Source organism: Astyanax mexicanus, chromosome 14 (assembly GCF_023375975.1).
Source record: "Astyanax mexicanus isolate ESR-SI-001 chromosome 14, AstMex3_surface, whole genome shotgun sequence".
Classification (NCBI taxonomy): domain Eukaryota; kingdom Metazoa; phylum Chordata; class Actinopteri; order Characiformes; family Acestrorhamphidae; genus Astyanax; species Astyanax mexicanus.
Genome location: NC_064421.1, coordinates 23,531,349 through 23,589,570, shown reverse-complemented (window position 1 = coordinate 23,589,570; position 58,222 = coordinate 23,531,349). Strand labels below are relative to the sequence as shown.

General features: G+C 38.3%; 1 protein-coding gene across 2 annotated transcripts; it reads left to right on the top strand.

Moving 5' to 3' along the window:
• Nucleotides 1-3,382: 3,382 nt before the first annotated feature.
• On the top strand, nucleotides 3,383-57,204 carry sptb (spectrin, beta, erythrocytic). 2 transcript variants are annotated; one of them, XM_022672919.2, is made up of 37 exons: nucleotides 3,383-3,711; nucleotides 12,843-13,054; nucleotides 28,223-28,374; nucleotides 28,496-28,669; nucleotides 30,589-30,695; nucleotides 30,789-30,869; nucleotides 30,980-31,095; nucleotides 32,049-32,161; nucleotides 32,284-32,471; nucleotides 33,288-33,405; nucleotides 33,512-33,670; nucleotides 34,174-34,476; nucleotides 35,886-36,036; nucleotides 36,236-37,106; nucleotides 37,321-37,458; nucleotides 38,801-39,560; nucleotides 39,658-39,860; nucleotides 41,049-41,139; nucleotides 41,236-41,382; nucleotides 41,529-41,798; nucleotides 43,124-43,348; nucleotides 43,441-43,530; nucleotides 44,153-44,437; nucleotides 45,507-45,637; nucleotides 45,740-45,944; nucleotides 47,130-47,353; nucleotides 47,451-47,601; nucleotides 48,676-48,920; nucleotides 49,492-49,630; nucleotides 49,729-49,813; nucleotides 49,929-50,125; nucleotides 50,780-50,853; nucleotides 50,935-50,998; nucleotides 51,925-52,181; nucleotides 52,375-52,548; nucleotides 53,749-53,791; nucleotides 53,902-57,204. In XM_022672919.2, the coding sequence occupies exons 2-37, from the start codon at nucleotides 12,907-12,909 to the stop codon at nucleotides 54,088-54,090; spliced, it is 7,068 nt and encodes a 2,355-aa protein (XP_022528640.2). In that variant the 5' UTR covers nucleotides 3,383-3,711; nucleotides 12,843-12,906; the 3' UTR covers nucleotides 54,091-57,204. The 2 variants fall into 2 exon arrangements, with proteins under 2 accessions (XP_022528640.2, XP_022528641.2); XM_022672920.2 differs by lacking the exons at nucleotides 3,383-3,711; nucleotides 12,843-13,054 and adding an exon at nucleotides 21,747-22,293.
• The last annotated feature ends 1,018 nt before the right edge of the window (nucleotides 57,205-58,222 follow it).

The following is a 58,222-nucleotide window of genomic DNA, read 5'->3' as shown; positions in this document are numbered from 1 at the left end:
TCGGAAAAATCCTGAATGATCGTAATCAGCTTTCATTAAACATTCAGTGAAATAAAATGGTAGAAAAATAGCGATGAATATGAATATGTTTAATAGTGAAAGTAAGAGCATTTCCACATGCACAATGTGAAGGGAACTCATAGGATTGGAACTAAACAGCTGTGTAGCCTTAACGTATTAGTCAGGCTAACCATCAGAAACAGCTTCAATTTTCTAGGGAGCATAAAGATTGGACATAGAAGTTCAAGTGGTCTGGTGAGTCCAGATTTACCCTGTTTTAGAGTGATGGGCGCATCAGAGTAAGAATAGAAGTGATGCACCCATCATGACTAAAGACTACCATACAAGCATTTGGTTGCCGTGCTATGATCTGTGGTTGCTGCAGTTATTCAGGTCTAGGTTTAGCAACGTTATGTGCCCATAGAATAAGGTCAGCTGACTACCTGAAACATCAATGGATTTGTTCTTCCCTCATGGCACAGGCAAATTCTACGATGGCAATGGCAGGATTCATTGGCCTCAGACTGTGACAGAGTGCAGGGTTTATGAAGTATGAAATATAATTTTTATACATGGATTGGCCACCACAGTGTCTTGTGGACCTAAACCCCATTAGAAATCTTTGGGATGTGCTGGAGAAGACTTTGCTCATTGCTGTTGTGACATTGCAGAAGCTTGTAAATGCATGCTGTAATCAAGGCTAAAGGTGGTCCAACAAATATTAGAAATTATGACCTTCCTCTGGCAAGGCAGAGTATAAATACAGTCAACAGTTTAAACACCTTAAATTAATTTTTTGATTATTCTAAAAAATATGTATTGTAGATTAATACTAAAAACATAGAATGTTTTATATTTTAGATTCTTCAAAGTAAGCACCACTTGCTTAGACAACAGCTTTGCATATCTTGGCATTTTCTCAATCAGCTTTATGAGGTAGTCATCTGGAATGGCTTTCAATGAAAACACAAAAGTCAGTGTCTCAGAACATTAGAATATTATATAAGACCAATTGGTACTTTTGGCAGTGTGCCAAGTCCTGCTGAAAAATGAAATCCTCATCTACATAATAGTTGTTAGCAGAGGGAAGCATGGAGTACTTCAAGATTTTCCAGGAAAACACTGCACTGACTTTGGACTTGATACAGCACAGTGGACCACCACCGGCAGATGACATGTCTCTCCAAACCATCACTGGGTGTGGAAACTTCACTCTAGACCTCAAGCAGTTTGGACTGTGTGTCTTTCCACTCTTCCTCCAGACCCTGGTCTCTTGATTTCCAAATGAAATACAAAATTTACTCATGGTCAGTGATGTTTTGAAGAGCCATGTCGTCTGCTAAAATCAGTGCAGTGTCTACCAGGGTATTTTACAGCACCTAATGCTTCCCTCAGCTTTAATGGAGATGTGGATTTCATTGTCCAGCAGGACCTGGCACTCTGCCCACACTGCCAAAAGTATTAATTGGTCTTATATAATATTCTAATTTCCAAGGAGACTGATTTTTGCATTTTTATTGGCTGTAAGCCTTAATCAACAAAAAAAATGCTTCAAATAGATCACTCTGTGTGTAATACATCTATATAATAAATGAGTTTCACGTTTTAAAAATGAAATATTGAAATAAAGTACTTTTCAATGATATTCTATTTTTTGAGATGCACAAGTATATGTTACATTTTTCTTAAGTAAAAATAAATACATTGTCCTAAAACATGACTTTTTTTAAAGCACGACCACCTGATTTATGTGTTTTGTTTTGTGTGTTTGGCTCATTGCCTCCAAACAGTGCACTTTGACCCCAAAACACAACATGTGGGCACAGCCTCTTTTTACTTTTCTATCTCTCTCTGTCTGTCTGTCTCGCTTTCTCTGTCTATCTCTCTCTCTCTCTCTCTCTCAGTTCAGTTCAACAGTGCTTTATTGGCATGAATGTAGAAAACACAAAAAATAAAAGATTACATACAATTACAACAACAGAACTTGAATTATTTACAGAATTAACAATTATTATTATTAATGGTAAGTAAGTTAGTTATAATCATTTATATTCTGTCTCTCTCTTTCTCTCTGAGTATTAGAGCATTACAGGTAGTTAAACTCTCTGTCTCTCTGTTATTAGGCCTGTCACGCTATGGATGATATATTGTCCCAGAAATTATTGCGATACACATACTTTTTGGGATTTTAGGATTATTAAATGCCACTGACATAATGATAACAGAATAGCATAAATGGGCAATTATACACTTTTTAAAGACAACAAAATTTGAATTATTCACTTCTTATAATTAGTTTGGAAATTATACTTAAAATATACTTATTTCTTCACCTACTTTAGTCCACACTGTATGTATGGAGTCACAGTTATTGAAGCATGACTGGCTTAAATACTGTTCACTGTTATATATGTGAACAAACATACAAATAAGCATGATAGACCATATCACGATTATCAAAAATTTATTGAGGTCATGTTTATTTATTGTACGGTAAATCGATATTGCAATTATTGTGACAGGCATATCTCTCTCTCTACATGTAGTTAAACTCTGTGTGTCTCTGTCTCTCTCTCTACAGGTAGTTAAACTCTGTGTGTGTCTCTCTCATTATTAGAGAGTTACAGGTAGCAAAACTCTGTGTGCCTGTCTGTCTCTCTCTCTACATGTAGTTAAACTCTGTGTGTCTGTCTGTCTCTCTCTACAGGTAGTAAAACTCTGTCTCTCTGTCTACAGGTAGTTAAACTCTGTGTCTGTCTGTCTCTCTCTCTACAGGTAGTAAAACTCTGTCTCTCTCTCTACAGGTAGTAAAACTCTGTCTCTCTCTCTACAGGTAGTTAAACTCTGTGTGTCTGTCTGTCTCTCTCTACAGGTAGTAAAACTCTGTCTCTCTGTCTACAGGTAGTTAAACTCTGTGTCTGTCTGTCTCTCTCTCTACAGGTAGTAAAACTCTGTCTCTCTCTCTACAGGTAGTAAAACTCTGTCTCTCTCAACAGGTAGTAAAACTCTGTCTCTCTGTCTACAGGTAGTTAAACTCTGTGTGCCTGTCTGTCTCTCTCTCTACATGTAGTTAAACTCTGTGTGTCTGTCTGTCTCTCTCTCTACAGATAGTAAAAATCTGTCTCTCTCTCTACAGGTAGTAAAACTCTGTCTCTACCTCTACATGTAGTTAAACTCTGTGCTGTAGTAACTGGCCTGCAGCAGCAGCAGTAGTAGTAGTAGTAGTAGTAGTTGTGTGTTTATAGAGGTGAGGGTGAGCTGCAGCTGAAGCAGGGCGGGCGGGCAGTGGCAGGAACACACTCTGCGCCCTGTGGGTGGGTGGTGGGTGTATGGGTGGGGGGGCGTATCGTCCTAAGGCGCGTATCTGCCATTTAAAGGCAGTGTCTCTGGACAGGAATGCGTGTCCTGTGCGCAGCGTCGAGGCAGCAGCGCTCCGCTTTATTTTTAAACCCGCTGGGTGGGTCGAGCGGCGGCTCAGCGCGAGAATGAGCCGTTACGAGCCCAGAGGCTCCATGTTGCAGCAGCAGCAGCAGCAGCAGGTCCCCCTCCCGGCCCCCTTCACCTCCACCACCCTGACCCGCACCCCGGCGCCGCTTATGGGACTTTAACCAGCGCACAAATTACACTGGATTTCCCCTGAAAAAAAAAAAAAAAAACGAGGAACGAGCGCGAGCCCCAGCCTACCTGCTGAACGCTGTGTAAACTGTGTTGGTAAGTGTTGAACTGGTGAACTGCTCGATAACTAGCTAACAACTTAATTATTATTCCACACACTGATAGTGATTAATGATAGTGAATGATAGCATTAGCAACTTCAGCTAACGTTAGCTAATTAAGACTTCTGCTTTTACTTTTTTCTTTTTTTCTTTGAGACCCTATACAAATATAGACACTAACTGCCTGCAAAAGTTTTAGAACACCCTCATTTCCCCCCTTTATTTTTACCATTTAATTTCATTCATGTCCAGTCAGTAACTGAAAAAATAATAATAAAATAATAATAAAAAAAATATATTGTATTTTCACCCTACCTCCTGAGAGGGAAGATACAAAAAATACAATAATAATGATGATAAATACAAAGGGATAGTACAGGTAGAAAGAATAAATAAATAAAATAAATAATTTAACCCCTGAACAGAATAATTTAGCCCCTTGTTTAATACTTATTATGTCTTTCATTTTAGCCAGTGAGCTAGCCTAGCTAACTCTAGCTAGTTAACTATCTTAGGACATTACTGACAACCTGTTTAGTGTTTCCTCATAGTAGTAAAGCTACATTTGCTCACTACTCTTAAAAATAAGTTATTCCCTCGTTCTATTTTTAAGTTTTATTTAGGATTAAGTCAAAACAACAAATAACAAATGTTTTTTTACAATGTGTAGGTCAAATGACAGGTAGCAAAAATATGTGTTATATAACATTTGCAAATAGTTCTACAGTGTATAGAACAAGAAATGGTTCTTTAAATGTTAGAATGGAAAAATAGGTTATACTGGATTACATAGGACTAAATTTGTGTATGTTGTACTACTCTTTAGTATGTGTTTGACAGTGTTTCCAAGCCTAAGATAAGAGATAAACAAGGCAGAGCGACTCACTGCCTTTCCACAAAACAAGCTTCTATGTTGTCAGGTGCTGTTTGAGCATAGGTGCAGTACCAATTAAAGTTTGGACTTCTTTATTTTTATAATTTTTTATATTGTAGATTGATATAGAAAAAACTATAAAGGAACACGTGTGGAATTATGGAATGGTTCTCTAACTGTCTTAAATGAGCTCTAGAGGTGCTGAGCTCTTGTTAACTGCTGTCTGCGCTTCAACTTTTCCAAACTTACCTGGTTTGTTTTGTCTTATCTGTTTGTATGTCAGGTGTTTGAGAAGGCCAAACACTTTTTGTCTACTACACAATTGGGTATGTGTTCCTTCATAGTTTTTAATTCTCTGATATTAATCTACAATTTAGTAAATAACACAAATATAGAACAAATATTAATGAGAATGTGTCCAAAGTATCTAACATTTGACTGGTACTGTAAATGTTCAGTGTTAAATGAATATGTAAAAGTTTCATGACTTTTTTGTTTAACCAGTTGCAGTCGACTAGCCAAGACATGTTTGATTTGTAATGTTTGATTCTTTAGTTTAGAAAGGGAATTGCTAGGCTGATTTTGCTAACAGACACTGGATATGAACTGTCATCAATCTGACTAATCTCAAAAAACTCTAAAAAGCTAAAAAATAAATAAAAAGCAAAAAAATATATACCATCTAAATGGCATAGATAGACCGTATGTGAATGTTTAAGCCAAAATTGTGATGGTTTATTAGACTTCATTAATACAAAGTAGTTTAATTGTGTATTACAGACAGACAGACAGATAGATGTCTGTTCAATAAATATACTCCAATATAATATATTCCATTTTGTACTTCATATCGACTTGTTTTTGAAAACAAGTTCTAAAATAAAGATGCCCACTTCAGATATCAAAAATGTTTGGGCTGATCGACTTCATCTAGACTAGGTCATTTTCATTTGATCATGTTTTTTTTTTCTTGCTGAAGTATTCCTTTAAAAAAATGTTAACAGTTATACACATCAGTATCAGAGTTCAGTGATGCTCTCTTGACCATTTAAGAATCATGTTAGTATTAAGTTCTTTTTCAGGAAGCCCAGTTTAATGCACGCCTCTGGTCAGAAGGTGTAACTCGCTCCTGGAAAGACTAGAGGGCTCAAATAACAGGCAGTCCAATACTCCCTCCCATCATGGTGTCTCTCTCTCTCTCTGTCTACTTCCCTCTCTCCCTTTCTCTCCCCATTAAATAAACAACATGACTTCACAATATCAGTGAAAGAAAAACAGCTGGGTTCTGTCGCCCAGCATTTGACACTTCAACAGTGACAACAGTGAATTTAGGTGGCCTGCCTAGGCCTCACCTTATAAGGGAAACTGGCTGTACTCATGCACAGCGATGTTCACAGCCTAAATCCATTCTGAATTACAGTAAATATACCGGTACTCCAGGAATAGTTTTCCATTGATCATCCCTCCTTTTCTGTTTTTTTGGCTTGCAGCCTCTGCATGCTGTTAAATCCCCTTTCAGAAATAGCTGCAAGGCCAGGTTTTAGAACAGCAGCAGCACAAGGTTTTGAGTAACAGAACAGAACACCCACTAAAACAATATGTACTCATTGCATGCTATAATAGCCACTTGCTGCACTTTTGAAAGATTCTCTTGGAGGTGATTTCTACAGTAGTACACTCTAAGTGTCATCAAGTCACACCTGGCTCCTGTTACAACTGCTCATCTTTACAGTTGTGAAAAGTAGACCTTCTAGATATTGTTAGGTTGAGGTTATGTAATTCAGTCAGTATCTATTGTTTGTTTAACATAAGTGTATCTTAAACCTGCACCAGGTCTGAGTGAGCTAATTAGTCTGTATTGGAATTTGCAATAGGGCTGCAACAATTAGTCGATATAATCAACAATGTCGATTCTAAAAATGCTGACTTCAAATGTTCATTGTCAACTAATTGTTACTTTGTAGCCCTAAACAAATTGATTGGGACAAGACACAATGGGAGAAGGGTAATGGGCTCACTCACACAGTTTACACTTATCTCTGCCTGTGTTATTTACAGGGCAATGTTCTGGCCATTTCTACGGCATTTAAATCTCATGTTCAGCTGTTTCTATCATTTTGAACCGAAACAATCGTTAAATAATCAGAGAAATAATCAACAGATTATTTGACTACTAAAATAATCATTAGTAGCAGCTCTAATTTGCAATCACAGATTCATTTGAATTCAAGCAATTCAATAATGTTTGCTAAAGCTTATTATTTTATACAGTTACTTACTATTATTTACTGCATTATAGTACATTCACAAATACAGTAAACTTGCATTGTACCATTTGTGATACATGTTGTGTGTTTTTGCAGTAGGTATGGTATATTTTGAGATGCACCAATGGGAATTTTGGGCTTATGACAGTATATGATGTTTTGTAAAATGTGATTAAAACTAATGAAAACTAGTTGTGAAAATAAAACAGGCTCACAATCAAAAACACATATCTTTAACAATTCAATTGTAAACTAACTGTAAACACTTTTATTATTCTTAAAAACTGTTTTCAAATCTACTGCATGGGTACTTGGTGGGACTGCATGATAGACATAATCATAGTTACTGGGCTTTAATTGCTTTCAGTCCACTGGCATTGTTACTGTATGTTGGAAACTTTAAGCAGACTCCTCCCATCTAAACTGTAAAAACTGTGAAATAGAATGGGGCAGGTGTTGACTGAAAGTGCTGAGGAGTTTTTTCCTCTTGCAGAGGAGATAGACGGAGGTACCTCACGTGCTGTGTGTTTGAGCGCAAACGTAGTGGAGTGGGCTCTGTGGGTTATGATAAGGGAATTCCCGCCGAGGGAGGGCGCGTCATTCTCTGATAACATCCCCCCTGCAAGCTCCTGATACAGGACAGAGAAGAGAAGATGCCGCAGCAGGGCCTCTTCTCTGAACACAGACTGTCTCTCCTTTGTCCTCTCCTCCTTGTACTGCCCAGTAGCTAAATGCTACAAGATCTTTGGGATCAAAAAATCCGGATTATTATTCAGTTTGTTAGATTGACGACTTTTATAAATGATTTAGTAGCTACTATTCAAGGGATAAATAGTAAATTAGAGTAACTACAGTAAGGATGTAAATATTCCGGCCCTATCAGTCAATGTTGCAACCAGATCACTGATTGAAAATATACATTTTAATAGACAGAACACCTATTTTTAGGCTAATAACAGAAAAAAAAAACGTTTAAAACACCTGGTACATTTTCTTTAAAAAATAGAAATTGGCTTGCTATCACTTGCTATTAGTCTAACAATTTCAACATTGCTAATGCTAACAGACAATGTGGCTAGCAGCAAAATACACTCAAAGTCATTTGAAAGCATTTGTTTTCTAGTCAGTCCTAAAAGTCTCCTGCATGCCTGAATCACAGCTCATAAGACTGTTTAAACGTAAACCTTGCTGAATGACCACATGAGTCGACGTGTGTAAATTAGCTCTAAAGAGCGTAGCGTCTGACGAAGATGTTTGTAGAGTTCTGCGTTATTTTACTCAGAGGGGTTGCCCAGCCCCTGTGTGAGGTGATAAGGCCAGTCAAGAGTGGCATGCCTCACAAAGATATGAGCTATCTTAGCTGCTAACCTTCACCCACCATTCCACAGAGGCACGCGCATACCCACACACACACACTCATACACTCATTTTGAGCCAGTCGAGGGGAACAGTATGCTGAAAATGGCGGCCTTTGCAATGTGACCGTTTAGTGCATGTGGTATTGCCCTTGTGTCATGCTTTTTCAAGCTATTTTTGAGTATTTTTCTTGGTAAACTCTTGTAAGTGACCACATTGGCTACACTAGGTAAGAAGTGGTAATGAAAAATATAATTTACAATTTTTTTTACAACAGAATGCAAAATAAAGAGGCTAGTTTTGATGTTGCTTTGTTTATAAATTTCATAGTCATGCAGTTTGAGTCATTCACTCCTGGTTACTAAACAAATACATCAAAACAATCAAAACACCAGTAATAACTAATGTGCAGCAAGCATATTTAAGTCTGACTATCTAGAGATGAATTTAGCTACAGTGCTTTTTAAAAGTCCTAAAAGAAGATAATCCGATTAAACAAAAATCTTATACTTTGTAATTTATTTATTGAGGGAAATGATATAATATTACATATTCTGAGTGTAAAAAGTATGTGAACCTTTGCATTTAGTATGTGATGTGACCCCCCCTTTGTAGCAATAACTCCAGCTAAACATGTTGGGTAACAGTTGATCAGTCCTGCACATTGGCTTAGAGGAATTTTATCCTGTTCCTCCTTACAGAACAGCTTTAGCTGTGAGATGTTGATGGGTTTCCTCATATTACAGCTTAACGCTTCAGACCTTTCCACAACATTTTGATTAGATTAAGGTTAGAACTTTGACTTGGCCAACATTAACTTTATTGTTCTTTAAAAATTGGTTGGTCGAACAACTTATGTGCTTAGGGTCATTGTCTTGCTGTGTGACCCAAATTCTCTTGAGATTCAGTTCATGAACAGATATCCTGATATTTTTCTTTAGAAATCTTTGATATAGTTTAGATTTCATGGTTCCATCAATGATGGCAAGCCACCCTGGCCCAGATGCAGCAGATGCAGCAAAACAGGCCCTGACAATGATACTACCACCCCATGTTTCACAGATGGGATATGGTTCTTATGCTGGAACACAGTGTTTTACTTTCTACAAACAGAAGTCAGAAGTTCTATTTTGGTCCACAAAACATCCTTCCAATAGCCTTGTGGCTTGTCCACGTGTCAATGGTACCAAGGGTAAATGAATGTGGCTAAAATCAAGTCAGATAGCAGTCACATGAAGTAATCAGATGTAAATGTTGTCCTCCCTTTATGATTTGGCTGACACTGTTACCCACAACAACTCTTATTTGAATCCTGTTACACCAGTGAGCAACTGTACTGTAAGTATATTTTGTGAAGACCCTTATTGCTGTAGCGTAATGTGCTAAACACAGAATCTAATACTAGCCTGCCATCAGAAGGGCTGTGCTGTTGCTCAGTACTCTACTCCAATCACAGAAATGTACAGACGGCATACCAGTACTGATGGGTATCTATATCAAGTTAATGCCGGCACATGCTGGATCATATATCTGTGAGCCTGTAATACATTTAATACAGTTAGCCTAAAATAGCACACACTCATACTGTGTAATGTGATGTTGTTATCTGTGTGTTATTTGTCTGTGGAGTAGTTGAATGTTTGAGTAGTTTGAGCATGATAGTATACATCTTATGTGCTTTAATAAGAAGTAGCTAATTTTAAAGGTTAGACGTTTTGAAAGAAATGGTTTCAAACATTACAACAAAAAACAAATTATACCATCTGTATTTACCTCCATGCTTCTTGACTGAATTTGGACTAAGGGTGAAAATGGCACAAATTTGATTTAAGAGACTTCTCATTTAAAGAAAAATCCGGTGTGAAATGGACTTGTAGTGAAACATAATAATGAGCACAAACAGCTAACAACAGGCTTACAATGCTAGGGATAAGGGCATGGCATTGCCCATGCAAAGAATTCACTATAACAAGCTCAAAGTAGCTCCACACTTCATTGGTAGAATTTTGATATTGACACCCGGAAATTTACCTCAGTGTGTGTATAAACAGCATATTTTATTAAACTAAAATTTTATCTGTGCACTTTCAAAGTTCTCAGTGTCTCATTATAAATGTCAGGGCCCTTTAGAATTCTACCAGTGAAGTGTGGAGCTACTTTGAGTTTGTTAATGGTGTAAAAATAGCAATTTATTTACATGGGAAAGGCTATGTCCCTTTCACTAGCATTGTAAGCCTCTTGGGTGCATCACCTAAAAGTGGTGTATTTCAGAATGCTGGTGGTAAACAGAGGTTGGCTATTCGACAAAAGTTTGTATTCGTTATTCACTACACACAAAGTCCATTTCACACCGAATTTCTCAGAATGTCCAAAGTGTCTCAAATCCAAAGCCTATGCTGTAGCCAAGGTGGGTCGCATTTCTCAGCTGCTGTGTTGTATAAGGCTATTCTAAAGAGAAGGATTCTTTGGAAACAGTGAATAAATTCAGCTGACAATTTATAGAAAACAACTGTTGTATCCTTCACAGATACAATTCAATGCACACGTACAAAGTGAAGAGAAAAAGAAAAACAGCAGCACAAAAGTTTGGCATAACGAAGCCTTCAGAGCAGAAATTGATTTAAAATGTTTTAAAATTGTTTATAAATTATTTTTGTGAAGAAATGACAAAGCACACGAGTTCGGAACATTGTCAGCACAAAGCCTTTTTATACTGTGAGCAACAAACTACTGAGATGAAGTCTCAGGACAGTTTATATATGAGTTTATAGGACAGTTCTAGTGAGGATACAGCCTACCTCAACTGCGGCCCAGGCTTTGGAACACAGCTATTGTTCTTCTCATGCTTCAGCATTCTTGCTTTGACCCAGCAAATGAGCACCACCTAAAAAAAAACTGTTAAATGTTCAATAGGAGCAGATGAGCAGCTTAAGAGTAAGTCATGTGTGTAGCATGATCTGTACTATAGCAGAAGTGGTCGTGTTTTAGTCACTGAAGAAGCTGGGCTGGAAGCAGTGTTGCCTCTTTATATCCATGGAAAGTAGCTAAAGGCTGCTGGAAAATTGCTGATTGCTGGTAGATGATGCCAGGTGTTATTTAGCATACTTTGACATCATCGCATACGTTGCTTCTCTGCTGCTTCTCATATATTGTATACTGTGTGTATACTGTATGGAATGTATTTGAATAAAGCCAAATTCACAATAAAGCTGTTTTTATTTTCATAATTCTGTTTCTGTTGTCAGAAAATTGGATGGGTATGTATTACAGCTTCTTGTTGTTTTCTGTGTAGGACCTTAGCTGTCCATTGAATTGTGACATGTATATATTTTTGAATGTGTATGTAATGTCCAAGGCTGTGTATGTTTCTATTTTTAGTATGGGTATTTAAGTTGAATACAATTGCACAGTGTGCAGAACTCAGAATCGTCAGTTGCCACATGGACTCAATCCAGCATGTGGATCCAGCATGTGCCGGCATTAACTTGATATAGATACCCATCATTCTGAGTTCTGCACAGTGTGCAGAACTCAGAATCGTCAGTTGCCACATGGACTCAATCCAGCATGTGGATCCAGCATGTGCCGGCATTAACTTGATATAGATACCCATCAGTACTGGTATGCCGTCTGTACATTTCTGTGATTGGAGTAGAGTACTGAGCAACAGCACAGCCCTTCTGATGGCAGACTCAAAGGAAGGGTGTGTCTCTCTCTGTTGCAGTGCTGTACTGGCAACTCTCTTTTATATTAAAAAGTTGCACAAACCAAAACTTGTTAGATTTGACCCTAGGTAGTATTCTATGTACTAAATCTTGTAATAAAAACTACAAAATATTAAACTCCAATGAAGTTGGAATGTTTTGATGAGCTGACGTTAAGATTTGGATGTTTACCAGACGTTGAATTTTGGTCACCATACGTTACAACAGAATGTTGGTATTTTACATCAATTTGACATCAGAATGTGACGTTTAGAAGACGTTTGATTTTGGTTACATAACATCATAACTTAAAACCAACAAAATATCAGTATCATATGTCCTCAATATTCTTGTACGTTCTTTGTCTGCGTAGGTTGCGTGTTCTTTGTTCCCCATTTCTTTTATTTTTAGATCCTATGTTCGATTTTGTTTCATTGTTTGTTTGTTTATTTCTGTTAATAAATCTTATTCGCATTTGTGTCCATTTCCGTTTCCTCTCCCTGCTCCCGTACCTGACAGTCATGACCAACATTCAACCAGAAATGAATGTCTGTTGACGTTGGTGGCCAGCTGGGTTGCTGTGACCCAGCGAATGAACACCACCCAAAAGATCTGTTAAAAGTTTAATAAGAGTAGATGATGAGATTAAGAATAAGTCACGTGTGTAGCATAATCTGCAGTACTGCAGAACAGGTCATGTTTAAGTCACTGAAGAAGCTGGACTGGAAGTGGTGTTGCCTCTAATTTGGGGTTTGTTGCATAATTTGGCAACAATGGAAGACATTTGGGCTATATCTGTTCACATAAGGAATCTGACCTTTGTTTCAAAATGTTTTTTTGTCTTACGTCATCTAAAGGACTATTTGGCGTTTCACAATGAAAACAGTAAATTAATCACCGTCTCTTTTCTCTTTTTTTTTTTTAGATCTTCCCTCTGCCCCTGATCAAAATCTCCTGAGGTCACCAGGCCCTCTCTGCCTCTGGCAGTCATGACCTCCACCACCGACTTTGACAATGCTGAGATCACTCAGCAGTACAGCCGCATCAACACACGCTTCGAGCTGTCCGACGAAGAGCTGGACAACGACAACAGCTCGGCCCGGCTGTTCGAGCGCTCACGCATTAAAGCTCTTGCTGGTGAGTTCTGGATTTTGAACTTTTGGTAGTTTGAAACTGTGACTGTAACATTCTCTCTGGACCTTGTGTTATAAAGATAGGATGTCTATTTTTAACACTCTATTCTTTTTAGTGTGTCATTCCCATTGCATTTCTTACTATGAGGTATTTGACTTCATCTGGGTGGGTCTGTATTGATTTACTCTTAACTCCAATAACACACACAAGTACATGACTCTGGACTAAACTGAACCCTTTACCCCCATTCTCTCCTCTTCCTCCCCCTTCACTCACTGGGCTGACTGAAATCTCTGCCGCATGCCCAGCGTGCCTTACTGTGATGGAGCTGGACAGCTGCCCTGCCTTTCCACGCCCAGGGCTCAGTTTTGCAGGCAGTGCGAGACTGTCATTTCTGCCACACCTGTGGGGTGCTTGTGCAAAGTGACAGACACATAGGTGTTCCAGAAACCCAGCTACACTGACCGGGTTATCTCTGACAGAGACACAATCTCTCTGACTAAAATACTGTGGGTATATTTGATCACAGTATGTACACGTGATCTGTGTGAGGGTGTACTGAAGTTCCACTACACCACACATTTTTGGTTGCAGTTTCCACTGCAACCAATACAGATGATACACCTTTTTCATTAACTAAACACTTTGTGAGGTGAACTGTGTGTGTCAGAGCATAAAAAACACTACAATGCTACAACACTACGAAGGACATTGATACTCAGCCTGTTATGTCTTGCCTGTCCCTTTTACCTTTTCTTTATTCAAATGTTTGCATTTTTTCTTAATTTGGTAGGATGTTCAAAACCTTGTTTTACAGACCAATTTTTAATTAATTGAACACCCCTTCTAATGAATGCATTCAGCCACATTATGTTGCACCCTTTACTGATTCATACAGCTCTGGAAAAAAATAAGAGATCAACTAAAAATGACGAGTTTCTTTGATTTTTCCTAATTGAAAACCTCTGTACTATAATCAAGAGGAAGATGGATGATCACAAGCCAACAAACCAAGCTGAACTGCTTGAATTTTTGCACCAGAAGTGGCATAAAGTTATCTGAAAGCAGTGTGTAAGACTGGTGGAGGAGAACATGCCAAGATGCATGAAAACTGTGATTAAAAACTAGGGTTATTCCACCAAATATTGTATAACACCAAAGAAGTTCATTTTACTTAAACATGTACCTATAAACAGCAAAGTCAGAGAAACTGATTTAGAAACTGAAGTGGTCTCTTAAGTTGTTTTTTTCAGAGCTGTATGTGAAGAGAAGTATGTCCAATAGAATAAAACACCCTGGTTCTGATAAACACAAATCTATTATAATGCCTGGCATATGCTAGAGGAGTATTAACCCCTACTCAATCGAGCTGCGGAGCAGTGAAACTGTGTGCTTTGGAATATGAGGCTCTATCCAATAGCATTTAGCTCTTGCAGTCAGATCGTCATAACAGTTTTTGGAGACAGTAGAACAGTAAAATCAGTTAACTCAGAAAAAAACAGGATACACTTGAATTCCGAAGAAACAATGAATAACTACTTTTGTCCATATCGTGTAATTCAATCCCTTACTGATTTGATTTAGTACTGATTTTGCCTTTAAAACACATTCATGAAGATGAACTCTGTTCTGAATAGCTGCTGCATACTGTACCGTATTTAAAAAATGCCTGAATTCAAAGTTATGGAACAAACTCTAAATTTAGTTGTCCAAGATATGGCCCCTTTAATAACGCCCCTTTCTTCTACACCTTAGCACTGTACACTGACAGAACATTTATAAACAAAAAACTGTTGTAAGTGTATTAAATTTTCTAAGGCATCTTCTAGACTTTGGGACTACTTTTCCCTCACAGTCAGACTCAAAACTTCCAACTTTAATCCTAAAGTATTAGATTCATCAAAAGGCCAATGTACACAATGTTACCCAATACCTATATGCATCCAATAGATGTTTTGTTTTTAAACTGGAGCTATATAAACCAAAATCAACTTGATAAGTACTCTCAGGTAAACTAATTTAGGTGGTGTTTCACTAAATAACACATTGTTATCTATTAAAAGGTACAAAAATACATTGAATAGCTCGAAACAGTAATAACAGCCATTCTTCTGTTTGCCTTTTGGCTGTCTGTGACTTTAAGACAGGAACATGATGCTGGTGGTGAGAGCCGGTGTTGTGTTTGATGTGCTATGTGAGTGCAGTGATGTTTCTGTAATGCAATTAGAGCTTCCTGTCTGAGAAAGGCAGACCCTCAGTGTAGAAAAGAGAAAATATGGAGAGATTCTTTTGTGCTTATAGATGAATAAAAACATCCTTCAGAGCTTTAAAAAAAAGATGCATACAGTATTTCACATGATCTTTGACAATAGGCGTACTTGTAGGAACATGTCCCCATGCTGACACTTGATATTTTTTTATCACACGTGAGCAACAGAAATTATATTTGCAACACACACACACGCATAAGCAACACACACAACCTGAGAAGAACAATTTCACACTTGTTATCTGATTTTCACAAGCACCAGACTCTTGTGTTTCCTACATAAGTGGGGTGTAAAATGCTTCAATACACCAGTCTGCAAGTGCAGATTTTGCTGGGCTGATTGCATTATTCATTAAAGTAGGGAGGCACAATGATATCAAAATCATATTGGGATCAGCAGATAATTGTTTAAAAGCATATCATTAACAAAAGACAATAGACAGATGTTCACATGCTTGATTATGGTGTTTACAGTAATACAGAAGAGCAGAATGATGTGCTTCTTTCTGGCCCCCTAGTGGCCACTTCGATTAGCAGAAAAAAAAGAAAATCAACTTCTGTGGGTTGCCATGTTTGTTATTGTTGCATAAAAGATGCACAATCCTTTTTGTCGTGTTGGATGTGCTGTAAGAAAAGGCTAATTTGACCAGTTTAGGTCTGCAAATGCTTAATATTCCTCTTATTCTGTCAGATTAACTCAAGTAAGCTTGAGTAATACTCTACTAACATTCATATTATGTGTTTATATTGTTTAGAATAAGAATTTTATTGAATATCATGTTATTACAAATAAAACATAGATTAAAGAGCAGAAGTGGAAGCCATTTATGGGTCTGTGGTTAGAGGTTGGTCAGAGTGGTAGTGCAGATTTAGTAACAATTTTTACATATTTTCTATATGCTAATGAGTCAATGGATAAGTAGATGGAAAATATTGATTATGAACATCAGTGATTCTCATACAGTTCTCATAGTAGTAGTGCATTGTTATATTAAACTAATAACAATTTTTAAAGTATGCACTAATATTTGCACTAATATAAACATTACATTTAATTGATTTAAAATATATTTTATATCATATGAATATTCGGTACAACATAAAAATAAGACTACTTTATGAAGGGTTTATAAATAGTGTATGTGGGAGTTTATTCATGGTTAATAATTAGGTTGTAAATACTTTATAAATCATTATTAACTAGTTACAACACCAAGTTTTTTTTTTCCATCAGTCAGCATTAACATATCTATATAAAATAATATAGAAAGTAATTTTAGTTAATTCATGTTATTTCATGTTAATGTCATGGTAATATACAACTTGTTGTAATTATTGGATAAATGATTAATCTGGGTAATTAAAGTTAATAACAGATATGTTAATGATTGCTGACTGATGGAAAAAAAATAAGTAAGATAAGCATCCAGAAAGATCTGAGGTTTTACAATATAAATTAATGTGGAATTACTATTTGCCCTTTCTTTGTTTGTGTTGTAACTGCTTATTAATGGTTATAAATAAAGTATTTACAACCTAATTAATAACATTAATAAACTAATTTATAAACTATTTATAAACCCTTTATAAAGAAGCCTTTTTTCAAGTGGTACGAAATATTCATATAAGGTATGAATACATGTATTATCCATTTGAGGTGCTATGCCTAGTTAAAGCCTTCTTCAAATGCAAGAACAACTTTATATTATGATTTTTTTTCTTAAAAAAAATCCCACTTTGAAGACTATTGATTACTATTTATTTAACTATATTTGCTATATAAACCCCTTTACATTATTATTATTTTATTTATTATTTATGAGTGTCAATATTTTGCAATTCAGATTTGCTTAATTAATGTGTTGTGTTCAATCAAATTTAGAGATGCATGATAACAGAATTATATTAGTATTGGCCATTAATGGCTTGTTTTAAAATCATTGGCATCAACACTTTAAAATTCCTTCATTAAGTTGGCTTGGAAAAGCCAACTTACTGTTCTTCGTAATCTTATTCTTATTATTATTATTCTATTCGCAAAATTTAATCACTATCTCCTCCTAGGGCTTTTAACGTAGAACCACGAAATTTTGCAGTATCGTAGGACCTATACCCGAATAGGTTGCTTGTGCTTTTTTAAGCGATACATCGTACGGTTTTCGTAAAAACTTCGTAAACGTACGCTTTTTTTTCCCATAGGAAATGAATGGGGGACAACTTTGAACGACTGTGTAGGTAACAATTTTTGACATACAAAGACAAAAATCGGACGGTCTATAGAACTTATCGTGTTCTTTCCGAAAATTTTAACGTTTTGACGATACGTCGTACGGTTTTCGTACAAATGTCGTACGAAGTTTTCCCATAGAAATGAATGGGGGGCCCAGAGTTCTAACTCACACACGAGCAGCTCTGCGCACGGAACCCCTTCTCTCCCCTGCTCCTCCAGTACTGTGAGTGTATGGAGGAGCTGCTGTATGGAGCAGCTATCAGTCAAAAGTTTGGACATCCCGGCACCCCAGCCAGGGCTTAGCAACCACCTAATAACTGCTTAGCAACCACCTTAGCAACCACCTGGAAAACGTTAGCAACTGCCTAGCAACGACTTAGCAACACCTTAGCAACCACCTGGAAAACGTTAGCAACTGCCTAGCAACCAGTTAGCAACCACTTAGCAACCACTAGGAAAACGTTAGCAACTGCCTAGCAACCACTTAGCAACCACTTTAGAAATGATAGCAACTGCCTAACAACCAGTTAGCAACCACTTAGCAACCACCTGGAAAACGTTAGCAAATGCCTAGCAACCACTTAGCAACCACTTTAGAAATGATAGCAACTGCCTAGCAACCACTCAGCAACACCTTAACAACCACTAGGAAAACGTTAGCAACTGCCTAGCAACCACTTAGCAACCACCTGGAAAACGTTAGCAACTGCCTAGCAACCACTTAGCAACTGCCTAGCAACCACTTGGAAAACGTTAGCAACTGCCTAGCAACCACTTAGCAACTGCCTAGCAACCACCTGGAAAACGTTAGCAACTGCCTAGCAACCACTTAGCAACCACCTGGAAAACATTAGCAACTGCCTAGCAACCACTTAGCAACTGCCTAGCAACCACTTGGAAAACGTTAGCAACTGCCTAGCAACCACTTAGCAACTGCCTAGCAACCACCTGGAAAACGTTAGCAACTGCCTAGCAACCACTTAGCAACCACCTGGAAAACGTTAGCAACTGCCTAGCAACCACTTAGCAACTGCCTAGCAACCACTTGGAAAACGTTAGCAACTGCCTAGCAACCACTTAGCAACTGCCTAGCAACCACCTGGAATACGTTAGCAACTGCCTAGCAACCACTTAGCAACCACCTGGAAAACGTTAGCAACTGCCTAGCAACCACTGAGCAACCACCTGGAAAACATTAGCAACTGCCTAGCAACCACTTAGCAACTGCCTAGCAACCACCTGGAATACGTTAGCAACTGCCTAGCAACCACTTAGCAACCACCTGGAAAACGTTAGCAACTGCCTAGCAACAACTTAGCAACTGCCTAGCAACCACCTGGAAAACGTTAGCAACTGCCTAGCAACCACTTAGCAACCACCTGGAAAACGTTAGCAACTGCCTAGCAACCACTTAGCAACTGCCTAGCAACCACTTGGAAAACGTTAGCAACTACCTAGCAACCACTTAGCAACTGCCTAGCAACCACCTGGAAAACGTTAGCAACTGCCTAGCAACCACTTAGCAACCACCTGGAAAACGTTAGCAACTGCCTAGCAACCACTTAGCAGCTGCCTAGCAACCACCTGGAATATGTTAGCAACTACCTAGCAACCACTTAGCAACCACCTGGAAAATGTTAGCAACTGCCTAGCAACCACTTAGCAACTGCCTAGCAACCACTTGGAAAATGTTAGCAACTGCCTAGCAACCACTTAGCAACTGCCTAGCAACCACCTGGAAAACGTTAGCAACTGCCTAGCAACCACTTAGCAACCACCTGGAAAACGTTAGCAACTGCCTACCAACCACTTAGCAACCACCTGGAAAACGTTAGCAACTGCCTAGCAACCACTTAGCAACTGCCTAGCAACCACCTGGAATACGTTAGCAACTGCCTACCAACCACTTAGCAACCACCTGGAAAACGTTAGCAACTGCCTAGCAACCACTTAGCAACACCTTAACAACCACTAGGAAAACGTTAGCAACCACTTAGCAACCACCTTAGAAACGATAGCAACTGCCTAGCAACCACTTTAGAAATGATAGCAACAGCCTAGCAACCACTTAGCAACCACTTTAGAAATGATAGCAACTGCCTAGCAACCACCTAGCAACACCTTAGCAACCACCCCAGATACCATAGCAACACCTTAGCAACCACCTAGCAATACCTTAGCAACCACCTAGCAACCACCTAGCAACCACCTAGCAACACCTTAGCAACCACCCCAGATACCATAGCAACACCTTAGCAACCACCTACCAACCACCTAGAAACACCTTAGCAACCACCCCAGATACCATAGCAACACCTTAGCAACCACCTAGCAACGTCTTAGCAACCACCCCAGATACCATAGCAACACCTTAGCAACCACCTAGCAACCACCTAGAAACACCTTAGCAACCACCCCAGATACCATAGAAACACCTTAGCAACCACCTAGCAACATCTTAGCAACCACCCCAGATACCATAGAAACACCTTAGCAACCACCTAGCAACATCTTAGCAACCACCCCGGATACCATAGCAACACCTTAGCAACCACCTAGCAACCACTTAGAAACACCTTAGCAACCACCCCAGATACCATAGCAACACCTTAGCAACCACCTAGCAACACCCTAGCAACCACCTAGCGACACCTTAGCAACCACCCCGGATACCATAGCAACCACGTAGCAACATCTTAGCAACCACCCCAGATACCATAGCAACACCTTAGCAACAACCTAGCAACACCCTAGCAACCACCTAGCAACACCTTAGCAACTACCTGGTATATGTTAGCAATTGCCTAGCAACCAGTTAGCAATAGCTTAGCAACCACCTGGAAAACATTAGCAACTGCCTAGCAACAGCTTAGCAACCTTTTCAGAAATGATAGCAACTGCCTAGCAACACATTAGCAATCAAAAGTTTAACCAAAAGTTTTACGATTTCAGCATTTAAACAAGCGTTTTTAGATTTCAGCGTTTAACCAAACGTTTTTAGATTTCAGCGTTTAACCAAACGTTTTTAGATTTCAGCGTTTAATCAAACGTTTTTAGATTTCAGCGTTTAATCAAACGTTTTTAGATTTCAGCGTTTAACCAAATGTTTTTAGATTTCAGCGTTTAACCAAACGTTTTTAGATTTCAGCGTTTAACCAAATGTTTTTAGATTTCAGCGTTTAATCAAACGTTTTTAGATTTCAGCGTTTAACCAAATGTTTTTAGATTTCAGCGTTTAACCAAATGTTTTTAGATTTCAGCGTTTTTAGCATTTAGCGTTTAGCCAAAAGTTAACAGCATGTCAATGACTCTTCACACTCTTCAGACAGAAAAAGCTTAGCAACCATTTTAACTTTTTAACGTTATTAGCGTTCTTTTCCAAGCCAACTTAAAGTTCGTTCACGAACTTTACCTTTTCTAGTTTAAGCTTATTTTCTTTCATTTTTATAAGTTATACCGGGGTGTCTTGTCTCTCTGTAAGTTATAAATGTGTATATCAGCATCAGCTTATATGTTCATGTGTAATATTGAGTATCAGCATCAAATCACATATTGAATATCAGCAAATTTAGAGGTGCATGGTGATAATAAAATTATATTAGTATTGGCTGATAAATGCTTGTTTTAGAATATTCTGCATCCATGCTTTAAAATGATTTGATTTAAGCTCATTTTTATTTATTTTTAATATTTAATCATTTAAATTATATGTACGTGTAATATCGGATATCGGCATCTGCACAGAATTCCCACATCAGTGCATCCCTAGCCAAATAAAATTGTACCAAAACAATTGAACTGTAGTGAAATCTGAGATTTAATGCTGCTCTAAATTATTATCTAATGAATTGTAATAAAACTGTTGTGAGAGCAGATATTTGCAGCATTACAGTGAATCATGTAGTGAGCATGCAGCCTCACACTTGGCAATTGATGACATCACTGCTGTGTTTGTGTGGAGAGGAGGAAACGAACAGGGGTATATTATATGCATGAGTGGGGCGCTGGAGAACCACTCTGTTCCTTCTGCTGCCTGGGAGAGGCAGAGGCGTGTCGCTCAGGAGCGAGAAAGAGAGAGAGAGAGAGAGAGAGAGAGAAGGAGGGAGAGTGGGAAAGACAGGGAGGGAGGGAAAACAAAGCAGGAGAGAGGGAGAAACAGGAGAGGAAGGATCTGAGAGGGCTCAGCATCTTCCTAACTTTCTGGGATCAGGATGAGCAGCCCGTGTCTGTGCCGTGCTGTACCTGTCAGCAGCCAGACTCGGCTGCGGGAGGTCAAGCTCAGCCTGAAGACCAGCAGAGAGGCCAGCACCATCCGGCCCAATGTGGTTGCCCGGGAGATCAGCAGCCGGGCGTTTTCTACCACTAAAGAGGTGCCCGTCCGGGTCAGCATGACCCCCAGCCGGAGCAGGAGTACCCCTCCAGTCTACAGAGCCCAGCGTCCCGACAGCAAGAGAGGTCCCAAGACTAACGGCCACAAACCTGAGCATCTACCTGAGAGGAATGGAACCCATTTGGACGTCCCATCTCCAGGAGCCCCCTTCACAGTATCTCCTTATTCCTCTTCTACCTCTTCTTCTTCCTCCTATACTCCAAGACTCACCCGACCTTTGTCTTCTCGCCCACCGCCTTCGTCCTCCTCTTCCTCAGCTTCACAGGGCATGAGGCGCACCCGCTGGCTGAGCTACAGCACCTCCAACATCTGCTTCAACTCCATCCTAGACGGAAGGTTTAGACAACTTCAAGGTAGAGTTCTCCAGCTTTCTCTCCTTCCCTCCCTCCCTCCTCCATCCATCTCTCCTTCCCTCTCTCTGTGGGACACAAGACACGCCCCTTTTCCCTCTCTCCTGATGATTGCAAGAGAAGGAGGGAGGTTTCAGTTAGGAGTCTGCTGATGTGGTAACTGAAGATGGAGTAAATTGCCGTGCTTCCATGCTTGAGGCCATTTTTAAAAATGTGCTCTACCCATTTATTTAATTCATTTATGACGCTGAGCCTATGCCCCAATTGTTCATAGACGTGGCACTAAATAATTAATGGAATAGCAATACAAATGTTGTTTGGTATATATTTTTAGCTCAGTTTTTAGTTTACTGAAACAAATCATATTTTATATTTCTGTTTTTTTTTATTTATTTGTTTTACAGATATATATGCCTACTCCATACCTCTCTAGGTTAATTTTGTATCCTGGCCTCTTGCTCATGCTTATTTTTAGAGCCATCAAGTTAAGTTACGAGACATCATTGTGCGTTTGCGTAAAGCCAGCTTTTCTGTCTCTGGAGGCAGTTATGCTTTAGTAAAGGGGAAAACACAAATCAAAGTTGATTTTCTCTTTTCTGTTTCATTTGTTTAGTGCAAAAAAATGTTTTAGCATATTTATGTTGGAAAAAAACATGGGGGGGGTCTGTCAGTTTGGGGAATGGTTTATGTGGTCCTGTTTTGTGCATATAGTCTCTTCAACATTATCATCTCACTCAGTTTGCCTTAGTTGCACTTAGCCAGTCTTAGGGCCTGTCTTATACAAGTCCAATAAAGGCAAATATGTTGTGGGTATCCCTCATTTTCAATGCACACACGCATTTGCAACTTACAGTTTACAACTTTTCAGGGTCTGAAAAATGTAAATAAATTAAACTCAAATAATCAGGTTAATCTTAAATAAAAAACTTTATTAAAACAAAACAAAAAAATAATGTATTCAGAATTAAATGCATAGACTGTTTATAATTAAAAGCAGTCAAATATAGAGATAAACAATTTTAATAATACAAAATAACACAAGTAAAATTGGGGTAGCTGAACATAAATATAAAGGTTAAAAGAAACTAGAAATAAAATAAGAAGTTAAAGAAAATAAAATATACATAAAAAGTTAAAAGAAAAGCTACAAGATGTCTGATGGTGGTTAGAAATAAATAGTTTAAAATGATTTAGTAACTCTAGCAAGCTGAATTTTGGAGTTTCCTGTAGTGATTTCCAGCTAACTGGTGCTCTGCTAAAAGCAGTTTTTCCCAGTTTAGTAAAAATTCTACAACACTACTGCTGTTTATAGAAATCATGGATAAGATGGCTGTAACATGTCTATCTATCTTTGTAGCCATTACAAACAAAAACTAGATACAAAAACTGAGACAAACAAACGAACACTGAGACAAAAAAAAACAAGGACTATATAACAAAAAAGCAAAAATAAACAAAGAAACAAACAAACTAAAGAAATCAAACAAGAAACTTACACAATAAGGCAGAACTTAGGCTCAAACTGACAAGAATCACACTGTAAAGTGGGGTCAAACAAAAAGCACAACAAAGTACAACGGAACACATGGGGTATATATGCCCAGGCACAGACAAGGGTTGCCTGGAGAAGTAACGAGGGGGCGGGGTTACAAATGAGGCAGGAGTGAATACAAATGACAGGGCGGGGCTAAGGCAGAGACAAGACCAAAAATAAAACAAACTGGAGAAAAACAAAACAAGAGAACCGAGGACAGGAGCAGGGAGGACCAAGAAAAAAGAAAAATACAAGACCGACACATTATATGGTGTGACAATTGCATATGGCCGGAGAGCGAGTTATAAATGAAGATAAGCCTTCTGTACCAAAGACTTGTTATATGAGCATCAACAATGCTGATTTGCTTTGTGAAGCTCCACCCCTACTAATGGACTTAAGACGGACTTTAGCATCAGGATGGTTTAGGAGAGTGTGTATGCAGAGTCAGTCCGGTGAGGAGAAAGGTGCAGGGACAACTTTCAGAGAAGACCTTAAATGCAATGAATAGAACTGCAGTGAGTGCTGACTGTGGGAAAGGACACAGGCTTGCTTTGTACAGGGAAAGTCCATCAGTATGAATAATTCACTGGCCTGTCGCAGAAGCTTGAGAGGAGATCTGAGACCAACCCAAGCCTTGTGAAGCTGAGGAGCGTTTAGGCTCCCACTGATGCAGAGCAGATCCCACCTGAGAGGGAGCTCTGTTCACTAGAGTTTACACTGCTTCCCACTCGTGCTCAACCAGGTGATAGCAGTCATAAAGATTCGAGATACAGCGGCTGTGAGATGATCAAAAATGCATTAGTCTTGTTTAACTGCCAGGGTCCCTTCCATATTGTAGTAAATCTGCAACATCTTTTTCAGACTACTCTCAGACATATGTATAGAGAAGAGATCATTGACCTGTGACTTTCTGTTCAGCAGCAAAAATTATTAAGTTATATTTCAACAAAAAGCGGCTTTACAGCTAAAAGAGATTACATTTACTTATTTAAATAATAATACGCACCAAATTGGAAATGGTGGAAATTTTAGATTTGTTCCATTACCAATAAATCTAAGAAATATGCAGGCCAAAAAAAAATTGCAATTACGCAAAGACATTCCTGGGAAAATCCTGCTGTGTGTGGACAAGCATTATCCTGCTGAAATATGCCAATTGGACAGATTGTCCTATGCTGTGGCACCTTAAATGAACACACCAGCAGTCGCTCCATGTAATGGCAGGATTGAAGCACTCACCATAAAGCCTTCAGACTTGAACCTGACTGTCTTCCGATCCCAAACAGAACCTGGATTCAATGCTAAGGACGATAAAGTTCCAGTTCAGGTTGTTTTTTTTTTTTTTTTTGTTTTTTTTTTTTTTTATATTTTTCAATTTTTTTTTTTTTCTATATTAATTTTCTAATTTTAAAATCTCTAGTAATGCCTCTTTTCTAACTGCTCACATACAAGCTCAGAGACACCTTGTGCTGCATGACATCACCTCTTGGAGTGATGTGGGGAGAGAGCGCCATCTACCCACCCAGAAAGAGCAAGGGCAATTGTGTTTTCTTAGGTCTCCAAGCTGGCAATTGCACTAACGGGATTCGAACTGGAGATCTCCTGGTCATAGTGGCAGTGCTTAGCCCGCTGGACCACTCTGAGCCCCCAGGGTGTGTTATTTTATCATTGATTGTGGAATGTCACCTTTATTTCAATGACAGAAGGTTGGCAAATACCTTATTACAGTATAGCATGGATTTAACACTATTAGAACAACCTGATAATTATTCCTGAGTGTTGCTGTTCTCTTGTTGTGGCTCTATATATCATTATTAAGCTGAATAAATCGTAGCTAGTTACGCCATTTGTTTCCCTATGTATAACTTGTGTCATACCATATAAAAACACCATTAATTTCCACTCTGTTGTGGTTTTAACTGCAGCTTGGGAATCATGTGAAATATTTCAGTTTAATTTTGATGGAGCAGATGTTGAATTAGCCTAGCATCCTGTTTGGTCACCCTGGCTTTTGCTTCATTGTGTGCGAAGATTATTATTCATTATGCTAAAAATGTGCCTCCCTAGTTCTGTACGAAGCTAGGAGGCTAATGTTGCATACAAGTAAAAGAAGCTCAATCTTCCATCATGCTCCACTTAGCAATTGGCATCATGCAAACTGCATCACTAAATCATCACACATCTGTCTCAAACAGAGTAAAAACACACCCCACCCGAGAGCCAGCAGTGTTTAATGAAGTTACATTACAATAGATATGACTTTGCCTTTCTAATCTGGAGCAGAATTTATAGCTATGCACAAATTAGTAATTAGCTTTGGTTAACATTAACATCTGAGCCTAGTTATTTTATAATCACAGGATCAAAGATCAGGCTGTAGCAGTGATGCATTCAGACAAGGTTATGGATCATAATGGAGCTCCAATTCCACTCTCAATGAAGACGTTTTCAAACATTATTTACATGTTCTAATTGTCATGTCCTTTTCATGCATGGTTGGTACAGCAGGCTTAGCATGCTGTAGTTTTCCCTCCCCTCTGTGGGAAAACAGAATTGAACATGATTTATTCAGAGGCCAGGACTTTCTTTTGCTGGTCTAAAACTCTGTGATCTTTTTCGGTGGAACAGGGCCATACATGACAGATATGGTCTGACTACACAGCTGCACTGTTTTCCTGTAGCTGAAGGTAAAAAAGGAGTAGGCTAATGTCTTGCTACTCTCAAGGGTCTCATGGAGCCCAGGCTTAAAAGCATGGGTCCTCAGTCTCTCTCTTCACCACATTTTAATGCGTTCCGTGCAACCGTACCTTACGTACTGCTCTCTCACTCTCTCTCCTTTTCCCTCTCACCATCGTATGAGGTTTGCATCATTTATAAAACACACCATTAAGGATGCAAAATTGTGAAATGTTGTTTGGAAGTAGGAATAAGCATGGATTAGATAAATATATATACATATTGTGCATATAATTGATTTTATAAAATAACAATCATGACAGTATTGTTTTTATTCGTAACAATAGTAGAAGCGTTTTGGTTCAAGTATAGCCATTTTAAAAACCGTGTAAAAAAGTTCGACCATTGAAATTTGAATTTTTATTTGGGAAAGGTCAAACAGCTTTGTATTGGATTTTCAGCCAAAGTATTCAAGCACTCTACTTTAGCCGATCCAGAAAGCCTTTCAGATTATATTTGTCAGTTAAGGATTAAAGCAACTCTGTGCAAGTCCCACTTTTGGACAGGCAGATTTTCCATTCTGCCGTTTCAAACTCATATATTTGTAGAATGTGCAAGATTAACTCATCTCATGGAGTAAAGAGAATAAAGGCTTCTGACACCATTAACCGGATACCCCTTGCGAGAGTGCATCTTTGTCCCTACATAGTAGCTATTAGAACAAAAACACAGCAGAAGTACAACACTATCCATTTAATACATATATAATGTTATCATCATTATACAGTAATGATAAATTAGCTATCAAGTTTGCCTGGAAAGTTAGAGAGCAGTTAATGTGGCATCTGCTCACACCCTCAGTCGATTTCAGAAATCAACTTCAAAAACCCTGATGGGCCTCTAATTGAAATGATTCTCAGAGTTTACTAACAAACCCAAGAGGTTCTAAAGTCTAAGGCTTCTAGTCTTTAGCCTTATCATCAGGAGATTCCCAATGATGCCACAGCCTTCCACGAGTGGAAGTGCCTGAGAGAAAATTGCTTTACTTTCTCAGGATGTGTTGGAAGACTCGGAACAATGCTTTGCACACTCTTAACAGGAGTCTATTTTCTGACGATACTGAATTGTCTGTAGAGTTCTCCTTCAAGCTTGTTCACCTATTCAATGATTTTACATTAACTGTGGTTTGAAAAAAAAATAGTGACTTGAAACATTTAGCATCCACTTAGGCATTGAAAGGAAAATGGAAAAAATAAGGAACCATCATGTGCTTAGGAGTTGGAGAGAAAAAGGACATTGAGAAAACAGAAAAATCATTAGATCTGTATTTTGTACAGGTATGTAATTGATACAGCCTACAGCACTGTGGAACACAATATTAAAAGGGTTTCTAAAAGAGATATTGCATGGCCCTGGAGTATGCGAATATCCTTATGTTTAGCAGTAAGTAACTTTTTTATGTTTCACGCTGTTTGGAAAGCAGTGGTGCGCTCAAAGCTTTACACAATTCACAGTTACGAAAACTCCTTCACGTTGCATAAAAATAATCCCCAGTCCCTGATGTTGTTTAAGTGCAGATTTAATTGCATGCTTTAACAGCCTGCCCCAAACTCATAAATCTTTGGCAAAAGATGAACATATGGACCATGAAAAAGACCACACAAGCATATTCACTCCATAATAGTACAGCTTAACAGTTTTCCATCATTTTACCCACAGATGAGCGAGAGGCTGTGCAAAAGAAGACCTTCACAAAATGGGTGAACTCCATCCTGGCCAGAGTCAGCTGCCGGATATCGGACCTCTATCTAGACCTCAGGGACGGGAGGATGCTCATCAAACTGCTAGAGGTTTTGTCAGGGGAGAGGCTGGTGAGTTTATTTACTCTGCTTCTGCTACAATGCTGAAGTAAATAACAACCCTATGTTAACAATTTACAAATGCTCAAAATCAAAAATTTACCAAATGCCCAAATTAATTTGCCTTATTTAGCCCAAGCCCACCAAAGGCCGAATGAGGATCCACTGTCTGGAGAACGTAGACAAGGCGCTGCAGTTTCTAAAGGAGCAAAGAGTGCATTTGGAGAACATGGGATCACATGATATTGTAGATGGCAACCACCGGCTGATTTTGGGCCTCATCTGGACCATCATTCTTCGCTTTCAGGTAAAATAATTGAAGCACATGTCCTGTAATACTAGAGCATATCTCAATATGCTTAAGAGAAAGAGCAATGAATGACATGACATATTATGCAAAACACAAAAAAATTTGCGTGCTTTTATATTTCCACTTGGGTCTCGACTGCCCCTATAAACACTGAGCACTCCAACACTCGAAAAAAAACTCATCCTTCTGTTTTCTGTTAGTTAGTTAGTTGGTTAATTAGTTTAAAGATTTTGGTGTCGGGAATCATGCTTCTATGAGCTGTTTAGATGGCTTCATAGAACCACCCTGGCACCATTCATCATTCACTAGATCAACTGAAGAGCCGCCATTTTGGTTATTTTGGTTGAGAACTTTACACAGTAAACAACAGGGTTAGCCAGCAGACTTTGTCTGACTGAGGGATCTGTATCTACTGTTCATGGAAAGTCAGCAGATGAGCGAGATGTAAGTACTCTCAATGAACTAGCTTGTTCGTGTTTTGCTTATTAGTAAAAGCTAACACTACCATGTGGTAAACGCTCATGGGGCGTGGCCAGCAACAGCATGTTTGCATAAAAGTGACAGCCCTTAATTGGCTTATTTGGTCAAACGGATGGTAACTTGTGTAGCAGGTGTAATATTATGATGTTATAATTGTTTATACCTATGTATATCACAGTTTTGAATATATTATCATACAATAATATATTGTCCAGCCCTAGATAATAGTAATAACTCCCGCACGGTTGTTGTTTACGTACAGCTATAATTATTACATGCTGTATCTGAACACAATAAGTGTGGTTACTAGAGAGAGATGGCATGTAATACAATCCTCAAGACAACCACTCGGTCTGTTCCACCGCTTACTGCAGTTTGTCCAGGCACCAGGCATCCTTATCTGGTGTTACAGTAAGACCTACAGCAGTGACAAGAGTCTTGTTGTGTGTCGTCTGATGTTCAGCACGGCTTGAATTTATTTTTAATCACTCGATTTGACAACCGCTGTATTTTTAGCTTGGCTAGTTCAAACAATACGGCCTGCTGCATAATTTAGTCCCTCCAAAAGGAGAAGCAGAGGAGAGGGAAGCAAGCAGTCGACTAGCCTTTCTTCTGTCTGTATCCCTAAGCGATACACAAACTAAAGAAAAAAAGTAGGCATATATCTATATTTAGCTTCCATTGCTTCTACATCTCCCACAGCTGAAGTCTTAGAGTCAATCAGATCCGTTAATTAATGTGAAGCCGTGTGGGAAAATAACATTCTCAATTAGGAGGGAGGTGTTTGTTGAATGTTCAACCTTCGTGGGTTATTCTTGCATTAAATGACTCTAAATCTTGGGTAAGAGTCAAAGGCAGACTGGAGAATAGTTCTATGCTATGAACATGTGGTTTAAACTAGGGGTGGGCGATATGGTCTTTTTCACGATAAGGATATTCTTAATGATATGACAAAACAGAAAATATTTTCAAGAACACACTACTGCAACAAAATGAAAATTACATTTTATTATTGCTTACGATATGATATGGCACACCCCTAAAATTTATTTAAAAAATACAAGAATTTTATCAGATATGTAACAGAAATCAATGATCCAGAATGGAGGCATACTAATAATGCACTACAATTTTCTCCATATATCCAGGATTAAAGTAAGATGAATAATATTAAACAGATATAATCTAATATAGTCTCTAGTAAATATATAAAACTGCAGAAAAGTAATACGCTGATGTGACAGTTAGGTGTGGATTATATGGACACCATAATTCAGGATATAATATTGTTCACAATATTCAAAAATGTTGGCGATATTATTGCGAACGATACCATATGGCACACCCCTAGTTTGAACACATCTGTTGGTGACAAATCAGATTTATAGAGTTATATTGTTACATGTTTCCACTCATATCTTGGTTTTGACCCACAGATCCAAGACATTGTGGTAGAAACAGGACAAGCCGACCAGACAGGAAAGCAGGAGACACGCTCAGCCAAAGACGCCCTGCTCCTTTGGTGCCAGATGAAGACTGCTGGGTAAATGTCATCCTTTTATTCAGTACTATCTGGATAACAAATATTGATGTTCAAAAAGATTTTGATGGTAATTGGTATTATCTTGTATTTCAGGTACCCAAATGTCAACATCACCAACTTTACCACAAGCTGGAAGGATGGCTTGGCTTTCAACGCTCTCATTCACAAACACAGGTACGAGAAAACACAACTGACAGCCCTGAATATTTTACTAAATAAAGAAGATATTACCTGACAAGTGCTCATACAAAATGTTTTTAATTTTCATATATTATTTTTATTAGACCAGATCTGGTGGACTATGGCGGCCTGCAGAGATCCAACCCAACTCACAACCTTCAGCAAGCTTTCAACGTGGCTGAACGACAGCTTGGAGTTACCAAGCTCCTGGACCCAGAAGGCAAGAAAAAGCTGATATATACAGTATAGGGACAAACATATTGGGACAGCTACAGATTACATTTACAAGAGATTTTGTGACATCCCATTGTAAATCTGTAGGCATTAATATGGAGTTGCCCACCTTTTGCCACATTGTGGCTGAGTTGCTGTGGTTCCTAAACAATTGCACTTCTCAATAATGGCATTTACAGTTGATGGTGAAATATATATATAAGAAGGAAAACAATGTTTTTACGATCTTATTTGTTGCAATGGTGGCACCATATTACAGTATCACACTTAAAAGTAATTCTCTATGGCATGGTGTTGCCCTCAGGCAACACACCACATTTGTGAATATTACACTGTCCCTTAATTTTTGATATACCCCATGTAAAGAAGTATGTTTAAAAGCCCATTTTAAAGCATATCGTCGATGTCCAATGAAAAACATGTGTCTCTATTTTTGTCAATTTTTAGTTTACTACATAATTTGAATAGACAAACTGTCCCTTACATTGTGTCAAAATTTGTTGATGAATGAACCAATAGAAGTACTTCATAATGACCTGAATAAACTCTTTTTACATTGCCTTCATTAAAAGTTTTGAAGGTTTTTCTTCTGTCCTGTTGCTATTTTGGAGATACTTGTTTTTCATTGGACAGCAACTATATCTTTACTATTTTGTTTTTGTTTGATATGACAACAGTGACCTCTAAGCTCCCCAAGAAGTGGGCCTATATCATATTATATACACTTAATTGACCCATTCTTTCACAAAAAAAATATATATATATTTATTTATTTTATTTTTTTTTTTTTGTTCTTGGCACAACTAAGACCTGAATTCAGCGATTAAGAGGCCCATATAGTGTACCAGACATACTGTATATAAGAAAACCCATTGCAAACTGTACCTTTTTGAAGTACCGTAGTTTACTTAAAGATAATTTCTGTTCTGTTTTTTGAAGATGTGTTCACTGAGAACCCAGATGAGAAGTCCATCATCACATATGTCGTTGCCTTCTACCACTATTTCTCCAAGATGAAAGCTCTGGCAGTTGAAGGCAAGCGAGTTGGGAAGGTAAGAAGAGGCAGATCTATTTTTGTACATATGTGTGTAAGCGAGAGATAAGAGAGAGAGAAAGAAAGAGAGAGAGATTCTTCCTATTCTAACTTGTGCTAACAAGACACCTCCTTCTCCAGGTGCTGGACCATGCCATTGAAACTGAGAAGATGATTGAAAAGTATGAGACACTTTCCTCCGACCTGTTAACATGGATCGAACAAACCATCATAGTGCTGAACAACCGCAAACTGGCCAACTCTCTCAGTGGGGTCCAGCAACAACTGCAGGCCTTCAACTCCTATCGTACTGTGGAGAAACCACCCAAGTAAGAGCATCAACTTTCCACTTATTGTATTTAAATTGACCATATCAAAATAAATATAGCTGCGAATTATATTGTTTTAGCATTGTTATCATGTTTTTCACATTTTACATGAAATAGGTAACAGAGGCAAATTATAATTTTTTTAATTTTATTGGGCATTGTTAATATCACAAAATGTTGGATCACATACAGCTCTGAAAAAATGAGACCACAGTTCCTGAATCACTTTCTCTGATTTTGCTATTTATATGTATATGTTTGAGTAAAATGAATATTGTTCTTTTATTCTATAAACTACGAACAACATTTCTCCTAAATTCCAAATAAAACTATTGTCATTTAAAGCATTTATTTGCAGAAAATGAGAAATGGCTGAAATAACTAAAAAGATTCAGAGCTTTCAGACCTCAAATAATGCAAACAAAACAAGTTCATATTCATAAAGTTTTAAGTTCAGAAATTAATATTTAGTGGAATAACTTTGGTTTTTAATCCCAGTTTTCATGCATCTCGGGATGTTGTCCTCTTACACACTGCTTTTGAATAACTTTATGCCCACTCCTGGTGCAAAAATTTGAGCAGTTCAGCTTGGTTTGATGGCTTGTGATCATCCATCTTCTTCTTAAATATTACAGAGGTTTGGTGAAATCAAATAAACTTATAATTTTTAAGTGGTCTTTAAATTTTGTACAGATCTGTATATCATATATATATCACAGAACAACTAAATATAGCAAAGTCAATTTTGTTTTGTTTTTTTAATATCATGCAACTTTAACAATGACCTCTAACAACAACTTAATGTTCAATTTAAAGATTCCAGGAGAAGGGCAACCTGGAGGTTCTGCTGTTCACCATCCAGAGCAGGATGAGGGCCAACAATCAAAGAGTTTACACCCCTAAAGAAGGTGCTCTGGTCTCAGACATCAACAGGGTGAGGCACTATATTTCAGTATTAAAAATGTCAATTAGAGACTTTAGAATGAGAGTATAGTAACAGTATTCACACGCCAGACTATGTTGTGTATTACTTTGCTCAGGCATGGGAGAGACTGGAGCGGGCCGAGCATGACAGAGAGCGTGTCCTGAGAGATGAGCTCATCAGACAAGAAAAACTAGAGCAAATGGCCCGTCGCTTCGACAGGAAGGCCGCTATGAGAGAGACCTGGCTGCTGGAGAACCAGAGACTGGTATCACAGGTGCGTTAGTTATGTGTTTCACTAGTGCATTAAATATGTATACCCAATGCTGCTCATTGTTGTAACTGCATGAAAAAAAAACGTCAAATAATCTTTCATTGTTTCAAATCTTTAGAACTATTTGAACAGTTGTACATGGACGAGAAAAGAGCTTTCAAATGTTGTTAAATCTAAAACTGTGTTAATAATAAAGTTACATGGTTACAACACACTGAAGAGGCAGTATGCCCAATGTTGATGACACATTGATGACACACACACACACACAGTATTACCAGTAGAATAGAAGACTTTGTTAGCACCCTGTTAGGCTTGGGATGAATTGGGAAGAGATGGGTTGGGGTTTGGTGATCGTCCAGTTTCTTTACCCCTCTGTCATCCTTGATGCTTCCAATCAGAACCTCAAAGCAATGCTCCAAAAGTAGTAGCTCTAGTAGAAAGCAGAATTAACTATTTGTCACAACTTAACCATGTACCATATTGTTGTACGTTTTGTTTTGCAGGACAATTTTGGGTATGATCTGCCAGCAGTGGAAGCAGCGAAGAAGAAGCACGATGCCATAGAGACAGACATTGCTGCATATGAAGAACGTGTGCAAGCTCTGGTGGCCTTGTCCAAAGAGCTGGAGGCTGAGAAGTACCACGATGCTAAACGCATCGATGCAAGAAAAGACAACATTCTGAGACTGTGGGACTACCTCCAGGAACTTCTGAAAGCTCGCAGGAGCCGCCTGGAGAAAAATCTCACCCTGCAGAGGATCTTCCAAGAGATGCTGTATATCATTAGTTGGATGGATGAGATGAAGGTACGAATGCTGTAGCAAAGGGTTCAGATGATACGCAGGTTATTCTGTATCAGTGGGTCTCAGTCCTGGTCCTGGAGTGCCACTGTCCGCAGGTTTGATGAGCCCTTTCTGAGACAATCTGGGGAAACTATTTTAGCGATCTTTATGTGAGCCGTCAACTGTGCACCGTGAAGCTTAGTGTAGAATGTGTCTTTGCTCAAAATACTCAAAAGTAATGAACTAATTCTCTTAATTAATAATGGGTGTTTTATGCGCATAATGTGCAATAAACCAACAAGCGGGTCACTTGCCATTCCTTTTAGGAGCAAAACTATCTTTAGTTGTCTAACACTCAGCAGAGGAAACTGTTAATTGTTGATGTAAAATTAGCAGTAGCTGCCAACAGGCCTGCGCTATGGGTTTGTGCACTGCTGGGTGCCCATGTGTGTATGACAAGTTGGGGTGTATGCGTGTTGGGGATGCACTTGTGTTAACATTTCACTCCCAAGACAGCAGTGAATGTCTTATGTTTTTTCAGTCAATGGCACACCTGTGTTTTCCTTAGCCAAGATAGCAATACCTACCTAGAAATTTACCTGAACATACCTCACTTCCAGACCACATGCCCCTCTTTGTAGATATATTTACAATCACTGTTGCTATGTAAACAACACAGGCACAAGGTGTTAAAAAATAATCCTGTTTGCGGGGTGTAAGATAGCAATGAGCTTCGCAATGCACCTTAAACAGGGTTTAAGACACGGCCCTGGGTGTGTTAAGAAGAAAATACTAAAACAAAAAAGATAATGGAAAGAAAAATAATAAAATGCTTCTCTGGCGAACTTTTGTTTACATTCCTTCCCTGTCTCTCTGTTGCACTTGGCGGGACTTTAGTTTCCACCCATTCTCATTTTTTTTACCTGTTCTCGGGCTCCCTATCTCCTTATAATGCGTTTTTTCCACAGACGTGTCATAATTCTCTAGCCGGGGCAGCGATACTGTATTTGACCGTGACACAGGTTTGATCCCGCGTGAGGAGTGTTTTGTTTATTTGTTTTTTCCTTTTTTCTTGGGTTTACCTGCTTTGAGATCAACTGTTCTGCAATTGAGTTCAACAACTCTATGGGCTGGTGAGCTGGTAGTCTGTAGCACTCCATCCCGTTACACTTCATTTTCCAAAACTGATTTTTTTTTGTGGCCTGCCACGTATTGGCTTGGAAAATATCTAACTTACCGGTAATTTCCGACCCCTGTACTAAAACAACAGAGCATTGGAGCACCAGCACCATGAATAAGAACTGATGTTCTGCACAACTTGGAAATTATAAAAAATTATTAAAAATAATAATTTTAACCGTTTTTTTTTTCTCCATGTTTAGTGTCCTACTGTTTAATGTTTTATTCATGATCTAACTGTGTCTCCTGATCAGGCTCGTCTCCTGTCTCCTGACTTTGGGAAGCACTTGCTGGAGGTGGAGGATCTTCTGCAGAAGCATGCTTTATTGGAGGCAGACATCGCTGTGCAGACAGAAAGAGTCCACTCGGCAAATGTCGCTGCTCTCAAGTTTGCAAATGGAGACAGTGAGTGGAACAGACCTTTTAAATGCCTTCCTTTACTCTGGACTCACATGCTATTAGCATCAAAAATGCTGTACTTGTAATTTATTCAGCTATGATAGATACAACACATCTAAGCCTAGTTTGAGGCTTGCGTATACAAATTAATAAATTAATAGCAACATGATTTTGACTAATTATTTCACTATTTCTTTTTGACCAGGCTACAAACCTTGTGACCCTCAAGTTATTCGAGATAGGGTGCAGCACTTGGAGCTCTGCTATCAGGAGCTGTGTGCGCTTGCCGCCCAGCGCAAGGCCCGCTTAGAACAGTCCCGTCGCCTCTGGAACTTCTTCTGGGAGATTGCAGAACTGGAGAGCTGGATCAGGGAGAAGGAGCACATCTTTTCCTCTCTTGACTACGGCAAGGACCTGACCAGCGTGCTTGTGCTACAGAGTAAGCACAGTGCCTTTGAAGACGAACTGGGGGCCCGCCGTGATCACCTAAAGCAGGTGATGGGTGAGGGCGAGAGTATGGTGAAGGCCAAACACTTTGGTGCCCCTAAGGTGCAGCAGCGCATGGACGACGTACAGAGACAGTGGCAGCAGCTGGAGGAGCTGGCTGCTTTCCGTAAGCAGAACCTACAGGACACTCAGCGGTTCTTCCAGTTCCAAGGTGATGCGGACGACCTCAAGGCCTGGCTGCTGGACGCTATGCGGCAGATGAGCAGCGATGAGGTGGGACACGATGAGTATACCACACAGAGGCTGCTTAAGAGACATCGCGTCCTGAGAGATGAGGCAGCTAAGAACGGAGCTACCATTGACACTTTGAGCAAACAGGCCAATTCACTGCCTGAAGAGCTCAAGAACACCCCAGACATCCAAAGGCGTCTGAAGGACATCAAGGATCTGTACATGGAGCTGCTGTCTCTCTCAGACCTGCGGCAGAAAAAGCTGGATGACACCATGGCGCTCTACACCATCTTCAGTGAGACGGATGCTTGTGAGCTCTGGATGGGTCAGAAGGAGACATGGTTGGTGGGCCTGGAGACTCCAGAGAAGTTAGAAGATCTGGAGGTGGTTCAGAATAGGTATGTATAGCATTGGAAGGTGACAAGTGTGCTATGTACTGGACACATTTAACGCTTCTTATTTTGAGTATAGAGGGCATTGTTGACAGTCCTGCCATTCCATTGCAGATTCCAACAAGCATTTTTTTGCAACAGAGCCAGAGCAGAAGCGAGCATAAATAACTGTATTTAATGATGATGTTTTCTTACATTTATATTTTCCCTTATGTCTCAGGTTAAGCATTCTTGCTCAGGAAATGGGAAATATGCAAGCAAGAGTAGACGACGTCAACAAAGCAGCCAAACAACTAGAGGACAGCAGACACCCACGATCAAAGGAGGTGAAGGACTGTCAGACCCGTCTCAATAAGAGGTAATATCCATTCCCAATGCTCAATTTACACAATTGTGTTAAAAGCAATAGCAGTCCGAAATCACTGAAATGATAAAGAAGTGATTTTTTGTAAGTCAAAATATTAACCCCTTAACAGGCCAGAATGTATGTCAATTTCTGCCTGACATTACACTCCTAAATCTCAACTGTCAAAATATAATGAATGAAATCATAAAATTGGCTCTTTCCAGAATTTCATTTTAAAATCAAGTCTAGTTTTTACGTCATTTTCAAACATGCAGAATTGGGTTGATTCCTGTTACTGATCTTAAAAATTATTAAATGTATTAGAGAGAAAACAGGCAAACTCTCCAAGTATCCTGTAAGAGATTTCAAATCAAAGGTTTCGTATCACCTACACCTGTAGCCTGTATACGGGTCAAGACATTTTAATAGGTTAAAAAAACAATAACAAATAACAAGCTGTCGGTGTTCATATATAAGATAGGATGGTACAGTACCAGTCAAAATTATTTAGACAAAGTTATTTTCTACACTGTATATTATTATTAAAGACATAAAAAAAATAAGGGACACATAGGGAATCACATAGTAAACGAAAAAAGTGTTTGACCTCCACAGTTCCCTGAACTAAACCCAACTGAGATGTGTATAGGTCAGGAAATCCTTCAAGATGCTGAGAAAATTATTTCAGATTCCAAGAGTTTATAAATCTGTTGTTAAAGCACAATGTGATGAAGACCTTCATTTGCATTTAAAAAAATCAGAAGAAAAGAAAAACCCACTAAATGAGAAGAGGTGTGTAAATCAAAATATATAATGTACTGTAAATCATGTTACCCAAAGATGCCAAAGATGAATAGCCACTGAAATCAAAGTTTTAAAAAGACAGAGACCCAAATGGTGAAACACCAGCAAGTGAATATTTTGGACTAACAGGATTAAGGTAATGTAGTGTTAAGCCCAATTCCCAGAACTGTGGAACGTTGTTCCTGGACTAAAATACCTATTCAGAGGTGAAGAAGCTCTGATAAATAATAGTTATGACACTAAATATTAATTCAGTTATAGAAAATAATATAAAATCTCAAATATTTTCACATTATACATTTCTGAATTTTTGAAGAAAAATGCTGGCTCAATCTAATTATTTTTTTCTGTAAAATAATACAGACTGGTTGCATTTTGTTAATGTTTTGATAAGAAATGGAATGTATGATATTTCCAAAATAATATTTTGAACCTTTTGCATTTATGCTAATAAACGATATTATACTAATATAGCTATTTATTCACTTTTTAAGATCACTTCAGTAGGTGGTCCTTAATCTAACTGTAATGTCATGTGTTCTTCACACAGGTGGGAAGCATTTAAGGCAATGGTAGAAGATAAAAAGCATAAGGTAGATTCAGCGGTCAGTCTTCACAACTATGATATTGACTGTGATGAGACGGGGGCATGGATCAAGGACAAGACACGAGTTATTGAATCCACACAAGAACTTGGAAATGACCTGGCCGCAGTGATGACCATCCAGAGGAAGCTGTTTGGAATGGAAAGAGACCTGGCTGCTATTCAGGATAAGCTAGACTTCCTGCGTGGTGAGGCCCAAAAGCTGGTGAAGGATCACCCAGAAAATGCTGCTGACATCCTGGCTCGACAAGACGAGCTGGACGCAGCTTGGGACACTCTGAAGCAAACGCTAAAGGCCAGGGAGGAATCCCTGGGTGAAGTCAGCAAGCTCCAGACCTTCTTGCAGGATATGGATGACTTCCAGTCCTGGCTGTTTAAGACCCAGAAGGCCATTGCCTCTGAGGAGATGCCAACAAGTCTTCCAGAGGCGGAGGAGCTCCTGAGCCTCCACGATGCAGTAAAAGGAGACATGGATGGTCATGAAGAAGACTACCACCGTGTAAGAGACACCGGAGTAGTTGTAACTCAAGGCCAAGAAGACGATCCTCAGTATCAGCAGCTGGAGCAGAGGCTAAAGGGCCTGGACAAGGGCTGGGATGAGCTGCACAAAATGTGGGACAGCCGTAAGAACTTTCTGGACCAGGGTCTAGGCTTCCAGCAGTTTTCCAGAGATGCAAAGCAAGCTGAAACCATCCTAAACAATCAGGTAACAATATTTACACTGTTTTTCTTCACTTCCTGTTAAAGTTTTGGTCTGAGTAAAAGGCACAAATAACACAAGCCCACAATTTAATATTTATTAGGAGTACACTCTAGCCCACTTGGACCTGCCTGACACTTTGGATGGAGCGGAGAAGGCCCTCAAGAAACATGAAGATTTTGTTATCACCATTGACGCTAATAAGGACAAAATACAGACTACGCTGGAAGGAGGTCAGAGGCTAGTGGACAGTGAAAACCTGTACGCACCGAAAGTGAAGGACAGGATGAACTCCATCCAAGACAGGTCAGAACTTAAGCTTTAATACTTTTTTAAACACAGAAGGTATAAGCTGGCATGGCCACGCAAGATTCATTTCATTGGCCAATGAGAGTTCGGAGTTTGAGAGTGCCTGACACTTGTTTACCACTAGTGTGCATTCACTCCCTTTTGGTAACTTTCTCCTACGTTTTTCACATTCATCTTTACATTGACAAATTCATATTATATTGTGCTTGGTACCTGGTCTTAGTATTGAAAGCTGTAGGACCAAATTAGAGTTTCTTTGATTTTACCTAGTTCGAAAACCTCTGAAATATATAATCAAGAGGAAGATGGGTGATCACAAGCCATCAAACCAAGCTAAACTGCTTGAATGTTTGCACCAGGAGAGGCATAAAGTTATCCAAAAGCAGTGTGTAAGACTGAAGGAGAACATGCCAAGATGCATGAATGCTGGGATTAAAAAACAGGGTTATTACACCAAATTGATGATGATTTCTGAACTCTTAAAACTTTATGAATATGAACTTGTTTTCTTTGTATTATTTGAGGTCTGAAAGTTCTGCATCTTTTTGTTATTTTTCATTTACTGCAAATAAATGCTCTAAATTACTGTTTTTATTTGGAATGTGGGAGAAATGTTGTCTGTATTTTATAGAATAAAACCACAATGTTCATTATATTCAAACATATACCTATGAATAACAAAATCTGAGAAACTGATTCAGAAAATGAAGTGGTTTCTTATTTTTTTTAAGAGCTGTATATTAATATTCATATATGAGAGATTCACAATCATATTTGTAGTGACAATTGCATTGAAAGGCTTTGGAGGTATTTGTGTTTTTCCCTCAGCATCTCCCGTCAGTGATATCACTTAGAGAATGCTGGCTCTGTTGACTGCTGCTGGGTCAGCACTGACACAGAAGCATTAAGCAGTGAAGGGGAAGCCTATATTTTCTCCATAAGTGGAAGGCGTCTGTAGTAAGAGATGGGCGCCTGCTCTGATGGCTATTGATCTAATAGTAAGAGTGCACCCCTCTGAGAGCAGAGCCTTGCTCTGTAAACAGTGAAACCTTTCCACTGTGCTCTCTGTCTAGTAGAGCACAGTAATCTCATGTCTACATATTTTCATATAAGACGGTAAAATCTGTACTTGTTTCTGCTTTGGTAAATAACCATTAACACATATGTATGTGTGTATTTTTGCAGATGCGAGAAGAACCAAGACAAGGCAAAGGAAGTCTCAGGAAAACTCAAAGACAACCGAGACCTGCAGCACTTTCTGCAGAACACTCAGGATGTAGGTCAAAGTTTCTGTTTTTACAGAAATTATTGATTTTAAAATAATTTTTTACTGTTCTCAATATAAAATTATAACATTTTGCACCACTTCTAGCTTACTCTATGGATAAACGAGAAGATGCTGACTGCTCAGGACACCTCATACGATGAGGCACGCAACCTCCACAGCAAATGGCAGAAACACCAGGCCTTCATGGCTGAGCTGGCCTCCAACAAGGACTGGCTCAACAAAATCGATCAGGTACATGAATTAAGCTCAGTGTAAAATTCCTCCTGCACAGCAAAAAGGCTACAAATTCTTTATACTTATTTTGTGCTACTCAAAAATTGGGAATGTCACTTCAGAATTTGACCTTCAAACCTTGTGCCTTATGTACCTGTTTTTAGGAAGGTGAAGAGTTGATGGAGTCCAAGCCGGAATTTGAGCCCATTGTGATGGAACGTCTGGCTAAACTTCACGAACTGTGGGATAAGCTGGAACAGACCACACAAGAAAAGGCCCGACTTCTGTTTGATGCCAACCGCTCTGAGCTGTTTGACCAGAGCTTGGCTGATTTGAAGAAGTGGCTTGCTAACCTGCAGCTGCAGCTCCAGGGCGACGTGGATGAGGAGGTTAAAGATCTCACCAGTGCCAATATCTTGCTCAAGAAGCATCAGGTAGATATTTCATGTTTGTTTTTTTAAACATGTCAGTAATTTACCTTGCATTTACGTAGTTCAGAGCGGTGTATAATTGAGCAATAATAAACTCGAGGTTCGTGCTGTAACGAGTGTCATAGATCAGCACAGGAGTGCCAATATTATATGTTATAGCACGAACCTCATGTGTATTATTGTGATTATACCACAGTTCCATTATTGCTGTTTATTAAAATATTTTGAGTTAAAGAGGATGAGAAAATACGATCTGTTTGGTCATAAAAACTCAGAATAGTTAAAAATAGTTCCATTGATGCATCGTTTGTAGCTGCGCTGTTTGGCTTGAAAAAGCTGTAATACATGGAGAGCTTCAGTTACAGTGCATTATCGTCTGATTATGGCACTCATTGAACACCTCTCAGCCAATCACTATGCAGGATCGAAACTAACTGTGGTATAATTTTGAGCAAATGTTCCAAAACAGGGCATTCTGGTCTAGTAGAGGATGGACAGTCAAACATTTGAGAGTGATCCACTAGGGCTGCAACAGTTAGTCAACATGGAAGACAATGTTGGATATCAAATTTTGTTGACTCTGATTGACTCTGATGTTTTGATGTGTCTGTATTTTTTAACTGGAACAGAATACAAAATTCTGGAGGCACATGAGGAAGGAGTAGTGGGTTACTAATTGAACTACCAGTAGTTAACACTCATCTCACTCTGTGTGTCTCCAAAAGTGCCCAAACACGACAGATTACAACTCATTAGCACATCCCACATTTAACTACAATCTCAAACGAGAGTCTCAAGTTCATAAAAAAGTTCTGTTGATATTTACATGTTAAATGAATATTTGTAGGTGAATAAAGGTATGTCAAACTATCAGTTTGGAACTGGAGAGCCACAGTAAGAAAGCAGAAATGAAGGAAATGAGTAAAAGTGACTAATTGTTAACTAATAAAAAATAAAACAATCCACACATTGGTTGATTACTAAAATAGTCATTAGTTTCAGTCCAATCCAGGCACCATTCTGGATTTTGTAATCACTGGTAGATGCTATCGTAACTGAATAGTCACCCGCCATTCGTTTTTTTTATATAAATAACAAAATTGAGGAATTACAAATTCCCCTTTTCCTTTACTTTTGATTTTTCTAATTAATTTTTTCCCATTCCGATTTTTAGTTGTTTTTAAGCCTCAATTCTGTTTCTGTCCATGTGCTCCTCATCACTAAAATAATAGGGCCCTATAACTGTTTGTTTTACTTCTCCCTCTTGATTAGTCTATCATGTCTTTAATGTCACTGATATCTTGACGCTTGCACTTGTACTTGTGCAGATGACTGAGAATCAGGTGAGGGATCGAGCTCGGGAGCTGGAGGAGCTGCAGGAGGCCGTTCAGCAACATGGCCCCATCAGAGAAGATCAGCCTGAGCTGGAGGTGGAGCAGCAGGCCCTCCAGAGAGACTTCCAGCAGCTTCTCACACCCCTGGCTCAACGCAAAGGCAAACTGGAGGCAGCGAAATCTGTGTACCAGTTCTACAGAGACATCGCCGATGAAATTGTGAGTTACAGTTCAGCTCCATCATCTGGCATCGTCTGCTCATTCGAATGGGCTCTCACTTAACCTTATTTTTTTTTCTTCTTATTTTTCAGCTTTGGGTTGAAGAAAGACTACCTATGGCCATGTCACAAGAACATGGAAACAATCTTCAAACAGTCCAGCTTCTCCTGAAGAAAATGCAGGTGAACTACTTTATACAGTTTCAGGCTCACAGAAGTTTTAATTGTTTGATTATACAGCTCTGGAAAAAAATAAGAGACCACTTTAGTTTCTGAATCAGTTTCTCTGAATTTGCTATTTTACAGGTATATGTTTAAGTTAAATGAACATCTTTGTTTTATTCTATAAACTACAGAAAACATTTCTCACAAATTCCAAATAAAAATAGTCATTTAGAGCATTAATTTGCAGAAAATGAGAAATGCCTGAAATAACAAAAAATATGCAGAGCTTTCAGACCTCAAATAAAGCAAAGAAAAGAAGTTCATATTCATAAAGTTTTAATAGTTCAGAAATCAATATTTTGTAGAAAAACCCTGGTTTTTAATCACAGTTTTCATGTATCTTGGCATGTTCTCCTCCACCAGTCTTACACACTGCTTTTGGATAACTTTATGCCACTCCTGGTGCAAAAATTCAAGCAGTTCAGCTTGGTTTGATAGCTTGTGATCATCCATCTTCCTCTTGATTATATTCCAGAGGTTTTCAATTTGGTAAAATCAAGGAAACTTATCATTTTTATTGGGTTCCTTATTTTTATATATATAGACATAATCTACATTAACACTCCTTGTTCCTGCACAGACTCTTCAGAAGGAGATTGAAGGTCACCAGCCACGTGTTGATGAGGTACTGGAGCGCGGTCGGCGTATGATGGCAGCTGCAGCGGGAACTCCAGAGGCGGACCACATGTCTGAAGAAATGAAGAAGTTGGAGGAAGTGTGGGCACAGTTGCAGGACGAGATGGAAAAGCGAAGGGATCGGCTCAATGGATCAAATGAAGCTCAGCAATACTACAATGATGCAGATGAAGCTGAAGCTTGGATTGGTGAGCAGGAGCTCTACATGATTGCTGATGAGAAAGCAAAGGTAAGGAATGTTAAGGAAAGGGAAAGCGGTATGTGGATATCAAATAATAAACTATATTGCCAATAGTATTCGCTCACCCATCCAAATAATTGAACTCAGGTTCTAATCACTTCTATGTCCCCACTCTCTAACTATAAGTTTTACCATGAAATATAATTATTAAAATCCTTCAGAAAGGTAATTTTTGCATATTGCAATGAATATTTTTTTCATAATAAATCCATAATATTTAAGGTAAAATACACATTTAGTTGTGTTTAGTTGTCCTGTTACTGTAAAACGTTACCCCATCTGAACCATCTAAAACATTCTACAAGTTACATCTATAAAAGAAAGTTACATCAGCTGGTACTTTTGAAGATCATGGGAAGACCAAAATTAAGTTCCCTCATTTGTTTTTCGGTATATTTTATCCTATTTTAACTATGACTGAGGTGGTTAATCTCAACAATCATTCTTGTTACCTAAATTAATTCTTAGATCTTATTTGTTTATTTTTAAAATACAGTTTTGGGGAAATCACTAGAATCACTCAGTGTCCTCATGCTATTAGCATAGCTGCTATTTAGCTATTTTTCATTTTTGGCTAATTCTATGCTAAAAACTCATTCCTGTTACTCAAGACATAAAAAGTAACAGGAATGAGTGCCAGTAACAGGAGTGAGTTTCAGTAACAGGAATGAGATCCATTAACAGGAGTGATTTTTGTCATGAATATCAGTTATTTGAACATGCAGGCAACCATTTCTTTAAAATAAAGACTTTCTTGATGGAAAATCAAAGGAATCAATGGGCTTGCTTTTAAACATGTTTTTAAAATATCACATGAGTTTTGTAATCATCTTCAGCTTAAATCCTTAGTTTATAATAGTAAATAAATGTTATTAAATTCAGAGTTGAAAATATAAAAAAGTATGTTTAATTTGGAAGAGTTACAACAAGCAAATGGCACCCATTCAGTGAAATGACCCTTGTAGTGTTAGGATTGATCAATATTCATACTGTAAACAAGATAGAGTTTTTCATTTATCAGCGTGTATAATCTTGTGTAAACTTCCTTGTGCCATAGGATGAACAGAGTGCGATGGTCCTGCTAAAACGACACTTGATTCTGAAGCAAACAGTGGATGACTACGCAGACTCCGTTCAGAAGCTGGCTGACCGCGCTCAGAAGACGCTGGCTGAGGATCATCCTGATGGGTATTCTGGGCTGTTGTTTTTTTTTCACTGTGAAATTGTCTCCGATTTAACAAGCACAGTCTTAGCTTCTTGTTTTACATGATTTCATGTCTTTGTCCGCAGTGAGGCGATCATCAGAAGGCAGGGTCAGGTGGACAAGCAGTATGCAGGGCTTAAAGAACTGGCAGAGGATCGCAGAAAGAACCTCGACCACACCTATCATCACTACCTGCTGAGCCGGGAGGTGGAGGATCTGGAGCAGTGGATTGCTGAGCGTGATGTGGTGGCTTCATCACAGGAGATGGGCCAGGACCTTGACCATGTCACGGTACATGTCAACACTCACATAAACAGTGATCCAAGACCTGGACATACAATATATAGAGGATGAGGGAGTTTATTTGAAACTATTTGAACTGTTCAAGATTCTACAAGCTTCTACGTACCTCTACAGATGATTCCACAATAATTACAAAAGGAATTTAAATTTACAACTTAAAGGGACAAAAACTTTTATATAAAATTTAATTAAATTAAAATTAAGTGTTTAATCAGATTAAACGAAAATATGAAATTTCATAAACAAAACAACGGCATTTAAATGGCAAAAGCATTAGAAATCAAACAAACAGTTTAGGATTTATTTAAGAAGAAATAAAATAATTCAGAATAATAGGAGAAGTGGACAGGCCTAATCTGTCAAAAAAGAGATAAATAATTAGATTAATTAAAAAAAATAATAAATTCAAATAAACATAATAGGACTAAAAAAGTAGATAGCTAAAAATAACCAATAAAGAGTATAAAGAAAGTAAACAGTAGAAATAAAATAAATAAAATCAGAAAATAAATAAAATAAATAGCTTATTTTATTTTCTTTCTTTTTCCCTTCCCTGTCAGACTGCTGTATGTATATGAACTTTTTGTACTGTGCCATCTAATGTTATGTTTAGGATATAAATATATTTTCTTTTTTTTTGTTTTGTTTTGTTTTTTTTTTAATTGCAATGTCATTGTCGATGTTAATATTGTGGGAACGTTTGTAATGCAAAAATCCTATAAATAAAGGTAGAAGGCCAATAAAAGTAAACAATAAATAAAATAAATAAAAATGTAAAAGAAAAACTAAACTAAAACAGTTGTAGACTGTCTGAAGGTGGTTACAAATTAAAAGTATAAAATGATTTAGTGACTCCAGCGAGCTGAGCTTTAGCGTTTCCTGTAGTGATTTCCAGCTTGCTGGTGCTCTGTAGCTAAAAGCTAATTTTTCCAGTACAGTAAAAACTTTTGTAACCTGACAGCTGATCCAGTCAGTAAAGCAGGTATGATCATTACTGTTGTTTATAGAAATCCTGGATAAGACATAAGACTAAAATAATCACATGTAAATGCCATAACATATCAAATTAATCCTTTATCTGACTTGATGTCCAAAATTGCAAACAGCATTGCATATTATTACTCATTTTACTTACTCATATTTGTTTCATGTGACTATTTAAATGTGCTTCAGATGCTGCGGGATAAGTTCAGAGATTTTGCGAGGGATACGGGGACTGTGGGACAGGAGCGGGTGGATGCTGTGAATCAGATCATTGATGAGCTGATAGAAGGCGGCCACAGTGAATCAGTTACTCTGGCTGAATGGAAGGATGGAGTCAACGAAAGCTGGGCTGATCTCCTGGAACTCATCGACACCCGTAACCAGCTCCTCACATCTTCTTACGACCTTCTCAAGTGAGTTATGGGAACACTTTCATAATTGCATATGAATGCATAGCAGAAAATACAGCGAAAAATTAAAGGATAAACTGTAACTTGTCGACTTGTTAAGGTACTTTGATGATGGGAAGGAGTTGGTGGTACAGATCGAAGACAAACAGAAGGAGCTTCCAGAAGATCTGGGAGAGGATTTCAGCAAGGCAGAGTCCTTCCACCGCATGCACGCTGCCTTTGAGAGAGACATCAGCACCCTGGGCAAGCAGGTACAGTACATGATTATATTAACTGTAAAAATACAAATAATATAATATAAAATATAAGGAAATGGGGTTGTTGTGTGTATAATAGCAAAGTATCAGATTTTGAATATAAACATAGTTTTGCATTCTTACATTGACTTTGTGTTATTGTTTTATAGTGTTTGACACATTTTACGCATTAGGTACTTGATGTTCTTCATTTGTAAATCTTAAATGTCTAAAAAAAACATAAATAGCCGACATATTAGGGGTATAGGTTTTTGAGTTTTTTGAGTAGTGACCTTTAACATATTTAAATGTTTCCCTACACTTTAAAACATGAATTAAACTTTTAACTTAAATTTTAAGGGGACTTCCTTCTGTACAGTCTTTAGATCTTCCAATTTAGAGACAAGGAAATTAAGCTTTTATTGATGTATTTTAAAAAACAGAAGGAGATTTTTAAAAAGTACACGTTTTGGAGTGGATACTTAAGGCCATGTGTTAAGGTCAAATTTTTTTGTGGAGATAATTTTGTTTCAAATGTTTTACACAAACATATAAAAAGCAGAAGCAAAACAAAGATAGCAGCAAAATCTAAAAAAAATGCACAAAACAAAGAAATTTAAGCAAAGACTGGCTAAAATAAAATAACTGCGAATAATAAAAAACACAAATATTTTAAAACATATATTTTTCTGATATAAATTTGCATCATACACTTTTTCCTTTTGATTCTTAAAACGTTAATTGGAAATTTTATTTTTGTTAAAAACGTTTGACACAAATGTAACTTAGATTTTACTGTGTATGTTTTTTTTATTACATTCAACATACAAAATACTTGCCCCCTCTCAGAAAAATCCTGGATCCTGTACTGACAAAAAACTGCTGTCCTTTAAAAAAACTTGTATATCCATTTTCACAATTTTCTGTATTTTTTTGTCTTTCTAACAAAATGTAAACCTGCCAGTTCTTTAATTTTTTAATTGCATTCTCCAAAATGATATCACCTTAATGAATGTGTTTCTGTAACTTAAGTTAAACAGCTTCTTTTAGAAGATATGACGTCTCCTTCTGCTCTTTCTGTCTCCTCAGGTAAAACTGTTCCAGGAGACAGCAGCTCGTCTGTTTGCTCAGTACGCTGGGGACCAGGCTGTTGCCATCCAGACCACAGAGAAGGAGGTGGTAGATGCCTGGAAGGGTCTCCTTGCTGCCTGTGCTGGAAGACGGCAACAGCTGGAGGAGACGGCCAGCAAGTTCCGATTCTACACCATGGTTAGGGACCTTTTGGCCTGGATGGAGAGTATTATCCAGCAGATAGAAACCCAGGAGAAGCCCAGGTGAGGAATAGACTGGATTTGCAGGAGTAATAAAGAATGAGGTCTTTAGAATTTCTTGTGAGGTCTGAGTGGTCCAGTGGATTATGGTGCTGTCAGTGTGGTTTGAGGATGGCTGGTTAGAATCCTGGATCATGCAGCTTGCCATCAGCAGCGGGAGTCTGAGAGAGTGCAACTGGCTCTGCTCTCGAGGGGTAGGGGGTTCGGATGGGTGGTTGATTTCCTCCCCTACTCCTCATTACTCAGGTGGATGAGTGAGTAATTCTGGCTAACACAGACGTCTGTTGGTTGTGGTAGCAGAGCTGGGGATGCGACACTTTCCTCAGACTGCGTTGGCAGCCTAGTAATGCTGCTGCAGCTGCAGTTTAAAAAAGGCACGGGCTGGCTTCATATGTTTCCGAGGAATCATGTGCTAATCTTCATACTCCTAATGTTTGGGGCATTTCTAGTGTTAGGGGGAGTTAATATGAATGGGAATTGGGAAAATATCCCTCTTAATTGGGTAGAAAATGGTTAAAATTAGAAATATAATTTATTTTTTTTCTAATGAAGCATATCCTGTGTGCAACTCTAGGGATGTGTCATCAGTAGAGCTACTGATGAAGTATCACCAAGGGATCCGTGCAGAGATTGAGACACGTGAGACCAAATTCAATGCTTGTGTGGAGCTGGGAAGAACTCTGTTGGTACGGAAGCACAAAGACTCAGAGGAGGTAAGATAAGAAAACAAAGAGCTGCACTTCTGCCTTTCTGAGGCCTGTCTGAATTGAGGCCTGTATTATTCACATTTTCTTTTTCCCATCTTGAACAGATCAAAGAGAAGCTCAGGCAGCTGATAGAGAAGAGGAAAGAAATGATGCTGAAGTGGGATGACCGATGGGATTGGCTTAGACTGTGTATGTTTACTGAGTAATAACTGCATTATCTTAAAATGACCTAAAGCATACCAATCTAGAGAAGCACACACTAGTTCCACTAGTCACAGTTATATTTCTATATGTCTCCCTCTAGTGTTGGAGGTGTGCCAGTTTGCTCGGGACGCATCTGTGGCAGAGGCCTGGCTGATAGCTCAGGAACCTTATGTGGCCAGTAAAGACATAGGTCAGACTGTGGATGAGGTGGAAAAGCTCCTCAAAAGACACGAGGCCTTCGAGAAGTCCACCGCCACCTGGGAGGAGCGATTCTCTGCACTGGAGCGCCTTACAACAGTAAGCACATTAGGACTGTTTAGGGCTGTCGTGGTTAAAGGATTTCCCCTGATGTAATTTAGGATGGCTCAATGACAAAATAAGCCATATTAGTTCAAAAGTGCAAAAAAAAATAAATAAATTGAGGTGTATATACTTATGTTAATTTTCCCTATGAGAAGATTTCTTAAAATAAGCAGAATTTCAGAAGCTTAGAATCTCAAAATCCTTGAAATAAGACTTAAATCAAGTAAGTTGTTTTACATTTAGACACATTAACCAGAATTATCTGACTGGTGACTGTTTGTTCTTATTTCAATTCAAATTAGCTAAAATAAGGTGAAGATTCTGAGTGAGACTGATTCAGGTCATTGTTCCTAAAATAACATTAAAAAATATTTATCAGCGAAAGAAATAAGATGTATTGCATTAAAATGGGATCATTTTACTTGTTAATCCACATTTTTGTCTTGAATGTTATGCTATTATTATTAATGTTATAGCTTTTATTTTAAATAACAAAGATTATTTTTTTTATTGTTTAATTTGTTTTAATTCATTTCGGAAATGAATTCCATTGGTAATTATCATGTGGTAAATATGGTAATTCTGCAGATGATTATCATTAGTTTGATTTTACATGTTCATTTGATATGTTTTATGTTTTTACCCTAGCTTGAGCTGCTTGAGATCAGACAGCAGCAGCAACAAATTCAGCAGTTTATTCAGGAACAGGAAAAGGACAGCAGGTAAAAAATCACTATAAACACCCTCACTGTTCACTGTGTACATGTGTTTCACTTCACTGACTGCTTAATTCTGTCCCACAGGAAGGAAGACACAGGCTTTGCAGAGGAGTCCTCACAACTTTACACAGTAGAGGAGCAGACTGTGGTTAGTACAGCGTTATGTAGAAATGGGGTAGAAATATTTTGTTTCCCATTTTACCCTACTCCACACTTTAAACAAACAGTTAGTTATAAAATAATATACATAGAATTTAAAAATACATAAACTTTTATCTTCAACATTTTATCTCCAAAACTGCAGAAGGAAAAATATTAACTTTGGATTGGATGTTAATGTAACTTTTCTGTTGGCCCATTTTAAGACAAAAGGAAAATGTTATATTTTTTGACAGATATTCAAAACAGTACAGCTTTGCTGATAGAATGAAATTACTTATATAATGACATATATTTAGATTGTTCATTTGTAAAGTAAAAATTCAAATTATTATTAATAATATGCTACACAGAACAATTGTATGCAGTTGTTTTATTCTCAGCTAAGAATTTATATGACAGTTAAATTAGAAAAAAATAATTTAGAGCATTTATTTGCAGAAAATCAGAAATGGCTGAAATAACATTAAAAATAAAGCGCTTTCAGAGCTCAGAAATCTGTTCAGAAATCAATATTTGGTGGAATAACCCTGTTTTTTAATCACAGTTTTCATGCATCCTGGCATGTTCTCCTCCACTAGTCTCACACACTGCTTTTGGATAATTTTATGCCACTCCTGGTGCAAAAATTCAAGCAGTTCAGCTTGGTTTGATGGATTGCGATCATCCATCTTCCTCTTGATTATATTCCAGAGGTTTTCAATTTGGTAAAAATAAAGAAACTCATCATTTTTAAGTGGTCTCTTTATTTTTTTTCCAGAGCTGTATGTACTTTTATTCGGTCACCTCTAAAATGACCATTTCTGAAAAACAATACAATTTTCTAATAGCAGTGGCAGTGTATTTTTCCCAAGCATTCACTTTACTGTTTCTAACTGTTCCTTTTTAATCTGTTTTAATTTGTTTGTTTGTTAGTCTGGCATGGCAGCAGTAGAGCCCAGCTCAGGTCATGGGGATGGCACTGCAGGGGATTCGACGGTGCCCATCATTTCTGAAATTCAGGACAGCGGCTCTATGGATCTAGACGCTTCCACGTCAGTCCAGGTCACCAAAGAGGCAGAGCGGGCTGCCACTCTGCCTGTGGAGCCTCCACGACCTCAGACGACCCTGCTGGAGGGAACTCTAGCCCGGAAACATGAGATGGAGGGACCTAACAAAAAGGCGTCTAACAGGTGAAGAATACCCACCTTATTTAGTGTTTGTGTAATCCTGTTGGTGTTTTGTATGCTACATTTTATATACAAATACCGTTTCTTACAATCATACAATTCCAATTGTTAACAATTATGACTTGGTGAGTTTCTCTAAAATCACACATCTTACAAGTCAATGCTGAATTGGTTACCTGTTCTCATCCTGTCTCAGGTCCTGGAACAACATCTACTGTGTGTTAAAACCTGGGCAGCTCTCGGCCTACAAGGATGCCAAGAGCTTCGGACATGGCGTCACTTATCATGGTGAAGATCCACTGTCACTAAGCAACGCATCATGTGAGGTGTTGACCAGTTACAAGAAAAAGAAACAGGTCTTTAAACTCCGGTAAGGATCTTTATGTACACACTACTACTGATATTAAACTCAGTTTAGTTAAATAAACTTAAGATGAATAAGGACCTGTAAAGTTAATCAAATATGAGATTTTGGTTTGATTGGTTTGATTTGAAACCGAAACTAATGTCATTTATTCAGTGTGGAAAACCCAGCTTTTACATAAACTGCTGCTGGAGTACCTTCACAGCCTAAACGTGCTCATAGCTCAGTGCTCTTAGGATAGGAACACGCCAAAGTCATAGCACATCTTAAAGAGAATGACTACTGGCACACTGATTGGTTTATTTCATGTTACGCCCAAAACACACCCATGAATAATTAAGAGAATTAGTACATGCCTTTTGTACGTTTGGAGCTGCGCAAGGTGTATTTTTTACGCTCTCATGATACCAAAGACACAGGACCTGCCCCTAAATCAATCTGCGCAAAGTGCAAATGCCCAGTGCTTTATAGATCACTAAAATAGGGCCCTTAATGTTTCCATAACATTTGTATTCATCTAAAGTGTTGGGCATGTTACTTTGAAAAAATAATTAGTTATAGTTGCTAGTTACTTCTCCAAAAAAGAGTTACTAACTGAGTTATTAACTGAGTTACTCCACTATAAAAGTAACTAGTTACCAGTAAAAGTAACTATTGCGTTACTTTTGTGTTACTCGCCCTCGTAACCCCCACCCCTCCACCCCCCACCTTCTCAGAGTGTGTTGTATAAGCCAGATGAATAGAGTGCACGACAGCAAAGACAACAATCACTGCTTAGGTGGTTATCTCATCCTCCCCTCCCTTGTGACTCACACACACAACACACACACACACTTGAGCGGCTAAAGTAACGTGCAGTAACAGGGTGTCAGAAATGGTAACAGCGTTATAGTTACAGTCAGAGTTATTAGTTAGATTACTCGTTACTGAAAAAAGTAACAGCCTTGGTAACGCCATTTATTTCAACGCCGTTATTCCCATCACTGTTCTTCTAGCTTGGAATGTTATATGAGAAATGTTCTAAAAACGCTGTGATGCCAATCATTATTATGCTACATGTTTTTAGAATATTCCTGGAACATTATTCCTGTAACGTTACAGGCTTACCTTTTCAAAATGTTGCTAAACATCCTCACAATGTTCTCTGTTAGCTGGGATATTGTCAAACATAAACTGAGCCTCTGCTTTTTTGTTTGTGTTTCTCAGGCTTGGTGATGGCAGTGAGTACCTGTTCCAGTGTAAAGATGAGGTCAGTTTTTTTTTTTTTTTTTTGTTGTCAGAGCATGAAATTACCATTCCCCTTTTAGCTGCGAAAAAGCAACCCACATTTACACATTTCCATGTTTGTCCTTTCTACAGGATGAGCTACAGACATGGACTCAGGCCATAGAGAAGGCAGCACAGCCTGATGTAGAGGATCCAGTAGCAGGACCCTCAGGGCCTCGAGCCCGGAGCCTACCACCGCAATCCTCCTCCACCCTCCCAGAAGCCCCCTCAACCAAGAAGGACAAGGAGAAGAGGTTCAGTTTATTCACCAAGAAGAAGTGAGGGCAGCTCAGAAGTCCAGGACCTCACAGTGGACACTCACACACACACACTCACTCATGGGACACAGTGGGCAGATGGGGAAATGAAGAAATTTATATTACCGTACTCCCTTTTTTTCTACATTATATTAATTTGTATGATTGAGAATGACACGCTTGCTTGTATGTACGCCACTGGACTGTTGCAAAGGTCCACCTGTGTTCTTAATTTTTTACTTTATTTAACCCCTAAAATAGAGCATATTCACAGTGTATCCAAATAAAACCACCAGAAGGCTGTTATCACACTCAACCAAAGATTGTACATTTTTATTCTCATTACCTCTTTGATTTATGACATGATCCTCCTGGCATGCATGCTTTTTGAATATTATGTAGCGTATTTTAATCACAGTGAGAAGAAGCATTTTGTCAATTTGCCTTACTCTTCCAAATAATGGTTGCAAAATGTGATACTGTGCTCTTCGTGTTGGAACTTAGAAGTGAACATTAGCGAGGTTTGTTGTAAATGCTGTGTAACCATGCAGGGGTTTAGTTGTGAGGTGTGGTTTATACACTGTACCCTAGTGAATAGACTTAGCACAAATTGCAGTTAGCACAGTGGACAGTGTGCATTTTTGTTTTGCTAAGTATAGTCATGATTGTCCATCAGGAAAGTAATAATAGAATTTGGAGCGAATTTGTGTAATGGATTGGCATTAGGGGTGCACTGATATGGGAATTATTGTATTTGATATACCCTGACATGAAAAATGTCCTGAGACATGAATTAACTTGGTCCAATCCCTTTCCCCACTTACCCCTTCTTTTCGAGTGTAACCCTTCCCTTTGTAACTCTGTTAAAATCTTTCAAGCACTCCTGATAGCAGTGGAGCGCTAAAGTTAAGTAACCTAGCTGCTGCTGGTTAACTAGTTAACTTTAGGGCATTTTATGTCTTCATAAAGTGGGGAGACAATTATTTTTGTCCATTTCTTAATTCCTCTTTGATGGGGAGCTGAAATTAGCTTTCATTAGCTTTTATTTTATTTTATTTTTCCATTCAGCCTTAAATGCTGCAGCCCCTGCCATCTGTTGCACTATTAAAGGTGGAATGGGAAAGTTAGCTAGCTAGCAAGCTAGCTACTGAGACAAACTACAAGCAATCTTTTTTATGCTTGTTATGAAGAATTCACTGAAACTACACATTAAACTCTGGTAATATAGTGCTAATCCTCACTTTAACCAAGGAAAATACTTGCTTACAGTAATTCTCATCTGAAAAATCTCTATATGAAGGGCTTACAAGCCCTATCCCTTCCCCTAACCTACCCCTCCAGCCTAACAAGAATCGGGACACCCTAACCATGCACGTACAAAACAGAGGGGTAGGGGTAAGTGGTAGGGTCAAGGGGTGAAATGGGATTGGGCCACTGTGTTGTGTTTCTTGATTTTTTTGTGCTGTGATATCTAAACGCTGTAATGACCTGTAGAATTGTTTCCACAGACAATTCTAGCCAGATGCAGCCAGTAACGATCATTACCACCCACTGTGCAGTCCACTCTGGATGAAAATGCCTTCTATGATGTATTTTCTGTATGCACATGACTTAAATCTGTCCCATTTAATATATTTTAAAATGATATATTTCAATACCAATGTGGTTCTGGTAATACTGTGCATCCCTAAGTCATATTTAGTAATGAAAGAGACAAAATGTCAAAAAAGTGTACTCAACAATTCGCAAAAGCCTCTAGTATGCCTCAACATATGTTTTTTTTCTAATGCATGAATGGATGTGTTGATTTAATATGGTGCTATGTGATTATTGCATAACTATGTTTTACCTCCTTGAACCTCTCAGGCTCTTTGGTCTGTTTGGCCAGCATTCTGCAGAAATTTTGAGTTGTTTGTTAGTTAGTTAGCTAACTAGCATAGCATAAAATACATTTTTGCTAGCATAATAGCTAGCATAAAACACCTCCTTTTTTGTTTTCATTTCTTTTGCAAATATAGCCATATTATAATATGTACAGCCAATTATAATGTCCAATCAGGGAACACACTGGTAGCCGCTGAAACATACTAAGAATGTTTAAGGAAAGAATGTGTGTTGAGTGAGTATGAATGTAACATGAGAGTTGGTGTTGTCATGGCAGAGGAAAGAAAAACTTAACATATCTTTATTTAAACCCTGAACAAAAGAACATCATTTTTAGGGATGAACTGTTCTCAATCATGTATTTGATTAATGTACATTAATCTTGTACATGACACACACACACATAAATATTTACAAATAGTGTAAAAAAAAATTGTGAGAAAGATATAAAATGCTGGGCTCCGGACTAGCATGGTCCCACCGTTCCGGGGATGGTAAAAATGGCACATGATACAGGATTAAGTTCTTTCAGTACTCTTTCAGGATTGTGAATCTGTGTGCAGTGAACCCGGTTTTAAGCAGTTTTTGATTGATTGTTCGTTAAAATATGACTGGGAGCCATCCTAATGATTAGGGCAAAGTTACGCCTTTCAACTCAAAGCCAATCTGCTTGCTGGTAATGCTGCAAGGAGAGAGGGGGAGAGGCATATAGACAAGAAAGTCCAAACAATTGATGATATTATGGATTTAGAAAAATACACAAATAAATACAACAATAATGGTATATTGGGTAATTGTGATGGTTGCCAGAAAACTTCGGGACGGCCGATAAAGAAGTTAGTCTGGAGCCCTGTATTATATAATATTACCTGTCATTAATACATATTGTGAGCTGAACTGGCAACTGGCTGGAACATGTTTTCTTACATGTTTCAGAAAGTGCCCTTAGTTTACTTTATTTTACTGCATACCTGCTAGACACTCCCTCACTACCATGTCCATGTCTGTCTAAAGTAAATTTTGACACACTATTTAATTTTTTGTTGTCTTTCTAGAAAAGGGAACAGTTTTTCTATGATATTACAACATGTTGTGTGTTCCATGTCTGCAGCACTCACTTGAGATCTGACCCTCCTTTTCTTGGACCTCCTCTCTTCTGTCATATTTGCAAACTCACTGCAGAACCCATGTATAGTAAGCTGAAGCCAATAATTAAGAGAGGAAACATGCAAAATCAATAAACTCTTTGTTTGCAGTCGAGCCCGTCATTTATTACACACCACACAAATATTAATCGATGATTAATTCTGCCATGGCCTCCTCCTGTGGGTATGGCTCTTGTTTCTATCTTCTTAAAGGAGAAATATGGTGTAAAATGGACTGTGGTTGTAGTGAATTATAATAATGAGTACAAACTTTTGTCAAAGAGCTCACCTTGTACACCCACAGCATTACCAAACACAGCGCTTTTAGCCAATGCTCCCAACAGACTTACAATGCTAGTGATAGGGGCATAGTGTTGCCCATATAAATATATAAAACAATATAAAGTAATTTTATCTATTGCTAAAAATATTTCTCTAATATTTATGCATTTTCTCAGAATGCCCCTATCACTAGCATGGTAAGCCTGTTGGGAGCATTGGCTAAAGGTAGGGCTGTATTTCGGAATGCTGCACGGGAAGAGAATTGGGTAAATATTAATAAATCAATAAACCAGGGGACAATACTCATTCCTGTTAATGGAACTCATTCCTGTTACTGACACTCATTCCTGTTATGCTTTATGTTATGAGCAACAGGAATAAAAGGAACAGGAGTGACTTTTTAGCATATAATCAGCCAAAAACAGTGTCCTATGCTTATACGCTTGAGCATATTCTAGTGATTTTCCCAAAATTTGTATTTTAAAAATAAATAATATCTAAGAATTATTTAGGTAACAGGAATGAGTGTTGAGATTGTAATTACAATAAGATCAAATATACAAAAAAACAAATGAGGGAACTTAATTTTGGTCTTACCATGATCTTCAGAAGAACCAACTGATGTAACTTCCTTTTGTAGATGTGGCTTGTAGAATGTTGCAGATTTTTTACAGTAACAGAAATAAGTGAACTAAAATGTGTATTTTAACTAACATTTTATGGATTTATTATAAGAAAAATATTTTTAAAGCATAGATAGGATTTGGAGTCACAACAATGCAAAATAATTTAAATAATAATATTTGAATGGTATAGAGAGTGGGGACAGGTAACAAATGCTATTTT

What these genes read in the sequence shown, in the direction of transcription:
- sptb (XM_022672920.2), top strand. Translation starts at nt 21,762, where the DNA reads ATGAGCAGCCCGTGTCTGTGCCGTGCTGTACCTGTCAGCAGCCAGACT. An exon ending in TTTTGTCAGGGGAGAGGCTG is followed by an intron (nt 28,375 to 28,495) that starts GTGAGTTTATTT and finishes TGCCTTATTTAG; the next exon opens with CCCAAGCCCACCAAAGGCCG. An exon ending in CTGGAGGTGGTTCAGAATAG is followed by an intron (nt 37,107 to 37,320) that starts GTATGTATAGCA and finishes CTTATGTCTCAG; the next exon opens with GTTAAGCATTCTTGCTCAGG.